We start from the raw sequence: 72089 nt of genomic DNA, 5'->3' as shown, positions 1-72089 counted from the left end.
ATGGAAAGAATTTATAACAATTACAAAGATATAGTAAAGATATAGTTTAGGTGCCTCGAATGGGTGATTTGGATTTAGAAATTTAATTTCCTCTAATTTCAATTTTAAGGCGTCCCAAAATCAGATGCTCTTGAAAAATTTGCTTTATTAAGATAGAAAAGCTTTGGTTTACAAGCTTTGATACTTGATTACCCACTCAGTAATATGTTTCATCAATTGAGGACAAAATTGAGCACAATTTTATACGCACTAAATATTTTCTTCACACCAAGTATAATGACTGTTAAATTTGATTTTTATATTTTTTTAGTAACTATTTTTTTTTTTTTTGTACGTAAGATGAGAGTCTGTCTTGGTATCACATGACCCAAAAAAACTAGTAAACTTAGCTATCCCTATATATTAGGATCCTCTCCGTTGTTATTGACTTTCGTTGGGGGCATTCAGCCAACAATATTTTATTACGTCGATAATAAATAATAAAAATTAGTTGTTATCCGTACTAGCATAACTGAGCGATAATTGAAGGAGATTTTGGCTCTACTTATATTTATGTAAAAATCATTGTTCATCATTACACGATAGTTAGTTCGTATTTTTTTTTTCAAGGGCTTGATACCATTGTATATTATGAACCGGCCGATTCGATCGATTTATATCGATATTCGTTCCTCCACGAGCAATACCGAGCGTGTGAACTAATAAAAATCCCATTAAAAAAGGTATTTTAAAGGACTTGCTCTTCCCTCTTTCCTTACTTAGCAAAAGGGTGGAAATTACACTAGTTTTAATCTCAAAAGGGCATTTTCACTTTCTTTAACATTGCTATTAAGTTTGTAGTCAAAAGGAAAAAGGGAAAAATCTACAAAAAAAAAAAAAAAAAAAAAAAAAATACAAATTTGTTTTCTCTAAAACAAAACATGGTTGATTGTTCTAATACCAAGAAAGTGTGTTTTGAATTGGATGCTAAGCTAGTTGTAGACTCCTTGCCGAATTAAGAAATACTATGTTGGCTGATTATTGGGTTGATATAGAAGATCTGGCCAATGATGATTGGAGAATACCATTCGTAATGTTTCTCCGAAATCCGAACATCAAGGCTGATAGAAGTATCAAAAGTAAAGCAATCAATTTTTTACTCCTTGATGGGGATCTATACAGAAAAAGCCTTGAGGATGGACTTCACTTCAATGCATTAGTAAGGAAGAATCATTTCAGGTTATGGCCGAGGTGCATGAAGGCAGCTATGAGCCCATCAAGCTGGGATAAAAATGAGATGGTTAATTCGAAGGTATGGATACTATTGGCAAAGGATGTTCTGTTGCTCTCATCTAAACCCTATTTCAAACTTCAAGTCCGTCCCTGAACTCTCTCTCTCCCTCCTCGGCTTTTGAAGAAGATTTTTTGTGAAGAGAAGTTGTAAGAATTTAAAAATCAGATGTTTTAGGATATAGCACGAGCACATCGTTTGAAATATTAACACATATTTCACATTGAGCATCGTGTTTGTGCATAGACGTTAGGTGACATGACCTACTTTAGTTGTTTTCGTATTTTAAATTTCAAGTTGATGGTCTTGAGAATCTATATCTTGTTGCCTTGTATAACATGTTTCTATATTATTTAAATTGCATAAACGATGTGATTTATGCTAGATATGATTTCAGGTAGTTTAGGATACTCTCTGAGTCTCACCTTTGACATAGACGTAATTAGGTGGCATAACTTTTTGAATTGTTTCGCATTAATGCGATAATCTTGTAAAACGTTAGGTCTTTGAATGCTCATCTCCAACGAGTAGGTTTGAATATATATATTTTTGAAGTGGTTTTGTTTTTGCTTGTTTTCTACTTTGGTGAAGCTTAATATATTGCATTCCACAAGTTTTGAGAATTCAAAATTTTCCTGCTGCTACATTGCTGGGCGATTTGGGGGTTTGGTCCCATGTGGTCCTTCATCAAAAATTTGCCGGGACAGATCCAAGTATGTTTTCTGGGACCCTTTTCATCCAGCTGATTCTCCTAATGCTATCATTGCGAAGCGACTCTGTCTGTTCTGTAGAGATCTTTTCTCTAATTTTTTATATTTTTCGGAGCTTAAATATTTTGTTCTCATGGTTTTCAACCTCTAATGATCGGCGCCAAGGTAATAATGTTGCTCATGCTCTTGCCTCCTTGCCAAGGGGTGGTGCAGATTCGGATTTGATTCTCTCCTCTCTTCCTGCTTTGATACTTCAATTGGCTGAGGGTCAGACTGCTGTGCTGATGGGGTGTTTGTTAGTTTGGTTGCAGGTTCTTTTGTTGTTGTTATTGCCAAAAAAAACAAAAATTATGGTAACATGGAGTTGAACTATAGGTGAAAAAATATTTGAGTAATAAAAAATAAAAATAAAAACACTAGAGAACACACATACTAACATAATATACATTGCATCCGTACAAGTCCCTGTTAGAATTTAGAAGGCAAAAGCATCCATATAGCTAGGTACAGGCAATTAAGCTTATCACTAGAGTGTGTTCTAAGATCCATCAAGATATATATAAGACAAATTCTTTTACAATTTGGTGGATACTACTATATTTATTTGATTTTGACTTAATGAATCGTATATCCAACCAGCCCTTCATAGCCTTCATAGCATATTTTCATATATGACCGTATAAAGAGGACCTCCCCCACCCTTACATTAATTTACCTATTTTAAGGAGCTACCCTTCTATCTTTCCAACCGGTGTTTTACGATGGATTATGAGTTTCACAGACACGTCATTCCTTTCGGGTCGGGTTGGTGCATCTTTATGAACGAGTGTATCTTCATCGATCATTATCATTGTTATAATGAGTTCAGCCATGCAAAATCTCCTTTCCATTACTCCACTAACATTTAAAGCATCTATCCTTTAATATGAGCGATAATATTTACTACCCTGTAAAAATATTAAAAATCTCCAACATCTAGGGGCGGAGCTAGTGTATATTCGGGGCACGTTCTCTCTGACCTGGCCCCGACTTACTGTAATGAGGGGTGCTAATTATAGTCGCCCCGTGTAAGTCGGGGTGCTAATTATAGTCGCCCCCGTGATTGTGGAATCTCAGTTCCTAATTTAGGGATTGACGCGTATATTTTCTTTTCTAATAATTAATTACTATTTTTCTACTAACTTCTTTTTGGATTTCTCATTATATATAATTACTATACTAACCACCTAACTGAGAAACTTCAAAAACCTTCACAGTTCCATATCACTTTAACGAAAAAAAGTAATCTGTTCTCTATCTAAAATTATCTGATTTTTTCAGATCCTTATTCTCTGTTTCGAAGTATTCGGTTGTTTTTCAAATAAAAAAAATAAAATCAGATGAAAAAAAAAGTATAATTTGAAAAATATTTATAGTACTTTTTTCTTTTTATTTTATGATATATTTTTTTATTTTTTTAATCTGAAAAATTAAAGCAATACTTAGAATACAAAGAATACGGATCTGAAAAAAATCCATATTTGAATTTCAAACATTAAGTTATGGACGTTTGTATAAAGAAAATTTTAGTGTTGGAACTTTAAATATTTATATGGAATTTTGTAAAAAATAAAATTTTAAAGTGAGATGGAACCGTGGAGGTTTTAGATTAAAAAAATAAAAAAATCAGTGAAAAAAGTACAAGTATTCGTTTGTTTTTCAAATAAAAAAAATAAAATCGGATAAAAAAAAAAAAGTATAATCTGAAAAAAATTTATAGTACTTTTTTCTTTTTCTGTTATAATAAATTTTTATATTTATTTTTTTAATCTGAAAAATCAGAGCAAAAAAATTCAGATTTAAACTTCAAACATTTAGATATGTACTTTTGTAAAAAAGAAAATACACGCGTCAATCCTTAAACTAGCAACTGAAATTCTACAGTCGCTGGGCGACTGTATTAGCACCCCTCTACTATAATATATATATATATATATATATATATATATATATATATATATATATTAAATTTATGTATTTTTATATGTGTACATGAAAAAATTCATATAATGCCGCCTTTAAAATTTTTATTTTCTAAAAATATCTCTTAAATTTTGTATTACTTCTCTTTGTTACTCCTTAAATTCGTTTAATTTTATTATAAAAAAAAAAAGTTAAATTTTCCTTTTTGAATCAAAGTTTTCAAAATTCTCTTGTTTATTTATTTATTTTTCCTTTTTAAATTTTTTGGCAGATTGGGCCCTTGTAAATATGAGTGAAAATCATATGAGTCGGTGTAACATAGGTTGTAACTTGTTGCATTTCATAGGATGTTCCAATATAGTTAATCATATATATACGTCATTCAATAAAATGCATCCCAAAAAGCATAAATTGATTTGTTACTGCATGGAATGCTGTTAGGGATGCATAGTCCTGTTTGCCGATACACTGCAAAAAGTTGCGTTTAATATTGTAATACCTAAAATTAAATTATATACATGTGAACAAATGACATCAATAATATTACACAATTTACACTATACGTTGCCCATTACATAACATGATTGAAATTTGAAATATATGTCTGTGTGTGGGAGGGGAATAATAATCATGTAAATAAGTTCATAACATATCAAAAATTTTAATTAATGATTCGTTTTTAAAATTATTATATATTTAATTATAATATTGTAATGAATTTATGTTAACAACAACAACAAAAAAAAACAAAAAAAAAAAGTGGAAACAAATTATATAGGTATTGTTTTCTTACCTTTTCCAAGAAAAAAAATGCAGTATTAAAATAATGGTATATATATAAATACTCTGTATTAGAGGTAACCCAACAATAAATAAATAAATAAAAAATTATAATGTTATATGTACAATAGTGTGTTGTTTTCATTCAAATAGTAATAAATCTACTAATATATATACTAATAATATCATACCGTTACTAAATAATTTATTTATTTTTCTTTTTCTTTTATATTTTACTTATGTTTTGTTATATATATATATATATATATATATATATTCCTTCTAATTATTGTTTTTTTATTCTCTTTGACATTAATTTATATATTAATTTACATTTTTATCCGGTCGGGTCGGATCAGATCGAATATCCGTTCATTAACAAATGAGATTTGATTCAAAATATCCGTCAGATTATACTGATCGGATCGAATCAAGTAAAATGTTTATCTGATAAAAGGAGGAGGGTTAAGTGTTAAGTATTAACATGATGAGATATAGAAGAATGAACATGTATTACCCTAGCACATGATGGTAAATGATTGTGTGATATGCTTTCCCGCTAAAATCTCATTGCACAAGATTTTTGTCACAACATTATATCAAGGCAAGATGCCATTGATGTTTAGGATATATTACTCACACACACGCGCATATATATATACACACACATATTCATATATTTGCAACAAGGGCACCATAAACCTATTTTTAATTTTTTTTTAAAGTTTACCCTAATCTTTTAGTTACTCTACCATCCAGTTTCCATAATCTTCATTGAATCTCACTTTTAACATTTCATAATCATAAATGGTTCACACTTCACACATTATTTTCTTTTCTTTTCTTTTTGTTTTAATTTTATTTCATTCAATCTCTCTATGAATATCATGTAGGCGACCACAATTAGAATTACCCTCAATTTTTATTGACAACTTTATTTTTTTGAAATTTATTGACAATTTTTTTCATTAAGAGTATGGGTGAAAAATAGGGTTTTTATAAAATTTCATGTTGTGGGTGATTCAATAAAATTTTGATTGACAGATGCTTCGCATCCTAGCTAGATAAGAGCCTCTCGTGAATTTTAGAATGTCCAGGCTTGAGTCTTTACACCTACTAACATAATCTATAACATTTTAATTGAGGTGGAGTATTGAACATCATTCCCACCATTGAATTAGACCTTATAAATGGGAATTCAATCAATTGAGTGACTGATAGATTGTTACTTTTGTTTTATCATTACATGTACAAAGTGATTGCCCTCGAGCTAGAAACCACATTGTCACGCTTTATAGCCCAAAATATTACCACTACACTAAACAATGGCCTCTACTAATAGAATTATTATTATTATTATTTTTCTTAAAGCATGTGTATTGACACTATAACACATGCGCCATAACATTGTTGTTGACGAATGTACACAAACTATAAATTTGTTTAATTGGTTTCTAATGGATTGAATTTTCAAAGTGATACGTTTGTTATGGGATTGTATAAAAGATGTGTACTGTTTTTTGGTTCCAAGTTTTAATGGATTCAATTATCATTTACACTCGTGTACTCGATCATATACTTTGTTGATCTTAAAGTGTGACCTAATGGTTGAGAGTCCAATTGGGATGACATGGCCAAAAAGCCATTGACCCATTAATTATCTAAATTACAGAAAAGCCCTTGAAGAAGATTCTTTTGACGACTTGACTATTCATGTAGTATTTGATTGTTTTGTCAATCCCAGACATTGCATTTAGATATAAAATTTTCGATTACTATTTTTTTTTTTTCCTCATTTTTTGGTTTTAAATTTTAGTTTCCTAAATAGTATTCTTGTATCAACTTCGGATTAATACTAAATAGGACAACTTATTATTGTAAATAAATAAAAAAAAAATGGATATATATATGATAAAATTAGAAATAAACTGATTTCAATGAATTTCATGAAATAAATTTAATGGATTCAAAGTATTATATACCTTTGTGCGCTCATGATGTTCGCTATTGTTAACAAGTAATAATCATGTTTATAAAATGTAAACATCAAGTAAAATGCATTTCATGTCTTATATATACCTTTTTGTATTCATTATAAGTTCATAACATCGGCTGGACTTCCAAATATTTAATGAAAGGAACAGAAAAGAATGATAATGGAATGAAATAAAAAAATGTATATGGTAGGAAATGTAGGATGGAAAGGAAAGGAAAATGAAGGATTTGGAGGAAAGAAATGGAAAGAAAGGGTAGGAGAAATTAATATTTTTAATGAAACTTTTTTAATACCAAATTTGTCTTTATTTTTATAAAAGAAAATATATATGAAAATGATGGTTGTAAATTTATTACAATAGTTTCATTTATGTTTCCAAACATAATTACTATCATTTCCTTTATTTTCTTTTCGTAATCAACCAAACATGACAATCAACACTAGTCTCTCCTCTCCTTTCTTTCCTTTTCACTCCTAAGTAATGCTATCATTTATTTTCTTTTCAACTGCACCAAGCATAGCCTAAAAGTCAAGGAATGATGGAAATAATTTAAAACAACTTAAATGAAAGTTTAGGAGCCTCAAATCGGTGATTTGGATTTAGAGTTGGAGGAATTTTAATTTTTTTTTTCTAATCCCAATTTTAAGGCACCGATTCGATGCTCCCAAACGTAATATAATAGTAATTTATGCTCCTACAAGCTTTATTAAGATGAAACAATTTGGTTTACAAGCTTTGATGTTTGATTACCCACCGACTAATATGCTTCACCAATTGGGCACAAAACCAATTCTTTGTTAAACGGTAAGAATTTTGATGGACCACTTATCCCAGTGAGGATCTAGGTGTTGAATGCAGACACAATAGAATTTCATTTACTAGGTGGTAAATAAACTACACATGTAATAACAAAAATGATCTTTTGTACATGGAGAAACTTTCTCCATAGCAAGTATTTTCTTCGTACAAATATAATGACCGATAATTTTTATTGCTAAGTTTTTTTTTTGTTTTTTTTTGTTTTTTTGTTTTTTTTTTTTAAGGAAAATGATATTTGCACTAAATACTCGGCCCAAAACTTGTGTCACTGTAATTGTACTGAAAGATAAAATTTTAAAAACATAATTATTCTTACAGAATCTCAATTAGCAAAGAAATTCATTTATTTCATCTATATCCTATGGTTAAACCATTCTTTATTTTCTTTTCTTACCCTTTTCTCCATTACCATCATTAATCACCCTTTTCTCCATTACCATCATTAATTTCCGGATACATAAACGTATCACTTTACAGTATTTGATTTTCTTCCATTCTTTTTGTTGGGATACGTGTGCTCTAGCATATCAAATTCTTATTTTGGATTGTAAAAGTTATGGCTCCTTATCTGAATATTATTATTAAAGCATTATACAATTGGTGAATGGAATGTACTATTTTTCGATTCATTATGGAATTGATTGTGTCCACTTGATTGCAAGATAAATTTATATATGTATGTAATGACAATTAATACTAAGTTATAAATTAGTAATCATAAATGGTTCAAAGTCGGTAATTATGGATGGACATTTAATTAGTTAAGACTTGAACCGAGTTCACGATAGATTAAGATATATTGCGAGAGCTGTCGTATGCAATTGCTCTCTATCACGGTCATGGCTTTTGACTCTCAAACATGAGAGAAGTATAGACTCTTTTATTAATTAATAATTACTTTAATTTGTTCGGCGGATACATCGGGATCCTTAGATCGACACTTTGTGTAGTTATGTAATTAATAGTTAGAGGTCTCTATTCTCAATATTTGCATCAGTGCTTTTTGTATTTATTTTGTTTTGATTATGGCTGATCACAAATTAAATTCGAAGGCCTTCTTATATTTTAGACAAATGTTTTATATATATATATATATTTATTTAGTAAATTATTATTTTTGTCAAATAAATATTTTATTGTGATCGAGCCGAAAATAATCAAAGGTAACAAAATAATTATATTAATTATATTGTCGGATTGATGGCTTTAATTATCCGATGAATAATTAAGCATAGAGGGGTCAAAGTGCAACATTGATTTAGAGGTTGTTTATTATTTAATTGGAGTGCAATTAATTTCTTTTAGTGGAGTAGAAATTAATTTATGAATTAATTGAATTGGGTCCATGGTTTAATGGACCAGATCACTTATTAATTTATAGGAGCCAAGAAAATAGTAAGCCTAAAAGGATTCTCACCAATAACCCAAGTTGATATTGGAGTCCTGTTAGAATTGAGAAAGTTGAATTAGATATGGAGAATGATTTATTATTTCCTTATTCTTATATTTATTTTGCCTATATATACATGGGTCCATGTATATTTTAGGGGTGACTTTTAGAACAAGAAAAAGGAATATACTTTCTCTCTCTGGATTTTAGGGTTTGTTTTCTCTTCTAAAGGAGGCTACCACAAGCCTTGATTCCTAGGTCATTCATTAAGGCATATTGGTGATTCCTAAAGGGAAAATCATAATCAAGAAGAAGGTGAAAGGATCTTGCTAAAGGGATTTACAATAAGTGAGAACATTCATTTTAGAGGAAAGATTAAAAGGTTTACTCAGACCTTTGATGTAAGTATTCAATCTGTTTATTGAATCATACATCATGTTTTATTTGTTTTTGTATAAAACTTGTCTCTATGTGATGAATCAAGATCCATGATTGCAAATCCCTCAACAGTTTTTAAAAACTTGCACGTTTTTCAACAGTGGTATCAGAGCCAAGATTTGATTCATTACTAGAGATCATGTGTTTTTCAAAATCATCTTCATGGATCCAAATTTTATATATATATATATATATATATATATATATATTGATGTATGGTAATGTATGATTTATTATGTTGATATATATTGATACATGTTGATGTATGTATAATTGTGAACGGATGATGATGTGTGTTTGGGTCATGTATTAAGCTTATAGGTATATTAAATGTAATTTTATCTTTGGATGAATGTAATTAAGGCTTTGATTTAGCCGTTTGAAAATTCAATGATGTAATTTAATTTTTTCCATTGTATTTCAAAGTGTAAGTATTTATTAAAGCCATATAATATTCATCAAAGGATGCTATGAAGTTTCAAGATGGTCCGAAAGGGTTAAATTATGCTTCAGTAATTTTCTGGAATTTTTCTGTGAATCACATGTGGTGCAGGGATGGTGAGCCTGGCGTGTGAGGAGCACGCGACGGGAGAATGAACTTGGAAAACATGCTGGCGCGTGAGATGCATGGGCTAGCCAATGCCACACTCCCTCCACGCGAGTGCAGGCGCGTGGAGGCGCGTCCCACGCGCCGCTGGCGCGTGTCAGTGTGTGGGGGTGCGTCCACGTGTCCCAGGCACGTGCCAGCTCGTGGGGGCTCGTGTGTTGTCCTTCTGCTTGCTCCAGGCGCGTGTGAGCGTGTATGGGGCCCTCCAGGCGTGTTCCAAGCGGCGTTTTGCTTCTCTTAATGCATACCAGCTTCCTATAGGCGTTTTCAGACTGATGAAGGACACCCATACAGCAAGAATAGTATTTAAATGTTAAAAGCTGAATCCATTGGCCATTTAAATTGCTTTTGTCTATGGTTTAATTATTTATGTGATGCATGGAATAATTTAATACGGATTATAATTGTTCATGCATTGGATCCATGATTTTTATCTAAATGGCTTGATTTATATTAATTAAATTATGAAGATAAATTGGATTAGATTGCTAATTAATTTGAGGGCATTTATTGGGAAACGAAAAATTATTTTTTGTAAATTATTTTTTCCTCAAATTAAATATTAGTGAATCATTTAAAATTCATATATTTTCTAAATTTAATTGAATTAAAATCAAGACGTTTTTCATGCATTAAATCATAAATAGAAAACCCTAGTTATATATAATTAAAAATTGAGTGGGAGCGGGGATTTTTATACATTACCCCATAGCCTTTGTAATTATAACCATTGTGATTAGATCTTTAAAAATAAGGCCTCACGCATGATTTAAAGAGTCTAGATTACAAGAATGGTTGTCTCACGAAAATATATTTATTAAATGACCATTATAGTTAGATCTTTAAAAATAAGGTCCTACTCATGATTTAAAGAGTCTAAGTTATTAATGGCAATATATTTAATATTTGTTTTTTTCGTTGGAGCATTAATTACGTTATACACTCAATCTAAAATCAATAGTATTAGCTCCCCAACGGAGTGATCTATACTAGGTGATTTTAGAAAGGCTAAATTTAATCGAGAATTATTTCATATATAGATAAGGCATTGTCTAAAAAGATATGGAAATAATGAGTTGTTCTCGTCAATAAGTAATAATGAATTCCGTCAACCGGATAAGTTATTGGCATATTGATTGTCCGATTTTTCATGCAATGTGGTTAAGGGACCCACAATTAATTAATTATTTTATTTTACATGATTATTTTTATTCACTTTATTTATTGTATGAATGCTTTTATTTTCAGATTTATCATGACTAGTCCATTCAGTCCACTTGCAAACATACTAAAAGAAAATTGATTAACTGAACCTAATTATATCAATTGGAAAAGGCAACTAGATATTGTACTCACATATGAGGGGTTGAATTATGTGCTTACTACTCCCAGACCTTCTCCACCTTTGCCTGAGGATCCTCCTGAGGAGCATGAAGTTTTTAAGAAATGGAATAAAGCAAATGAGATGACTAGGTGCTACATTCTTGCTTCATTCTCGAATGTACTCCAAAGTCAACATCTTCAATATCTCACTTCTGCAGACATCATGCTTAACCTCAAGGAAATGTTTGGGTAAGTCAGTAAGAGTGCACGCCAAAATGCTATGACAAACTTGATGACCATCAAGATGGTCCAAGGTACTTCAGTTCGGGAACATGCTTTAAAAAAGATTGGTTTTCTAAATGAACTTGAGATCCTTGGATTCAACTTGGATGGTGAACTTCAGGTTGATATGATTATCGCTTCATTGCCAGACTCATTTAACTCTTTTAGGGTTAATTATTCTATGAATAAGCTTGAGTACTCACTCGCTGAACTTCTGAATGAGTTGGTAACCTTTGAAGGGATAATCAAAAGTAAGGGTGCCTCTATCAACTACATTCAGTCTGCTGGACCATCCACTTCTAGGCCCAAGAGGAGGGGCAAGAAAAAGAAGAAGGATGGTGCCAAAACTATGGTTGTACTAAACAAAGTAATCTAAAAGGATAAGGGAAAGAAGAAAGTGCGGGTTAAAGGTTAAGGAAACTGCTTCCATTGTGATCAACCGGGTCACAAGAAACCTAACTGCCCAACACTTCGCACGCAAGGCAAAGGAAAAGGTATATTCATTGTTGAGGCATGTAATGTGGTTGAATCTATAGATTCCTAATGCATAGATTCTGGAGCCACTAATCATGTTTGCAATTCATTGCAGGGATTCCAGGAGTCCAGAAGCCTCAATGAAGGAGAGATATACTTGCATATGGGATCTAATGCCAAGGTGGAAGCTAAAGCAGTGTGAGTGGTTCATATGTAGTTTGATAGTGGGAGGAGTCTTATTTTAGAAGATTGTCTTTATGCGCCAAATGTTAGGCGCAATTTAATTTCAGTTTCTTCGTTGGTTTGCAAAAACTATATTTTTACTTTTGGAAAAAATGTTTTAATTAAATTAAATGGTTGTGTTATAACTTCTGGTGCATTGAAAGATAGTCTATATATTTTAACTCCTAACTCATATCAAATGCAAAATTGTGAATTAAATGCAACTTTATCTAGATTGAATGTTAAAAGAAAAACAGTTTCTCCAAACTCATTGTATCATTGGCATTTACGATTGGGTCACATCAATCAAAATAGGATTCAAAGGTTGGTTAAAGAAGGTTTATTACCTTGTGAGGCAGAGGAGCCTATGCCAACTTGTGAATCCTGCATTGAAGGAAAGATGACTCGAAGGGCTTACTCAGCCAAAGGTTATAGAGCCAAAGAATAATTAGAGTTGGTGCACACAGACGTGTGTGGTCCCATGAACACCCAAGCGAGAGGCGGGTTTGAGTACTTCATCACTTTCATTGATGATTATTTCACGTTTTGGATATATTTACCTAATGCGACACAAGTCAGAAGTTTATGGAAAATTTCATGAGTTTCAGGCAGAAGTGGAGCGTAGATTAGGTAAACTTATCAAAACACTTCGATCTGATCGAGGAGGTGAATACCTCTTGGGGGAGTTCAAGGATCAAATGGTCAATGAGGGTATTTGTGATACCCCTCGATTCTAGAGCCACGGGTGATCAAGTCCGAGCACAGATCCAAGGGATATCAGACAATTAAAATGTAACCAAGTAAGAATAAAACTGAATTAAGAATAAAATAATAATGCGCTGAAAGAAACTAAAATGAAAATTCTCGAACCTTAAATAATAAATTAATAACATTTAAATCCGTCAAATCTGTACAACTCGGGAATCCATCTAGTGGACCCCTAATAATTCCAACTGGTAAAACATTTGCAGAATTAAAATCCAAAACCAAAATAAGAAAGAATATCCTACGTAGTCAGAAGAGTGAGTGACTGTATCTGCATCACCACGATCAAACCCTAAGCCTGGTATTCACGAACACCTGAAAAATAGGAGTGGGTCAGGCTCACATGCAAGTTCCAATCTACTACAATCCGTACATAAACCCGATACGCAGATACATCCTATATAGCTCGGCAATATCTACAATAGTATATATATATATATACACACTATAGGATGTTCACTAGCCTATAACATAGTTCAACCTGAGTAGAAGGTGACCTATAAAACACGCTTTTCAGCGGCCAAGTACCTAGACCTACCAGGAAACATTAGTTATATCCAACTACTTAACCTTTGCGATATACGCGCCCTAACCGTGATCAGGAAACTCAAGCTCGTATCACGGTACCATAAATATATATATAAATTTCTTCCTAGTGCAGAAAGATAAAACAAAAATCCATTATGTCGTTCAACTGTTTTAGTTGACAGGACATGCATCCATGTAGGATTTAACTGTTTTAGTTAATCCATTCCTTATGTATGAAGGGGTAGGACTTAGCTTTTTGATCTAATCCATCCCTAATATGTCACCGTCCCATACCGGTACATATAATGCAAATGATCCTTGAATGATGCAACATTTTAAGGAATTCATCAAATCATATCCACGTAATCCAAATAGTTGATATACATAATTTAAACAGTTCATCAACTAGCAATCCAGAATCCATCCACGTAACTAATCAAGACAAGGTTTAATAGTTCACCAAGCTAAAATCCAGCATCTATTTATGTAATTGACAAAAAATATATATATAGTTATTTCTTCGATTAATTCCAGGCCAACGTCCAATTAAATTAACAGAACCCAAATATTAGTTCAGAAATTTAAGTCCAAACTATAATCCAAGTAATTGTAGAATAGTGCTTAATATCACAGCAATTACTATCCAAGCTTAAATCCATATATCGCAGAAAAAGAATTTGTATTTCATTAAATAATATCCAAGGTATGCATAGATCAACCATGATATATAAATGATCCTAGCATGCTACCATAATAAAATTTATAAAGATATATATACTCCGTTAAACTGCTGAAATTAAACTGGGCAATTAAACCCATTCCTTCCGTTAACAGCCTGCACCGTTGAACTTTCCTACGGTTAAATCCATGAATATAAAAACATTAATTTATCAAGTGTGGCTCCAATATAGCCCAATATCATGTTTAAAGTCCATGCTACCATCCGTTAAATTTTTTAAACAGGACTTAGCAACTTAGTCCTTCCGATCCGTTAGCAGCGTACAAAGTCGCTTATTTTTACACTGTTTATTCCATTTGCCCTATGAACCAAATCATACACTTAGATGGTTTAACATCCCTTGAAATTACTTTTAGAATTTTCACTCCAGTCCCTGAAACCATTTAAAATCCCAAACATGGCCCAAAAGTGCCCAGACAAATTCCAGAACGCACCCAAACAAGACCGAACCAAAGGAGCCTGCTCTAAAAATCAAGAGCAGGCTCTTTTTACCTTAGAGCTGGCTCCCTAACCCCTTGGAGCCGGCTCTATGAAGGGGGGGAGACGGCTCCCACCTTCTCGAGCCGCCTCTCTCCTCATTCGAGCCTTCTCCTCTGCTCCAACTTCTTTTCTGCTTCGTCCGGTTACCTTCTGTGTTTCCGGCGACGTCTAATATCCTATTCCAGACTTCTTAAGATTATTAGAGGTCAATTAAAGTTCTTAAACCCCTAGAGACTCCTCTTATTCCAGTGTGAACAGATTGATAAAGAACTTAAACTACACACAACAGTTTATGCAAGAAAAACCAAATTCAGTTTAACTAAGCATACGAACAGTTTAAAGTCTGAAACATACATCAACAATTCGTTTTAAAGTTTTCAGTGTTAAATTGTAGTCCAAACCATCCTATAAACTCCTTACGAATCAATTTACAGAAGTTTGAAACCATACTCAACACAATTTTATGCAAGAACCAAATTTTAGTGATCTAAACCATAAACAGATTATAGTCTGATACATTATGCGTCAATCATGAATTTTTAAAAGTTTAATTAGTCCCTGGAGACTATAAAGAATGCACAGAACACAAGTTTACAGGAAGGAGAGAATGAAACTTGCCTCTAGGTTTTAGTTTGAAACCTTCAACCTTCGTTTGCAAATTCCGGCAAACCTAATATATTCCCTTCCTCCTTTGGTCACTGCCCCTTTTTCCTCTATTTTGCCTTCTCAAAACTAATACGTGCATAGGGTTTTCTAACTCTAGCAGACTTATTTTGTTCAATATATATAGGCCTTCATTCTATATTTAACCTACTTTTAATTTCGACTAATTTACAAGTCGGCTAAATACTCCCCATAAAAGAAAACCCTAACCCTAATCTATATCCACGACCATTTAAAAAAATTAAATAAACAATTGACAAATCAATTATATAAACTAACCAAACAATACACGTCAATTAAATCATATAAATAAAATAATTAAATTAAATCACACACAAACAATTCAACTATTAAATTAAATACACATAAATAGTAATTAAGCAATTAAGTAAATACACATAAAATAAATTTCCCAAATAAAACAATCAATTCAAACAACTAAGTCATATAATCAAATAAAAATGAAATAAAAACCAAAATGCAAAATTAAATTCCCATTTTGTCCTTTTGAAAACTAGGGGTATTACAGTATTGTGCGCCAGTTATCCGCATCTAACTGCCCCCAACAGAATGGAGTGGCAGAAAGGAGAAACAGAACTTTGCTTAACATGGTTAGATCTATGATGAGTTTTGCTTCATTACCTTTATCATTTTGGGGATTAGCCTTAGAATCAGAGATGTACATTTTGAATTGTGTTCCATCCAAGTCTGTTTCGGGAACGCCATATGAGTTGTGGTTTGGACATAAACCTAGTTTAAATCACATGCATATATGGGAGTGTCCAACACACGTGCGTAAGAAACAGGCAGACAAGTTGGAAGCAAGATCAGATGCATGCTAATTTGTTGGTTATCCTAAGGGTACTAGAGGTGGATTATTTTATGATCCAAGGACAATAAGGTTATTGTCAGCACTCATGCTGTTTACCTAGAGGAGGATTATATTATGAACCACAGACCTAGTAGCCAAATAGTGTTAGAGGAGATGGTTAGCACATCAGATATACCTCTTATGGACACACCTAATATAAATATTGAGAGTGATAAGACACAAGAAGTCCCTGTTGAATTACCATCATCTAGTACATTGATTCCTGCACCTGTCCTACGGCGTAGTGGGAGGACTATCATTCGACCTGAAAAACTCACGCTTTTGGGTGAGGTCTATGAGGCCGTCCCTGATAAGCATGAGTCGGACCCAGTAAGCTATGCGGAAGCGTTGACCGATATAGATGAGAATCGTTGGAAAGATGCCATGAAATCAGAGTTGGAATCTATGTATTCAAACAAAGTCTGGGATATTGTAGAACTTCTTAGTGGGGTTCAGCCCATTGGTTGTAAGTGGATCTACAAACGAAAGAGAGGAATGGATGGGAATATTGAGACATTTAAAGGTAGACTGGTTGCCAATGGCTTCACTCAACGTGAAGGTATTGATTATGAGGGTACATTCTCACAGTTGCAGTGCTTAAATCTATTCGCATTCTTTTGGCAATTAGTGCTCGATGAATAATTAAGCATAGAGGGGTCAAAGTGCAACATTGACTTAGAGGTTGTTTATTATTTAATTGGAGTGCAGTTAATTTCTTTTAGTAGAGTAGAAATTAATTTATGAATTAATTGAATTGTGTCCATATTTTAATGGACCGGACCAATTATTAATTTATAGGAGCCAAGAAAGTAGTAAGCCCAAAAGGATTCTCACCAATAGCCCAAGTTGATATTGGAGTCCTGTTAGAATTGAGAAAATTGAATTAGAGATGGAGAATGATTTATTGTTTCCTTATTCTTATTTTTATTTTTCCTATATATACATGGGTCCATGCATATTTTAGGGGTGACTTTTAGAACAAGAAAAAGGAATATACTTTCTCTCTCTAGATTTTAGGGTTTGTTTTCTCTTCTAAAGAAGGCTACCACAAGCCTTAATTCCAAGGTCATTCATTAAGGCATATTGGTGATTCCTAAAGGGAAAATCATAATCAAGAAGAAGGTAAAAGGATCTTGCTAAAGAGATCTACAATAAGTGAGAACATTAACCTTAGAGGAAAGATTAAAAGGTCTACTCAGACATTTGATGTAAGTATTCAATCTGTTTATTGAATCATATATCATGTTTTATTTGTTTTTGCATAAAACTTGTCTCTATGTGATGAATCAAGATCCATGATTGCAAATCCCTCAAAAGTTTTTAAAAACTTGCACGTTTTCCAACACTTATATATATATATATATTCTGATGATTTCTTTTTAAAAATTTATATATTATTATACATCTATCTAAAAAGAGATAATGATTTGATAAAATTTATAAAAGAAATTTAAAGATTTTTAATTATAGTTATTTTTAAAACGATGATCTTAATTAAGTAACCCTAAAAAAGGGAGGATGAATACAAGAAGGCAATATAAGGGTAATTTTATCTTTGAAATTTCATGTTGTTTTAATGGACATGCTAGTAGGACCATTTAATTGCCATATTAATTTGTCTTTTTGTGCCATGTACATTATAACTAACAAATCGGTTTAATTTTTCTGTCTGAGTATCACGACTCTTTTTTTAATAATTACTTTTTTTATACTAAAGATGAGGGATCCCCTCCTCACCACAGGACCTATAATGTGACGTTTGGACGCATAGTTGGCCGTCACTTAAAACTAATTAAGATAGTATTTGCTTATTTCTTTAAATAGCCTATTTTGCTTTTGGAATATAATCAGCCTTCCAAATAAATCAACGTGAAACTAATTGAACATGAAACTAAAGAATTTTTAATAGAGAAGAACAATGTGTGATTTTATATATATGTACTTATATATATATATATATATATATATATGTTTTAATTCAAGAGTGTATTTATGTGGATATATTGGTTCTTGTTCAAATTAGATTTATACATATGGGTTTAGGTGCAGGTATATGCATCTATTAATATGGTGGTTGGTGGAGAAGGGGGTGATGACCATCATTAGAGGGTGTAAGTGTAAGAGGTCGGATGGCCATGGTTAGAAGGTGGGTTGTAAAGGTGAAATAAATAGATTGATAGAGATATGGAAAGAGAAAGAGAATAAATATAATAAAAATAGATTTTTTATTTTTAAAAAGTTACAATAAGGGTGAGTTAGTTATTGTGTCTAAAAACGTTTAACCTCCTTAATAAGAGAGGATCCAGTCCACAAGGGATCCCCTCCTATATCACATGACCCAAAAATGAGAGCCTGTCTTGGTATCACATGACCTAAAAATACCAGTGAACTTGGCTATCCATATAAAATAGAAATCTCTTCATTGTTACTGATTTTGTGAACGAGTGAAATTAGCTATCCATATATATTAGGATCCTCTCCATTATTATTGACTTTCGTTGTGGTAAATAATATTGTATCAAGTGAATAATAAATAATAAAAGATTATTTTGTTCTTTCTCTTTAAAACTTTCATTTTTTATTAAATTATTTTTATTATCTTTTCTCTTATCTATAGTCTAACTATTAATTATATTATTTACCTTGATTTTATTATGAGTATCAATTTATCATAAAAATGAATAAAAGATAAATAGATTTAACTACCATTTTCTAAAATAATTAATTTATTATTAAAATTTATTATTTATAATAAAACTTATTATAACCGGTTTAACCTTTTTAACCGTAGAAAAATATATTATTTTTCACATAATATATTGATGAAAATTAATAAATTACTTAAATAATAAATACCTTCATTTTCATGTAATATCTTCATGCAAAACTAAAAATTAATTAATTTTTTAAAAAATTTTCTACTAAAGATTTTTCTTTAAAAAATTTATCTTAAAAATTAAAGGTAAATTTATGCAAGTTTAATAGAGAATATGTTATCAAATTAGTATGAGATTTTTTTTTCATAATTTATTTCAATAAGAAAAATAAATTAAGTGTAATTTAATAAGAAAAGGGCATTATGGTTATTTAATGAAATATAGTATAGATATTGGGGTATTTTGCAATAAATGTAATAATTTATGGGGTATTATGCCCAAAATATAGTTGAAGAATGTTATTTGCAAATTCAAATTATCATAGTTCATGTTTTTTTTTTTTTTTTTTTTTTTTTTTTTTTTTTGCACTTTACCATAATTATATTGCAAAGCAAATAGGGATGGCAATTTTCTCCAACCCGCGGGTTTTCGCCTTGCCCCTGCCCCCGTCCCTGCCCCTAATGGGGTGGACTTAGTGTTCCTCTAAATGAGTTTGGGATGGATATGATAAAATAATTGAAAATCCGAAGTGGGTTTGGGACAGGGGCGGATTTACTGATGAACCCACCCGACTCCGCACCGATTTTATATTTACCTTTAAATTTTTTTTATATAAAATATATATTTAGTATTTTTAAGATTTGATATTTTATTGGAAGTGTCCGTTAATATATTAATATTTATTATTTAGTAATTTAAAAGTTGGGTCAACTTATTTATCAGCCCAATTTAAAAAATTAAGGTAGATTTTTTTTTTACTACATAATAAAAGTGGCATAACTCAACCTGCTCCCACTGCTTCCTGTACTTGAATGGAGTACATGGAGTGGAGTTAATACTTTGTTTATCGGAGTAAGGCAGGAATGATATAATAATTACAAATTCGTTCCGGAGTAGGAGCAGAATTAGCATGACTTATTTTCTAAAGGAGCAGAGTAAAATTTAGCCAACTCAACCCTGTTGTCAACCCTAAAGGCGAACTTGTAATAAATACATATAATATTATGATATAAATAAATTAATTAATCGACGTTCTAATTATATTGTTTATTAAAATTATAAATAACAATATAGATTTATATCATTGCTGACTGACGTGTCTTTTGGTGCTACATGGAAATGCAAACCATTTGTCTTTATAAGAAAGAAACTCTCTCTCTCTCTCTCTCTAATGCTTCGTTTGGTTGGAGGGATGGAAAAATGGATGGAAGAGATAGGAGGATTGATGGATGAGATATCCCTAGGGAAGGGAGGGTGTCTTTCCCATTTTATATTTGGTTGAATGGAATGGATAGTAGAAAGGATGAATGAAGTGATACTTTTTTCTTGTTTGGTTGGAAGGAAGAGAATGAGAGTTCTTATATTATTTTTACCAATATACCATTTTATATAAAATTATAAAAGGTAGATATTTATTTAAATTTTTTTGAAAAGGTTAAAATTGTAAATTATCAATTCATAGGTAGTTATGCCTTCTTTCTCTCATCCATTCCCCCCAAAAGTAGGCGGATAGAAAAACATAAAGAAAAGAGGGATAAAACATCCCTCCTTATTTCCTCCCTCTCTTCCCTACCAAAAACGAAAATATTTATCCATCCCTCCTCTCATCCATCCTCCCTCAATCATTCCCTCCAACCAAACATAGTATATTATGTTTGGATGGATGAGAGGAGGGATGGATAAATATTTTCGTTTTTGGTTAGAGGGAAGGGAAGAGAGGGAGGAAACAAGGAGGGATGTTTCATCCCTCTTTTTTTTATGTTTTTCTATCCGCCCACTTTTGGGGGGAATGGATGAGAGAAAGAAGGCATAACTACCTATGAATTGATAATTTACAATTTTAACCTTTTCAAAAAATTTTAAATAAATATCTACCTTTTATAATTTTATATAAAATGGTATATTGGTAAAAATAATATAAGAACTCTAATTCTCCTCCTTCCAACCAAACAAAAAAAAAGTACCAAATATAAAATGGGAAAGACACCCTCCCTTATCTCATCCATCCATCCTTCTATCTCTTCCATCCCTCCAACCAAACGAAGCATAAAGCAGCAACTTCTTCTCTCTCTCTAGGGTTTCTTATTCCTCCATTTACCGCATTAACCCTTCGGTAGCATATCTTTTTGGCGGCTGTAAGTGAAAAAGCTTTCAAAGGGAAAAGAGATCTGATAGGAGTCGAAGCTTGAACTCATGATTCGGTATTCGACTCACAGTGCAATCGGATCTCGATTTACACCTAACCCAGGTGAGAGAACAATCGATATAGCATGATTACCTCCCAAAAGGTACTTGTATTACCAGATCATCTTGTGACCCGCTGGATCTGGGTTTCGGATGGGTTAAGGGTTCGATCCGGTACTTGCTTGTCTTCAAGAGGTACTTGTATTGTTTCTAATCTCTGTCTAAACCCATTATCACCTGTTTCTACTACTAATATAGTAGTAGTTCCATTTACTGCTTCATTTGGGATTAATTTATTCCATCACATGCCAACTTTGCCCTCCATTGTTGTGTTTGATATATTTATAGAGTTTATTACCGGAATCAAAGATTACTCCTCAACTGTTGTTTCTCTGTACAATGACATCACAAGAGAGTTTTCGTTCTTCTAGGACTACTGCGATACGCCTCGGCCATCAATCCTTTTCAAAATCTGGACAAGGCTTGTTCAACCTCGACAAAAAGATAAGCGCCTCTTAATTTCTAGATAAGCGCGTGTTAATTTCTAATGCGAAAACGTTTGCAGCCTGATCATCAAAAACAAAAAACAAATTGTCGGTTTGAACTTGAAAAACCGCTCGGGTGTAGTTCAAAATGGCAGATCAAGAAAAACTCCAAGAAAAAGGCTGAATCTAGTCCGAACCCATCACCACCACCGGACATGAATGATCGGGTAATGTGGATCTTCAGAGTCAGTGACCACTGGCCAGCTAATACACACGACCATACGCGGTGGGGATAGGATCAAGTTCAACTGGTTAGTCCTTGGCATGATGCTGCCAAATCCAATTTTAGCCACGCACTCTACTACATATACTCACCTTTTATTTTCTCTACACCTTGCACAGCCACACTTTAGCTTAGGAGACACAAAAGATTAAATTTTGGTCTCTTAACCTAATTCATCATACATAGCATATGATGATAGACACTCTCTAACTTGTTTTTGAACGAAGTATCATGCAAATATTGATTTTCTCTACACTTTATTTTAAAAATTAATTTTTGGTCTTGTAACCTTATTCGTCTCCATAGTAGGTGTGATGGTAGACTTTACTCTCTTTTTGGACAAGAGAAAAGCATGGATTTTTGCTCCTCCAAGTGTTTTACTACTTTGTTTTTGGACAAGAGAAAGCATGGATTCTTGCTCCTCCAAGTGTTTTACTACTTTGTTTTTGGACAAGAGAAGGCTTGTGTTCCCTGATCTTGTTTGCATCCGGGCAATTTACTCTGCGTGGTGGTGGCATTTTTGACAAAAGATTATATGATCAACTGCATAAAAGGAAATAGTTTGTTTTTAATACGTATGAGTCATTGACAAGTCAGGTTGTCAATAACATTGTTGATATGGGATTGTATAAAAGATGTGTCTACTTTTATTTGTTCTAACTTTTAATTTCCTCAATAGTATTTTTTTTTTCCCTAAATAATTTCCTCAATAGTATTCATGCAGATAAAACTGGAAATAACCTGATTTCAATAAATTCCATGAATCGAATTTGGTGGATTCAATTATCATTTACAATAATGTACTCATGATATACTTTGTTGATCTTAAAAGTGTATTTTTTTTGTTTTTTGGTTTTTAAAGTAGCATGCATGTAGTAACCTTGGATTAATATAAACAGGACAACTTGTAAAGAAACAAAAGGCTGTGATGGAAAGAATTTATAACAATTACAAAGATATAGTAAAGATATAGTTTAGGAGCCTCGTATACCCAAAATCAGATGCTCTTGAAAAATATGCTTTATTAAGATGGAAAAACTTTGGCTTACAAGCTTTGATGCTTGATAACTCAGTAATATGTTTCATCAATTGAGCGCAATTTTATCCGCCCCAAGTATTTTCTTTACACCAAATATAATGACTGTTAAATTTGATTTTTATATTTTTTTAGTAACTACTATATGTTTTTTTTGTACATAAGATGAGAGTCTGTCTTGGTATCACATGACCCAAAAAACCAGTAAACTTAGCTATCTGTATATATTAGGATCCTCTCCATTGTTATTGACTTTCGTTTGGGCATTCAGTCAACAATATTTTATTACGTCGATAATAAATAATCAAAATTAGTTGTTATCCGTACTAGCATAAATGAGCTATCACATTGAAGGAGATTTTGGCTCTACTCATATTTATGTAAAAATTATTGTTCGTCAGACAGTCGATACGCGACGGTCAGTTCGTACTCTTTTTTCAAGGGTTCGATTCTATTGCATACTTCTATGAATCGGCCTATTCGGTCAGTTTATACCGATATTCGTTCTTCCATGAGCAATACCGCACCTGTGAACCAATAAAAATCCCATTAAAAAAGGTATTTTGAAGGGCTTGCTCTTCCCTCTTTCCTTACTTGGCAAAAGGGTGGAAATTACACTAGTTTTAATCTCAAAATGGCATTTTCACTTTCTTTAACATTGTTATTAAGTTTGTAGTCAAAAGGAAAAAGGCAAAAGGGAAAAATCTACAAAAAAAAAAAAAAAAAAAAAAGACAAATTTGTTTTCTCTAAAACAAAACATGGTTGATTGTGCTAATACCAAGAAAGTGTGTTTCGAATTGGATGCTAAGCTAGTTGTAGACTCCTTGACTCGTGACTGTTCTTTAGAGATTTCTTCCCTAATTTTTTATATTTTTCAGAGCTTAAATATATCGTTCTCATAGTTTTCAACCTCTAATTATCGGCGCCAAGGTAATAAGGTTGATCATGCTCTTGCTTCCTTACTAAGGGTGGTGCAAATTCGGATTTGAATCTCTCCTCTCTTCCTGCTTTGATACTTCAATTGGCTGAGGGTCAGACCGCTGTGTTGATGGGGTGTTTGTTAGTTTGGTTGCTGGTTCTTTTTTTTTTTTTAACAGTGATATAGTTGAAAAAATATTTTAGTAAATGTAAATAAAAACACTAGAGAACACACATACTAACATAATATACATTGCATCCGTACAAGTCCCTAGAATTTGCAAGGCAAAAGCATCCGTATAGCTAGGTATAGGCAATTAAGCTTATCAATAAAGATAGGGTAAAGCGTAATAAACCCCCCTAAACTATTTTCTCTCTCCCAAGAAATCCCCTTGAACTACTATTTTGACAGTTAACCCCCTAAATTATTTATTTTTTTTTGAAAAATACCCCAAGCTGCTACTGTTCCAGTCATGTGATCAACCAAATTTTTTAAAAAGACAATATTGCCCTTTATGACATTTAGGGCATACCCATATATAATGGGTTGACCCATACCCGTAGGGTTTACCCATTTTTAATTGGTATCGTACCACCAACCTTCGTTCCATCTGGTAAGTTGGTAACCCTAACAAGTCTCTCTCTCTGCAATTCTTTCTGCCACCACCATTCAAACAAAATCAAAACTCTAATTTCAATAGAAAAAATCAAGAATCTAATTCGATAGTTTCATGTAATATGCAAAAAGCCAAAACCCTAACTTCTTTATTTTAATACAAACTCCATGAAACAACCAATCAAATTTATCACCCCCCCAAAAAAAAAAAAAAAAAAAAAAAAAAAAAAAACCAATGGTTGAATTAACTATTAGAAGTGGAACAATTGAATGTGGAGAAGAGCCGAATAGCTACGGAAGGAGTAGAATTTTCACTTCCAGCATGACCTTTAAGCCAATCACAGTTGAAGATCAGAAAATAGGTTGGATTTGACTGTCGGCTTCATCTTCGTCCTTTTAATCGTTCTTTTTCATTTTGTGTTGAATAATTTGTGGCTCTGAACAGAAATTTCACCTCTTCACCTTGTTCACTGATCATTGTTGTCTTCTCTTCAATTTTTATCGTTGCCGGAGTTGGAGGTGGATCATGGTGAGAAATAAAAGACAGATGGGAGGTGGCGGCCGTGATTGGAGAGAGTCATTTAGAAGGATTTGCGTTGAGGAGTTGTTTGGCACAAGTACTTGGTTGGTGATATGGCAAAAATGAAACTTACTTTGTTGATAAGAATGTTGTGTTGTGCATTTTTTATTGGTTATGGGGATTACAAGGGCCACATCAGCATCTAAAATTTGTAAATAATAAAACGGCATCCTTTAATTAAGGGTAAAAACGTAAAAGTCATTTTCCGTCAACGGCAACTTGACATTTTGTCCTTGACTACACTTTTTTAATAGTTGAGGGGGGTGACTCTTAATTCAGGGGGGGTTTTGTGAAATTGGCTGATAAATCAGGGGAGTTTATTGCACTTTACCCATAAAGATATATATAAGACAAATTCTTTTACAATTTGGTGGATACCACTATATTTATTTGATTTTGACTTAATCAATCGTATATCCAACTGGCCCTTCATAGCATATTGTCAATTTCATACATGGTGTTATAAAGAGGACCTCCCACCCTTATATTAATTTACCTATTTTAAGGAGCTACCCTTCTATCTTTCCAACCGGAAAGAGTGTGTCACGTTTTGTTTTATATATATATATATATATATATATATATATATATATATATATATATATTTTACGATGGATTATGAGTTTCATAGACATGTCATTCCTTTCAGGTCGGGTTGGGTCGGGTCGGTTCATCTTTATGAAAGAGTGTAACTTCATCATTATCATTGTTATAATGAGCTCGCCATGCAAAATCTCCTTTTCATTACTCCACTAACATTTAAAGCATCTATCCTTTAACATTTAATAGGAGCGATATTATTTACTACCCTGCAAAAATATTAAAAATTCCAACATTTAGAGGCGGAGCCAGTGTATATTCGGGGCACGTGCGCTCTGGCCTGGCCCCGACTTACTATAATACATATATCAAATTTATGTATTTTTATACGTGTACAAGAAAAAATTCATATAATGTCGCCCCTAAATTTTTTTTTTTTCTAAAAATATCTCTTAAATTTTATATTTCTTCTCTTTGTTACTCCTTAAATTCGTTTAATTTCATAAATAAAAAAAAAGAGTCAAATTTTCCTTTTTTGAATCAAAGTCTTCAAAATTCTTTTATTTTTCTTTCCTTTTTAAATTTTTTGGCGAATTGGGCCCTTGTAAATGTTGGGTTTATTTCCTTCTATATGGAGGAAAGCCCATGTGGGTTTTATTAAAAGCCCAAAGCCCAGCCTTTAGGGAAAAGAAAATCATAAGGAAGTTAGTATAAAAAGAGAGAGAGGTTAGCCGTAAGTGGAAGAACAAAGAGAAGAAAAACGCAGGTTTTTTCCATTCTGCCCAGGTTTGATCAAACGTCCGATCCTGCTTCATCTGTGGTCCGATCAAGCTGAAATTTGGAGGAGAGGTTCGTGACTCAGTGATGCACAATCTGAATGGCGAAGATCAGATTTTGAGCTCAGGAACAGTGATTCGTGCCCGTGAACAGTAACTGGGTTTTGGTAGAAAAATGCAGGTTTTTTTATTCTGCCCAGATTTCATCAAACGTCCGATCCTGCTTCGTCCGTGGTCCGATCTAGCTGAAATTTGGAAGAGAGGTTCATGACTCAATGAGTTAAAATCTGAACGGTGAAGATCAGATTTTGAGCTCGGGAACAGTGATTCGTGCCCGTGAACAGTAACCGGGTTTTGGTATTTTTCTCTCCAATTCTCTTTGCTTTTTGCCAAGATTGTTGCTATCTTGATGAGATATTTTATAGCCTCTAATTGCGATTAGAGAAGACTCTGTGTACCCATTATTTGGTTGATAGTGGAGATTTTAACTGGACTAGGTCCCGTGGTTTTTCTTCCTCACACTGGGGAAGTTTTCCACGTAAAAATTGCTTGTGTTCTTGTGGCTTGGTGTGATTGAATTTTTTCTCTATTATTTTCAGCACATATAAAAGTAGAGATACACTATATTTGCTTACATATAGGGAGAAGAATTATTCCGCTATGTTTGTTTATTGTTATCTCTCCCAACAAAGTGGTATCAGAGCTCTAGGTTGACAGATTGCCAGGTTGGCAGTTTGAGTTATGGAAGTAAATACGAGTAGAATGATTAAAGTAAATATGAGTAGAATGATTAATTTAAATAGTTCAAATTATCACATATGGAAAGGAAAAATGGAGGATCTTCTTTATGTGAAAGATTATTACCTACTGGTGTTTAGTGCTGAAAAACCAGAAAATAAATCTGATGTGAAATGGACTTTGTTACATCGACAGGTGTGTGGGTATATCAGGTAGTGGGTAGATGATAATGTTTTGAACCATATTAGTGGAGAGACACATGCACGTTCTCTATGGAGTAAGCTTGAATAGCTATATGCTAGACAGACTGGAAATAATAAATTATTTCTGATTAAGCAGATGATGGCTTTGAAATACCAGGACGAGACTCCTTTATCTGATCACCTGAATACATTCCAAGGAATTATTAATCAGCTGGCTGGAGTGGGTATTAAGTTTGCTGATGAGATACAAGGGTTATAGTTGCTTGGTTCATTGCCGGACTCGTGGGAGATGCTCAGAACTTCATTGTCTAACTCCGCTCCAGAAGGTGTAATCACAATGGGTATGGCCAAAAGTTGTTTGCTAAATGAAGAGATGAGAAGAAAAACACAGGGATCCTCTTCACAGTCAGAGATCTTGGTTACAGAAAAGAGAGGGAGAAGTAAGAGCAGAGGTCCGAAGAACAAAGATAACAACAGAAGCAAGTCTAACAAGTTTGCAAATGTAAAGTGTTATCATTGCAGGAAAAGGGACACATCAAGAAATATTGCAGGCAATTGAAGAAAGAAAATAAGAATGAGAAAAGGAAAGGAACGAAGAATGGAGATGACAAAGATGGTGATGACAGAGTTGCTACCACCACTCATGCAGACTTCCTCATTGTTTATGATGATGAGATAATAAATGTTGCATACCATGAGACCAGTTGGGTGATTGACAGGCAACGATGGCTTGGTTAAAGCCATTGGAATTGGGGATGTGTATCTGAAGACGACTAATGGCACGAAGTTAGTTCTCAGAGATGTGAAGCATGTTCCTGACATTCGTTTGAATTTGATTTCTGCAGGTAAACTTGATGATGAAGGGTATTGCAGCACTTTCAGTGATGGTCAGTGTAAGCTTACTAGGGGTGCTATGGTTGTGGCTCGAGGTATGAAGCACTCTGCACTGTACGTTCTGCAAACAAAGATCTCCAATGACATTATTAATATAATGGAGAATAATGATACAACAGAATTGTGGCACAAGAGACTGGCTCACATGAGTGAGAAAGGATTAGCTCTACTAGGGAAGAAAAGTTTACTATGTGGACTGAAAAGTACACCTCTGAAAATGTGTACTCATTGTTTGTCAGGGAAGCAGAGTAGAGTCTCTTTCAAGAATTCCCCTCATTCGAGAAAGTCATAGATACTGGATTTGGTACATTCAGATGTGTGTGGCCCTATGAAGACGACAACACTTGGTGGCTCCAGATACTTTGTGACCTTCATAGATGATCATTCAAGGAAGTTGTGGGTATATACCTTGAATTCAAAAGACCAAGTGTTAGCAGTGTTCAAGTAATTTCAAGCCCTAGTTAAGAGACAGACTGGGAAGAAACTGAGATCCATTCGTACTGATAACGGCGGAGAGTATTCTGATTTTTTTGATGAGTATTGTAGATAGCAAGGTATCCGGCATCAAAAGACAACTCCTAAAACTCCTCAGTTGAATGGCGTAGCAGAAAGGATAAACATGACACTGGTTGAGAGAGTGAGATGTTTGCTTTCACAAGCCCAATTGCCAAAATCTTTTTCGGGGGAGGCATTGAGCACAGTTGTTCATGTGTTAAATCTTACACCCTGTGTTCCTCTACAGTTTGATGTGCCAGACCGAGTTTGGACAGGTAAGGATGTATCCTATAATCATCTGCGGGTTTTTGGGTGCAAAGCATTTGTGCATATTCCAAAAGATGAAAGGTCCAAACTTGATGTGAAAACGCGACAGTGTATATTCCTTGGCTATGGCCAAGATGAGTTTGGGTACAAGCTTTATGATCCAGTTGAGAAGAAAATTGTGAGAAGCAGAGATGTCGTGTTTGTAGAAGATCAGACGATTCAGGATATTGAGAAAGCAGGGAAATCTATGTCTCAACAAGGTGATATCTTGACTGATATGGATCCAGCTCCTCTGAAGAATCTGCCATCTCAGGTTGAGAATGATGGTCAGGATGACCACCAGTGTATAGGTGATGTGGATGTTTCCCTACAGGTTCAGGGAGATGTTGAAACTGATGAGCAGTTGACAGCGCCAGAGATTCCACCAGTGATTCCATCCAGGAAGTCTGCCAGAGACCGACGTCCTTCCACTTGGTATTCAGCAGAGCAGTATGTGTTATTAACTAATGGGGGAGAGCCCTAGTGTTTTGCAGAAGCCATAGAAGATGAACATAAGACAGAGTGGGTTAAGGCCATGTAAGATGAGATGCAGTCATTGCATGATAACCACACCTTTGAGTTAGTAAAGCTACCTAAAGGAAAAAGAGCTTTGGAAAATAAGTGGATTTACAGGAAAAAGCCAAATGGGTTCTCTTCACAGCCACGGTACAAAGCTAGATTGGTTGTCAAAGGGTTTGGTCAGAGAAAAGGTATTGACTTTGATGAGATATTCTCTCCAGTCGTAAAGATGTCATCGATCCGTATAGCACTCGGCCTAGCAGCTAGTCTTGACTTGGAAGTTGAGCAGATGGATGTGAAAACTGCCTTCCTTTATGGTGATTTGGAGGAAGAGATTTATATGAAGCAGCCAGAGGGTTTCAAAGTGAAAGGGAAAGAGGATTATGTGTGCAAGCTGAAGAAAAACCTATATGGTTTGAAACAAGCACCGAGACAGTAGTATAAGAGGTTTGAGTTTGTTACGGGGAAGCAAGGCTACAAGAAGACAACTTCTGATCACTGTGTATTTGTTAAAAAATTCTCTAATGATGATTTTATTATTCTACTGCTTTATGTGGATGACATGTTGATTGTTGGCAGGAATGCTTCAAGGATTGAACAGTTGAAAAAGCAATTGAGTAAGTCATTTGCTATGAAGGATTTGGGGCCAGCAAAGAAAATTCTTGGCATAAGTATCAGTCGTGACAGGAGTGCCAAGAAGTTATATTTGTCACAGGAGGAGTACATTGAAAAAGTGCTTCAAAGGTTCAATATGGACAACTCTAAAATGGTTAGCTCTCCTCTTGCTACCCACTTCAGACTGAGTACAAAGGAATGTCCTTCTAGAGATAAGGAAAAGGGAGACATGGAAAGAGTTCCTTACGCCTCAGCAGTAGGAAGTTTGATGTATGCAATGATTTGCACAAGACCATATATAGCCCATGCAGTTGGTGTAGTTAGCCGATTCTTGTCAAATCCGGGAAGAGAGCATTGGAATGCAGTGAAGTGGATCATGAGATATCTTCGAGGCATTTCCAGTTTGAGACTTGGTTTGGAAAACGGACAACCATTGTTAGTTGGCTACACAGATGCAAATATGGCAGGGGATGTGGATACTTGTAGGTCTACTTCGGGTTATTTGATCACTTTTGCAGGTGGGGCTGTAGGTTGGCAATCGAGACTTCAGAAGTGTATTGCTCTTTCTACGACAGAGGCAGAGTTTATTGCAGCAACGGAAGCGACTAAAGAGTTGCTATGGGTAAAGAAATTCTTGAGAGAACTTGGTTTCAAGCAGCAGAGGTATGTGTTGTTTTGTGATAGCCAGAGTGCTATCCATCTTGCTAAGAGTTCCTGTTTCCATGCAAGATCTAAGCACATTGATGTACGATACTATTGGATCAGAGATGCGTTGGACAATAAGTTACTTGAACTTGAGAAGGTTCACACTGATTATAATGGTTCTGATATGTTGACAATGACCCTACCAAGAGAGAAGCTTGAAGTTTGTTGTTCGATCGCCGAGATGACGATTCCCTCCACATAGTCGGAAAGGGGGAGATTTGTTGGGTTTATTTCCTTCTATATGGAGGAAAGCCCAAGTGGGTTTTATTAAAATCCCAAAGCCCAACCTTTAGGGAAAAAGAAAACCCTAAGAAAGTTAGTATAAAAAGAGAGAAAGGTTAGCCGCAAGTGTAAGAACAAAGAGAAGAAAAACGTAGGTTTTTTCATTCTGTCCAGGTTTGATCAAACGTCCGATCCTGCTTTGTCCGTGGTCCGATCGAGCTGAAATTTGGAGGAGAGGTTCACGACTCAATGAATTAAAATCTGAATGGTGAAGATGAGCTCGGGAACAGTGATTCGTGCCCGTGAACAGTAACCGAGTTTTGGTATTTTTCTCTCCAATTCTCTTTGTTTTTTGCCAAGATTGTTGCTATCTTGATGAGATATTTTGTAACCTCTAATTACGATTAGAGAAGACTTTATGTACCCATTATTTGGTTGATAGTGGAGATTTTAATTGGACTAGGTCTCGTGGTTTTTCTTCCTCACACTGGGGAAGTTTTCCACGGAAAAAATTGCTTGTGTTCTTGTGGCTTGGTGTGATTGAATTTTTTTTCTATTATTTTCAGCACATATAACAGTAGAGATACACTATACTTGCTTGCATATAGGGAGAAGAATTATTCCGCTGTGTTTGTTTATCGTTATCTCTCCCAACACTTCCAAACACTAGTTGGCAAGTAATACACTTCCCCTGACACAAAAAGAGTTTCTAGGTACTGAAATTCGGATATATTATCCGGCAGATGAAATTTCTTCCCTTTAATTGCTAAGTATCTCAGGAGAGCTAGCCGAGCGATTGAGTAGGGAAAATGGGAGGTACTAATGCTCGATAAATCCAAAACTGTAAGAAGATTGAAGCCTCGTTCAATGAATGACATATCCTTGGGAGGTATTGGATTCTTTTCAGAGCCAAAGTAGAAGAAAGTGCGGATGTGCTGAGCAGAAAACTCTGAAGAAATGCCACCAAAAATGCGAGAACGGACACACAAGCGGCGTTGCTTTGCTGCAATAGGTAGGAAAAGTTGCTTATCTGCGGTGAAACCAGAAGACGAAACTTCTTCATACCAGCAAATTTGTTGCAAAAAATTCTCTTCCTCTGCTTTTTTTAAGCATAAATCATGCAACAAATCATGGACACCACATGATTTGATTCCACCTGTAGACTTTCTTCTGACAACCAAAACCAAACTTCGATCAATTAAATCCATCAAGTAACCCTCTGCCACATCTTCTAAGAGTCTCTGTCCAATTTGGTGTATAAATCCTTCAGCAATCCATAACGAAACTAACTTCCGCACCAAGATTTCGTAGTCTTCTGGGAATGCACTGAAATAGAGGTAGCACGATTTTAGGTGATGAGGTAAATGGTTGTAACTCAGTGCTAGTGTGTCCACGTATTGGTCTCGGTCACTAACAATATATGAACTAACACGTTTAGCAACATGTCTCCACCACTCTAATGTCTTTGGTCTTGTTTTTTTGAGAAGTCCAGAAATTACAACAATTGCAAGAGGTAGTCCTTGACATTTTTTAGCAATTTGCTTTCCGATTTCCATCAACTCTGTAGGGCAATTTTCTTCCTGAAATACCCTCTTACTAAATAGATCCCAACTTTCATCTTCATTTAGAAAGCGCAAAGGGTGAGATCTAAAATGCCTAGACACATCCAAAACCCGACTGGTGAACAAAATTCTGCTTCCATTGTAGTCGTCTGGAAAATATCTTCTAAAATCATCCCAGGCTTCAATATCCCATATATCATCCATGACAATGAGATATTTCTTTCCCTTTAAGCGTCTGTACAACTTTTCACCTTACTCTTCATCGCTCAATTCAGAAATCTCATCCTTCAAATTGAAAGTAGAGCACAAAATGCTACTCAAAACATCTCTCTTTTGATAAGCTTGTGACACGTAGGTCCATGCACGTGTAGGGAGGGAAGTGATCTACTATGTAAGCACCATTGTAGATTAGTTTAGCCAGAGTTGTCTTACCAAGTCCAGGCATACCGATAATGGATATGACTTTTAGTTGCCTCTTGTGTTCTTCGATAAGCAGCTTCTCTACGATTGTTTTCTCATCATCAAAACCCACTACCATTTCTTCATCAACGATGGGTCTGGGATCTCTTGTTGAAGCTCTCTCGGAAGACTCCCCAATTTGGAGTACTCCAGTGCCATACATTTTATTTTCATAAATCTCCACCAAGTATGTCTTGATAGACTTAATCTCTTCTATCACGTAACTAACTTTGTCAAGTGCAAAAGATCCATAGATCCCTGAGATACTCAACCCGCTGTCATTAATTTTCATCACCTCTCTCTTGATACACCTGATATCTGCCAGGACACCGCCATAGAACCTACGAATTTTCTCAGCCTGGTCGACCATTCGCACAGACAAATCTAAAAGAGGCCCCAATTCAACAGCAATGTGAGAATAGAGCCATGTGGCACTCAATCCTTTCTTCGCCATTGTCGCGATAGACTTTATATCTTTTATGGCAACACAAACGTTACCAAGCTGTCTCCCTGCCTCGTAGACCATCTGTTTCAACATATTGGAGAGGAAAAGGCAGTCGTAAGGCTCGCAAAACGCAGGGCATGCGAGTCTTGATCCCATCATCAGGACCGGAGATGAAAGTATTGGTAAAATTCCCGTCTTAAAATATTCAGATAAAACAGAAATTTCTTTCATGAATTTGTGACGAAAAAATAGGCACTTGTTCACAGGAGGGCCACAATCAATCCTACTGAAAATCCTGATAATCTCTTCGTAGTTTCCCTCGAAAGAAAGAAGATCTTCTTCCAAAGTTTCAAGCAAATCAGAAATTTTGTTAGCCGGACGGACAATATTTTCAGTGACAGACTTAAAATATTCAGAAAAAACGCCATGCTCCAGCGATGAAGTAAGACAGCCTTGATGATTTTTGATGGACAAAAAGAACTTACCTCTATACCTAATTTCTTCACGGAGGCTTCTACGAGGTTCTCTTCTATGATGCTGGAGTGCTAAATCCATATGTTTCCGAAAGTGTGCGCTGAGTATGAATGAGTCCACCATGACATCTACCTCACCAGTCACATCTCTAATTCTAGCCACAATATCTTTCAGTTCCTTCTCATGTTCTTCCTTCCCTTTGTCCGCTGAATCCTTGAGAAACTTCCGCATGAATTGCATCTCCTGGTAGCAACATTCGATTTGCTCCTTCTCGATGCGGTTCTCCTCATAAGCCTTCACAATCACTTCATCATCGGTGTTTAGTAGCTTCATCAGGTTTTCCACCACTAGGTCCACACCAGTTTCCATCTCTCTCTTTCTGCAAGATCAATAATGTTTGGAAGAAACTGTTAACCTCCCTCCTCAGAAGCTCTCAATTAACTCTATACACTATGAAACAAGCAAACAGGGAGGTCAACATTGCACTGCCCACAAAATGGAGAGACCTGGCAAAACGGTCGCCAAGGAAAAATTGGTGGCAGAGGAAAAATTGGAATGGACCAACTGCATGAACAGTGACTAAGAACCTTTAATAATAATAATCAATTATGTTAGCTAATGCTGCTACGAGTCCTCAATTAACTCTATACAATATGAAACAAACAAACAGGGAGGTCAATATTGCACTGCCCACAAAATTATTAAGGGGCGCCTTTGCAAGTGGGTTTGGCTGCTATTGCCAATGCTGGAAAGACCTTGACTTCAATTCAAAGTGGAATGGTAAAGAATCCTTTTTTTTTTTTTTTTTTTTTTGGTTAATGGGAATAACAATTGACTTCAAGCTTTTACCCAAGTAACTCACAAAATAAAATACTAGTTCTTTTTTATTTTTTATTTTTTTTATTTTTTATTTTTTTAATTAAAACAAAAGTTACCATTCATGTCTAATTGTATCTCCAATATATATATATATATATATATATATATATTTTTTTTTTTTTTTCTTTGCACCATTTTATACTAAACACAATTTTTTATCCCCATTCCTTTATTTCCTTCCATTCATTCTACCAAACTGTCCCTAAGCAAAAAAAAAAAAAAAGGGGACCCTGAAGGCGATTCTAGGCTCAATCATGTGGGCCCATTATTGTTTTCTTTTTTTTTTTTTTAATTCAGACCCAAGACACTGTACCAGCCCAGAACATTGTTCCTAAGGGCATGTTTGGCTGAAATAAAAGCTAAAATTTATATTTTTGGTTTATTTTGGTCTCTCGTTTCTTTTTTTCCTTTTTTCTCTCAAAATAATTGAACCAAAGGGTGGTTAAGGCACTGTTTGGCTAACACAAACGGTGTCTTAAAGACTTTTTTGGGCAAAAAAAAGTTTTAAAAATTGAAAAAAAAAAAAAGTGATTTTATTTTCTTTTCAAATTTTTCAATGTTCATGTTGACATTATAACCGTTTTTGGTACTATTTGGCTGACCCAAACAGTGCCTTAATGGCTATATTGGCTAACCAAACAATTTTTTTTTTTTTTTTTTTGTTTTCCCTAACAAATTGAAATTTATTTTAAAATATGATTTTTTTATTAAAAAAAATGCGTCTTTGTTTTCACTATAAATCAATAAATCAATGATATTAGATATTGTATTGTTTACAAGATTTCATGCATATTGACTAAATAATTTAATCAACAAACAATTTAATTATTTATTTCAAAATAAAACATTACACAATAAATATTCCATTACATAAACTTCATAACAATTTAAAAATAAAATAATGCAACATAAATTAAACACATTCTTTACCAAAGCGGTTTCACAAATTTTCAATTAAATCTTTCCTCAACCGCGTATTCGTCTCTTTGTTGCGAATTTGGACTTGACGAGAGTAGATGTGTGCCGCTAAGACTAATGGATTTTGAATTAAAGTGGGAATCAATATTGTCTCCTCCGGTGGTGAAGTCCATCTTCCAACATTGGCATGGCGCTCATCTTCGATAATCATGTTGTGAAGGATGATACACATTTTCATTATAAACACAAGCCCCCTTTATCCCAAAAATGCACTGGTCCTTGCTGTAATGTTACCGATTTTCCCTATTTTCTATTTTCGGGAATTTATTTGATTTTTCTGGATTATTTTAATTCTTGCCTCGTTTTGTGTGCCACGCTGGCCCGAGGGGCATTTTGGTCATTTTTTTTAGTCCATGGTTTTAGAAGTGTATTTTTAATCATTTTAAGTGAATTAGAAGTGACGGTATTATTTTTTTAGAATTTTCAGAGATCGGGACAATTTCCGGACTCGAAAACTTCTCCCGGTTTTGTCATTTTAAGAAAGGAGCATGATGGACTTTTCTCACATATATGTATACATCTATATCTATATATTAGAGGTAGATATTTGTTGGGTAAGAATGACATTTCATTGAAAGAGGAAGGGCATTATAGTAACTTAGCTTGATTTAGAAATCACTCAAATTGTGACATTTGGCACAACCTTGGCATGGAAGATACAAGACAACCATTTCACTCGTTTCCCCTTCTCATTTCGGGCACCATTCTTCTCTCTCTATCAATTTCTCTAACTCTCTCTATATTCATACACAAGCACACAAGTATGTCTTCCAAGGAAAAGCTTTAATTTGGAGAGTTTAAGGCAAGATTTTGAGGGAGAGGAAGAAGGGAAGATGGAGAGCTTGGCATGAGCTTCAAGTTGAGACCAATATTGCTAGTGTTTTGAAGGATTTCAAAATTTTAGGAAGCTTAGGGCTTGTTTAGCTAATCATCTTGAGGTAGGGGAAGTCTAAATTATGAATTTCCTATGATTTTAGTGAGTTCTTTGAATTTTCTTACATAAATATCTTGATATTGTGAAGCATCCTTAGTTGTAAATTTTTGGTTATGGTGTTAAGCATGAGATAGCTTTGATCTAATTACTTGAGATGAGAACATGATGGTTTTCTTGTATTTGTGCCAAGCATGTTATTTTTTTTATGAGAAAATTTGAAAGTATGATTTATGTGATCAATTTTTGTGGTTGAATGTTTTAATATAACTATGATGTAAACCATGACTTGTATATTGATGAATGGTTGTATGACATGCATATTCTTGGCATGGGGGTGAGTTGAGAGGATGAAGGTTGATGTAGGAAAGAAGGTTAGAAAATGAGTCAGTGGTTTGTGCGGTAAGTCAAGGTGATGGTTAGAAAAGTTTTAGTGAGGTTGGGTTAGAAAGAAAGAATGGGACATTTGCATTTCATGTTTAATGGTATGATTTGTGAATTTATGAAATTTATGTATGATTGATATGCCTTATAATCCCATGATCCCTTCTTTTTTTATTCCCTTTCTTTGGTTGCGGCTCACGGGATTTTTTAGGAATGTACTTTTACGCTTTCTCTACTGAGCTGTTGAGCTCACCCTATCATTATTAACATTTTTCAGGGATTGAAGATGAGCCGGTGAATGATATGCATCCATGGATATCGATGCAATTAGGACTTCATTTTATGCATACTAAAGCTATGTAATTTTCGCCATGGAGGCCTCATTCTTGTATTTAATTCCTTTGAAAATTGTATAAAAAGAGATTTGTATAATGCAGTCTTTAAACGATGTATTGGACTTGTATTCGATTTAATTGAAGGCATTGGAGTTTAATTATGTTTCTTACACTATCAATTACATGTTTGGGAATGGGATTAGACTTTAATTAAGATCACCAATGGACCTAGGGAGTGTCCATATGTATGTGTTTCAGCATTTAGGCCTTTCTGGGTAAAATTTTTAGGTTGTGGACTTGGGGAACCGGTACCTCATCCGGGCGGTTCAAGGGTGTTTTTGGTTCATGTCTGGGCATTCTGCCCATGTGGAACCGGTACCAAGATTTGGGAACCAGTTCCAACTCTCTAGTGTATATTTTTGCCTTGACAGTGTATCAGCTTTGACCGCCTGACTTCGTTTGGTCATAACTTATTTGTTCTAAACCCAAATAGGGTTATTCTTGAGTCTATTTTCAAGGATTTTGAGTTCGCTTTCCAATAAGACCAACTTTATCCTCAAATTCCATTCATGTTGAGAGTTATGGTTGTTTTAGTGAAACAGTGTCAGGATTTCTCTTGAATAGGGTAAGGGCGCTTTCGGGAAATCACATCCAATGACCGTAGAACCTCTTCAAACGTCATGGAATGACTAGAATGATTGTTTTAAACTTTATTTGACTAGTTTGAAGGCAGATTACCCTCATATATTGTAAAATAACCATTTTACCCCTAGTGTGTCCTCGGGTTTGGGTAAGGACTCGGCTAGCGATTCGGACCCTCGAGTTCAGGTCGTTACACTTGTGTTATTGGTCACTTGCTCTGTAAAACCCTAAAAGCTCGTTCCATATCTTTCCTACAGGTCTCTTGTCTCTGAGCGAAAAGTTTTTCTTTTGCTATAGTTGGATACGGGATGGTCTGCATCAAAGTTACCCACTTAGGGTATATACCATCAAATAGGTAATACCCCATTCTATGGTAATGGCCATTCACAACGAAATTAACCGGAAGAATTTGGCTAGTAATGATACTGTTGAATTCTAGAGAATGATCCAACACATTAATATCATTGTGTGAACCCGATATTCCAAAGAATGCATGCCAGATCCACAAATCTTTTGAGGCAACCACCTCCAATATGAGTGTAGGCGTATGAGAGTGTCCTTTATGCATGCCATGCCACGCCACCGGATAATTGTTCCACTCCAAGTGCGTATAGTCAATAGAACAAAGCATACCCGAGAATCCTCTCTCCTCCGCTTCTTGAAGTAGTCGTACTATGTCGGCTTCGTTGGGTGGGCGCATGTACTCTTCCCCATACACACTAGTAACAGCCTTACAAAATGTCATCAGGGTTTTAATGGCAGTGCTCTCGCTAATTTTAATATACTCATCACAATGATCAGCTGCATAACCATATGCAAGTATACGTATTGCAATTGTCATCTTTTGTATAGAAGACAATCCCAAACAACCTGTTGCATCCCTTTTTTGGATGAAGTAGTCGTCATAAGCTTTAACATCATTCAAGGTATGAAGAAATAGTTCTCTTCGCATCCTGAATCATCTGTGAAAGTACTCCGGTGGATATGTGTAATTCTCGTTAAAGTAGTCTTTCATTAGCTGACGGTGGCTTCTCTCTCGATTACGATGAATGTACAGCCTCTTACACAGTTTAAAAACTTACTCTACTATCTCTGGGTTCACTGAATTCAAAATCTCACGAAATGCATCTTGATTATGTTGAATCAGTGCATCAATAGGGTTATCTGATGAAGAAGATGATGAAGAAGATAAAGAATTAGAGCCCGACAAAGGAAAAAATTGTGATGAGGAAGCCATTAGAATTTTGAGATGAAAGAGATGTGAATTGATATTTTGCTAGAATAAGTTGAGATGAATGTAATAATGATGAGATGAACAAATGGTTGTTTATATAACATGAAAAATATAGCTGTTATAAATATAGCCGTTAGGAAAAAGTTTAAAAAATAAATTATTTTAAATTTTAAAAATATTAAAATATTAATATTTTTGGAGAGCGAAAATGCACCATTGGAGTACATGCAATAGCTAAAATTTGGAGACTCTAAAACATTGACGTGGTTATAGGAAATGCTGATGTGGCATGTGAAAAATGCTGAGGAGGCAAATTCGGAGAGCCTAAATTCGAAGAGCCCATTAGAGATTCTCTTACATATATATACCTATACACATATATATGTATATTGTAACAATTGAGGACTGCTCAAATATGTGCACCAACACACCAATACAAGGACAATGTGATCCACTCACACACTTGTATATCAGAATTATCTCTTCTACTTTGATAGGAGGATTGTAGCTCATTCATATCCAATTAGGGCTGCATCAGCACCTGTAGAAAGGAGGTATATATTGTCCTTTTATCTGTAGAAGCATAGAAGAAGCCTTAAGATATTTTTGAGCCTCAAGAGCTGAAAAAATATATATTGCACAATATTCTCGAGAGACCAAAATGTATAGAGTTTTCTGAGATACTAATCAATCAATTATCTCAAAAACTTGCCAGGGAAGAGAGTTACAAGATGTACAACAGTGATGAGCGCTGAAAAGTGTGTATTTAAACCCCTTAAGCTTAGGCATTCTAGTACCTTTATCTATCTTACTTTACCATTTTAGATTAATTGCGTATTATTTCCATTTTCAGGCACTTATCCCGAAAATAAGCTAACTCAGCCAAATAAGAGCAGAAATGAAGCAATTTTGGGATGAATCAAAGAAAGGAGCCAAGTGGAAGCAAAAGGAAGAAAAAGGTGGAAATCAACATCTTCGATCGATCTCAGATCAAAGTTCGATCGATCCAACATGATCAATCTCAGCACTTCAAGATGGATCAGAGCCATGATGACATTTTCAGAAATCTCAAAAGTTTGATCGATCCAACATCATTCTTCGATCGATCGAACTGTCCTGTCCTTATCCAAATGATTGATCTTATCTAGTTGTACCACTCTACCAACCACTTTTGTCCTTTTCCTAAAAATATCTTCAAAATATCTCAGATTTGTCTTTATCCAAAAAGCGCCACCATTGAGGATCAATCCAACCTAAGCTCGATAGATCTCAGCCATGTTCGATCGATCTAAGTCCAAGGTTCGATCGATCGAACTTCCTCCAGTGCGAAAAAGTTAAATTTTCAGCTCATTAAAAGTTGTCCTTTATCCAATCATTGGGGAATATTTTGTGCATAATCCCAGCTCATTTTGGGTGTCATTTAACCTACCTATATGAGGATAAAGATTGCTTTCTACAATGAGGAGACCATACCTCATATCATATCATCTCATACCTTGTAACAACTCTTGGAGAACAGGCTTAGAGGAGGAGGAAGCTAGAGACACCATTGGAGACTCTTCATCAACCAAGGAGCAAATCTCTACCATGGAGTTAGCCCTTGAGGGTTGGAAAAGCACCACCATGAGTGATGCCTTTTGGTTTGTGCAATGCACCCGCCACATTCCAAAGGTGTATGATATCAATTTTCTCGGATATGGTAGAAGAGTATCTAGAGGTTTTCATGGATGATTTTTCTGTTTTTAGGTCTTCATTTAATGCATGCCTCAAAAATTTAGATCTAGTGCTTAAGAGATGTCGTGAAACCAACCTTGTACTTAGCTGGGAAAAGATCCATTTCATGGTTCAAGAGGGTATTGTTTTGGGTCACATTATCTCAAGGAGAGGAATAGAGGTAGATAAAGCAAAAGTTGAGCTTATTTCTGAATTGCCTCCATCTTCAACGGTGAGAGAGGTACGCTCCTTTCTAGTTCATGCTAACTTTTACCGCCATTTTATCAAAGACTTTAGCAAAATTGCTCGACCCTTGTGCAATCTTCTTGGCAAGCATACTTAGACGCTTTTCATAAATTACGTGAATTATTATCATCTGCTCCTATCATGCAACCTCCCAATTGGTCATTGCCATTTGAAATCATATGTGATGCTTCTGATTATGCCGTGGGAGCAGTTTTAGGACAAAGAGTTGGTAAGGTTCCTTGTGCCATCTACTATGCAAGTAAAACTTTCTCGGGAGCTCAATTGAATTACTCCACTACCGAGAAAGAATTACTTACCGTAGTGTATGCTCTTGATAAATTTCGTTCCTATCTCTTAGGGTCTAAAGTTGTTATTTATTTTGATCATGCCGCTTTGAGACATCTATTGACAAAAAGGGAAACAAAACCTAGGTTAATTAGATGCATTTTGCTTTTTCAGGAATTCGATTTTGAAATCAAGGACAAGAAAGATAGCAAAAATGTGGTTGCCGATCATCTTTCTAGGTTATCGATAGAGCCTTTCCCTAGTCTACCAATTTGTGACTCTTTTCCGGATGAACAACTCTTTCAAATTTCCAATGGAAAAATGCCTTGGTTTGCCAACATTGTGAATTATTTGGCAATAGGCAAGCTACCAACTTCTTGGACGAAGAACGAAAAGAATCATTTCTTTGCCAACATCCGGAATTACTATTGGGAAGACCCTGTCTTGTACCGATATTGTCCGGATCAAATTGTGAGGAGATGCATTCCGAAGAGTGAAATTCCAAGCGTCCTAGTGTTTTGTCACACTTTTGCATGTGGTGGGCATTTTAGTGCAAAGAAAACTACCTTGAAGGTTCTTCAAAGTGGGCACTTTTAGCCCACTATTCATAGAGATGCCTACAATTTTTGCAAATCATGTGAGAGATGTCAAAAGATGGGGACAATGCCTAGAAGAGATATGATGTCCTTAACCAATATACTTGTTGTTGAGATCTTTGATATATGGGGCATTGATTTTATGGGTCCATTTCCTATGTCCTACGATTTTCAATACATTCTTCTTGCCGTTGATTATGTTTCCAAGTGGGTGGAAGCATGTGCTTCCAAAACAAATGACCACTCCGTGGTCATTCAATTCATTAAATCAAATATCTTTACTCGTTTTGGTATGCCAAGGGCTATAATAAGTGATGGAGGAAAAGATTTTTGCAATCAATTCCTAAGGCATTTATTTCTTAAATACTCCGTCACTCATAAGGTAGCCATTCCCTACCATCCTCAAACAAGTGGGCAAGTTGAAGTATCTAACCGGGAAATTAAGCACATTCTTAAGAAAACAGTTAACACCACCCGGAAGGATTGGTTAAAGAAGCTAAATGATGCTTTGTGGGCTTATCGGACGGCACATAAGACTCCCATTGGCATGTCTCCTTATAGGCTTGTATATGGAAAGCCTTGCCATCTTCCGGTTGAGTTAGAACATAAAACCTTGTGGGCTGTTAAAAAGCTCAATTTTGACCTTGATGAAGCCGGAGAGAATAGACTACTTCAATTGAGTGAGTCAGAAGAATTGAGACATAATGCTTATGATAATGCCAAACTTTACAAAGAAAGAACCAAAGTCTTTCATGATAAGCATATTGTGAAAGAGTCTTTGGAACTCGATCAAAAAGCTTGGCTTTTTAACTCTAGACTAAAACTTTTCCCTGGGAAATTGAGAACCAAATGGGAGGGTCCTTATGAAATCATCTTTGTTGCACCTCATGGGGCGATTGAAATCAAAAATTTGAAGGAGGGAAATATTTTTAAGGTTAATGGACAGAGGTTGAAACCTTACATTCGAGGGTCAAGTCTTTTAAAGACATTTGGAAGTTGCGCATCTAGTTGACCCGATGTATGAAAACATAGAAAATTGCATTAACAAGGGAGCTAAAGCTTCTTTTGAACTTAATCTAATAAGTTCTTCAAGGAACCATTTGTTGGGTGGAGTTTAAAGTATCTATCACCCCAACAAGGAGGGGATGCATAACAAGATCTTTGATCCGGGTTAAAAGAGCCCAACGTCTTGCTAGAGACGTTAAAGACTAGCAAAACATTCCGTAGGGTGTCAAAACCCTATTCCTCCCTCATTTCTATCTTAAATTTCATTTCTTGCGAAGTCTAGATATTGGCTTTAGGTTCATATGCATTGCTAGGAACTGTGATTAGGAGTGCATGAAATTTTGTGTTGTGATTGAGTATTTTGCATAAGTTCAATCGATCTCAAATGATAGTTCGATCGATCGAACTTCCACCTACATCCAACACTTAGAAAAATTTTTGACATGCATCTACCTGCATCCAAATCACCTCTCTGTCCCATCGTTCGAACTTATTCTCAGATCGATTAGGAGACCTTAGATCGATCCAACTTCAAAGTTCGATCGATCTCGTGCTCCAACACTTAGAAAATTTGGAGCCTACAAAAACCTGCATATTTCAGCTCTCTGTCTCATCGATCGAAAACATTTCAAGATCGATCTGAAGTTCTTCGATCGATCCAACTTCAAAGTTCGATCGATCTGCAAGTTCCAATACTTAGCCAAATTTTTGAACCAAAAACCTACATATTTTTACTCTTTGTTTGATCGATCGAACATTTTGTTCACATCGATCTCAGTTCTTTAAATTCTTCATTTTGACCCTTGTTTGACTTTTTAATTTTCAAAAATCCAAAAATATTTTTGTTTTATTTTATTTTTCAAAAACTCCAAAAATATTTTCTATTTTTCAATTTTAATTTTTAATTTTTAATTTTTCATAAATTTCAAAAATTCCAAAAACACTTTGAAGAGAGATCATCAAAGTTTGATCGATCTGACATCTTAATTCGATCGATCGAACTAATCGGGATAAGTTTTTAAAAATAGACCTGGAAGGTCTTACGATCGATTCATTAGATCGATCCACCCCTTTTCCAAACCCTTGTCCCTCATCCTCCATCACCACTACACTTACCCATCATTATCATCTTCTCCTGCGAATCTCCAGCAAGATCCAAGCTTTGATTCTCTATCTCTCCTCTCGGATTTTCATTTCCATCTTCATCTCATTTTCTCTCACGACTAGAGGTAAGATCCGAGCCACGTCTCATGATTTCAAGCCTCCACTTGTTCAATACATGTTTTAAATGTTGAATCCAGGATATATTGATGATGATATCCTCCATTGATGGAGCTTGAAACATGTTGTTTATATATATATGTATATATGGTTATATATTTTTGAATTTTGAATTGATTTTTGGGAGTATGGGCCATGCTAAGTGAGTAGGATCGATTGAATTGTTGTGTTGATGGGCCCACGACCTTGTTCGTGTGGCCCCCGTGCTTCCAAAGTCACAGATCTGTGACCTTTCAGTTCTCACCTTTGTACAGTTTGATCGATCGATCTTGAGAGATCGATCGAACTCATATCTCAGATCGGTCGAAGTTTTGAGATCGATCTCAAACCTTTTTGTGATCGATCGAACTTCAAAAATCCCATACACACACTTCATTCATCATGTATTATGTTCATGCTATCTCATATATACACAATGCCTGTGATACTCCATATTGGATGCATTTCATACTTACATTGTTTAGCATGCTTCATATCCTGTCACTTGCATAAATTCATGTCATCTATATGATTTGTCTATCTTATTTGACATGTATGTCTCTATGTTGTGCTTTCAATTCTTTATTTTAGCACTAACTCCCATTGCAAGTTTCACTTTCCTTTTTGTAGGGCATGGCTAAACAAAAGTATGCTCGGACACAGGAGCCTGCAGAGTCCTCCCAAGCTCAGAATGCCCATTCTTCTGTTCCACCTACATTTGAGGCTCTTGATCAAGTAGCTAGCCTTGAAGCACAAATGTAAGCTTTAGAGGATACCCTGCTTGCCATTAGAGCTGACATTGCTTCCTTCCATGCAGAGATCATGGCTGCACTTGTTGACTTACCCAGGGAAATCCGCGGAGATCGCCCTGCTAGTCCTGCATCCTCTGCCTAAGACTCCCTGTCTCTCTATCTTTTTATGCTCTATATATATGTTGCTAGTCTGCTACATTATTATATTTGCAGCCGGTCTATCAGCTTTGATCTTGTTATGTACTCTATACTTTTTGTTATGGATGTCATCTGTTATATTCTTATCTCTGTATGCTTGACTCCATCAGGTGCATTACAATGACTACAGTGAGAGAGAACGCTACACAATTTTCAGGACCACCCTTATACCTCTCTCACTGCTTTATTTCATTTACACTTGCATGTCCACTATGCACTGATTATCCCTTTTTGTTATCTGATGAGTTTATTCGAGTGCCAAATTTCAGGACCACAGTTAATCCCAAGTTGGGGGGGGGGGGGGGCATGCCACCCACTTTGGATACTTCAGTCCTAGCTATTCTTTGCCTTAAATTGCACCGGTATACTCTTTCCTTTTATTCTCTTTGCACATTGAGGACATTGTGCTGTTAAGTTTTGAGGTAACGGTGTACTTTACAGTGTTTGCTTTTAAATTCAAAATTTTGAGCATGATTTGTGCATTTGAGAGATTTTCTATGATTGGTCCATATCTAGCTATGATTTTGATCTTTTGAGGACTATATTGCTTAAAATTTAAAAATTGTTTAACTTGAAAGTCCAATACTCCTTGTATGCCTTGTGGATGCCATTTAGGAGTAAATTTTTTGAAAAATTGATATCTCGCTTGCACTTGTGGTCCACATCATCTTGATTTTGTGATTGTTTTGAGATTCACTTTAGAATTCTACACTAGCACCGGCGCACACTAGCATTCATTTGTGGGGTACATACTTTGTTGATTATTGAATTGGTTATATCCTAATTGGGCTAGTAGTGCATTGAAAGCTTTCATCCTTGATAAAGGTGGATAACAACCCCTTTTCACTAAGTAGTCGGGATTCTAGTCTTATCAAGCATTGAACTTCTCGCGCCGAAAGGTGGAGGGCCCAAACTCTAGGTTAATAATTCAAAAAAAAAAAAAAAAAAAAAAAAAAAAAAAAAAAAAGAAAGAAAAAGTTGTAAAAGCAATAAAAAGTGAGGACTTCTCCCAAAAGGTGAGAAGTGGAAAATGATTAGATGGAAGTAGTCTTGATTTGTAGCCTAGTTGATTTGAGCTTGTAAGTCCGTAGGGGTGTTTGAACAAATAGTGCCCTAAAGCCGTCTAGTTTGGGAGTCATTGACCTAACGCTCGACCTCATGAATCGCTAGAAAGCTTAATAGATTAACACATTGCACTATGCTTCCATCTTTGATCCTAAAAAAATAAAAAAATAAAAAAAAATAAAATAAATATTAGTGAAAAGAATAAGCGCACCTAGAACAATAAAGCTTTAATAAAAGGTCCACTTTTTGTCTTGATGATCGATACTAGATTTGTGTGCTAGTTTGAGGGTAAGGATGTGATTAATTCTTTAGTTGGCTAAGATATCAACATATTCGATGCCGGTCCACTCAAAAAGGATTCTAGAGTTGTTTTGATTTGCATGATCATTTTCTTGATGTGTGGAGCACCATACTTGTTTGCTTGATGTTGAGATTTTGGGAGATTACTCGGAAATGTTTGAAACATTGCATACTTGAGGTAGTTTTCTCCCAATGCTTGTTTGCAATATTGGTACCTCTTTTTTGAGAATGAGCTTAATGTTTGTGGGTATCATTCCTGAAAACCCTCGTAAGACTTCACTCATCCACTAGGGGTAACCTAAGGGTTTAAAAGGCTTGTTGCATGTACTAAGTGCAATCGTGTTCCCTACGAAAGTGCCGTTATCCATTTATTATTTTCTAGTTCATAGTTATGTAGTTGTTCATTTCATTCCTTTACTTTCTAGTTCATTGCTAGGGACTAGTAATATTTAAGTTTAGGGGTGTGATGAGCGCTGAAAAGTGCGTATTTAAACCCCTTAAGCTTAGGCATTCTAGTACCTTTATATATCTTACTTTACCGTTTTAGATTAATTTCGTATTATTTCCATTTTCAGGCACTTATCCCGAAAATAAGCTAACGCAGCCAAATAAGAGCAGAAATGAAGAAATTCTGGGATGAATCAAAGAAAGGAGCCAAGTGGAAGCAAAAGGAAGAAAAAGGTGGAAATCAACATCTTCGATCGATCTCAGATCAAAGTTTGATCGATCCAACATGATCGATCTCAGCACTTCAAGATGGATCAGAGCCATGATGACATTTTCAGAAATCTCAAAAGTTTGATCGATCCAACATCATTCTTCGATCGATCGAACTGCCTTGTCCTTATCCAAATGATTGATCTTATCTAGTTGTACCACCCTACTAACACTTTTGTCCTTTTCCCAAAAATATCTTCAAAATATCTTAGATTTGTCTTTATCCAAAAAGTGCCACCATTGAGGATCGATCCAACCTAAGTTCGATAGAACTCAGCCATGTTCGATCGATCCAAGTCCAAGGTTCGATCAATCGAACTTCCTCCAGTGCGAAAAAGTTAAATTTCCAGCTCATTGAAAGTTGTCCTTTATCCAATCATTGGGGAATATTTTGTGCACGACCCCAGCTCATTTTGGGTGTCATTTGACGTACCTATATAAGGATAAGGATTGCTTTCTACAATGAGGAGACCATACTTCATATCATATCATTTCATACCTTGTAACAACTCTTGGAGAGTAGGCTTAAAGGAGGAGGAGGCTAGAGACACCATTGGAGACTCTTCATCAACCAAGGAGCAAATCTCTACCATGGAGTTAGCCCTTGAGGGTTGAAGAAGCACTACCATGAGTGGCTAGACATCCTCTTGGGGCTAGAGTTAGCCCCAAGCATGCTTTCTACATCTTGATTTTGTGTATTATTGAGGGATTAGTGTTGTAATACATGTTTTGGCACTATTATATATATAGATCTTGTTTATTCAATGATTTATGTGGTTTAATGCTTCCAATTGATCATTTCATTCTATCCATATGTCTATGTATGCTAGAATAGATGTTCATATGTTTGTCTCTATTTCTTATGTTATTGATGCATATCTATGTGTATTAATGCTATAGATCTAGAAATTGTCAAAATATTGTGCTTAATGGAATGCTCTTATAATTTTTTAGATGGTTCATGCTCATTTCTTGATGGATTGTGCCTCTCCCTTAGCTTAATTAGTTTAATTTCATGTCATTAGCTTAATTGTAGTGTAGTGGTAGCATAGTTGTTAGATGAGAGGACAATTCATGCTTGTTGTTTGATGTTCCATACTTTTGAATGCAAGTAGCATATGTCTCTAACCTTGTGGTGCATTTGGCTTGTGAGCTTAATGAAAGGATTAATGACTTGCTAGATATATTGTGCTTTTCACATGCTATTTAGATAATATATACTTAATTGCTAGATATATTGTGCTTTTCACATGTAGATTAGACAATGTATGTTTAATTGGTCACCCTTGCTAATTGAATCAACCAAACACACACACACATCAATATTGCAATACACCTTTCCCTCATTAGTCACTAGTTAAGGGTGTAGAAAAGCATTGTTTGGTGGTGACCTCTAAACCCCAAGATCTCTCTCTCTCTTACTTACTCCTTATTGCATTCAATTACTTAGTTTAATTTGCTCTCTAGTTTAATCAAACAACCAACCATTTGTTTGATCACTCAACCTACTAACCCTAATAGCGATTCCACAACCAAATTCGACTCCAATCCCTTGGGACGATCCCTACTCACCCTAACTATATTTTTAGTGAAGGTAATAGTGGCTTCTATAAATGTAAAACTTGGCCCTCGCTTTAATGCACATTCTCTAAGCTTGATGGTGTAGGACGGTAAAAACAACCATCAAACAGTGAGGCTTATTGTAACTCCTGTTGCAAAAGTGAGGTTAAGGAGGTTGAATTTTGCATTGGCTGTTTTTGGAGTTGGTGTAAGGTTTAAGCAAATGTTTATATCCATTTTACATCTACAGAAAATGCTTTGATGCTCAAATTTGAGCATAATTGTTATAATGAATTAAGGCTACTCAAGTTAAAAGTTAACCTCAAAAATGACCGTTATTGTTTTTGGATATCAACACCACTTGAATTAGGGTTTTGAGTTGGTTTAACCTTATTTTGATTACTGATAATGCTACATCACACTATTCATTTTGTGATTTACTATTGAGCATCTGTAATATAAGGAAAGAAAGTTATGTAACCAAGCTTCGAGATACATCAATAAGAAATACCAAATTTACCCCTTTGCATAATATTTTAGCAAATTAAAGGTTGAGATCAATTTTTGAGCTACACATTGCCTCATCTTGCTGGTGTAACTAAGTTTATCTCTTGAGCTAGTGTGCCTAGATGATTAAAGATTGTGTGGACCTTGTTTAGGTCAGATTTAGCCTACTCTATGTGTTGAAGTTGTTAATCCTAGCTGAGTTCACTGAGATAGCCATCTAAGCAAGTATATACTAATGTCCTAGAGTTATGGAAACTAAATTTGAGTCTGTTTTGGAGTCTCATTGAAGAATGCTTTCTTAAACCTTGAAAACTGTTATGTTTTAATCCTGTTGTGTATTGGGATTGTTATACCTTGCTTCATTCACTATTCAACCATTTGAGTAAGTATGTATTAAGTTTTCAAGGCTGTGGAAACAAAGGAAGGGTCTATGGTGAAGCAACATTGTGATTTGACAAATATACCCTCAAAATTGGGTTTGAAGCCTGTTGAGCTGCAATCTGTTGTGTGCTTGTTATACATTGACTTATATTGTTTAAAGCAAGTGTATCTTATTGAGATAAGGCTGAGGAAACCTAGTACGAGTTATCATTGAAGCCACTTTGAAGATTGACATTTATATCCCATTGATTGCAGAGCTGTGTGAGCTAAGGTTTCTAGTTCTTTGTACTTTGAGCTGTGTTGTGATTTTAATTTTATGTAACAACCATTATACTATGTTGATATATATATTCTTTTGTCTTTTCTTTTCTGAGTTCGGTTTTTCGTTTCTTAGTGTCATCTTGAGTGCATACCACCTCATGTCCTGTGACATCTAATCAACTTTGCTTAAATGAAAAGATCCCATAACTCACACACCATACCCCACTAATCCATCATCCCAAGAGTCCACTCACTACACTGAGAAAACACAACACAAACTCTCACCGGTGCAAGAAAATGAGAACTTCCGTCCAGGAAGACACCTAAGATCAAACCTTATCACCATTACCAGTCTCTAAGGAAAGGACTCCTAATGGAACCTTGCCATTTTAGTATGCTTTAAAATTTTAACCATAGAATTAATCTCATAAATATTGTCACTTATCATTAAATGCTTAAGCATGGTTTAATTCAACAAGTAATTAACACCTAAAAAGGTAAGCAAGTAAGCAATTAGGCTTGCTTTTCAAAAAAATTAAACACTTGGTACATAAGTAAATAAACATACAATTCAACTTCCCATGCAATCCTAAGTAGGCTTCTACCTGTCGTCCTAATGGCATTCGAACCATTGCTCTGATACCAAATTTGTAACAACCCGAACCCCGTAGGTCCGAACCGTTAGCCAGGTCTTTAACCGAACCCAAGGTTAACTAGGGATAATACTATTCTTTCTTACGTCAATACATATTATACATATCATTCCGGGTTTATAAAGAATAAGTAATAATAAATAAATAAATAATAATAATAAAATAAGATTATATCTACAAATTTTGTCAAAATGGTCTACTAACCCATCGAACCCTGTGGAGGAGCGTTGTCCGTCACCTGCCTTCCATGTCCTGAAAAATGTTAATATAATGGGCTGAGCAAATTGCTCAGTAGGTAGCGTCTAAGACCCACCTCTTGTAGCCCCGTGAATCCAAACAATGAATAGAAATAGAGAATAGGGATCATACTAGGCCGGGAAAGAATACAACATTAAATACAATTTTAAAATAACAATGCCGTGCCATGATATGTGATGCCATGAATGTCGCTCCCCATACTTTAAATCACTTCCATTATTCACTTTTCAAACCGTTAATGTAACCCCCTTCAGTAACCCCTCAACTCTGAGAGAATGATTGGCTACTTTCCCTGACCCTTGGTACCCCCGCAGCGTCACTTAGGGCCCAGATAACTCAACCACGCTAGGGCGATCTCCCTAGTTCCCTCTAGGTTATATTAACTCCACGGACCATTGGTATCCCCGCGGCGTCCGGGTTTTCATAAAATTCTTTTTTCAAATCTTTTTCCCAACACCCTTTTTTCATTTCAAAACATTTCTTTGTACCCTTTTTCATGCCCATGCTATGAATGCATATCACATGTCTCTTTAATACTATGGAAATGGAGAGAATTATTATCACGTAATTAACATACTTCCACATAAAATTTCCAATAAAGTATTAAACAACATAGGCATGGAAAAATTAACATATTAAGCATACTTTACAATAATTCTTAAAAATTTCCATAAGCTTCCTTGTATCATTTTTAGCAATTTTGTCAACACAATAACATAAAGAAATTACAATAATTCTAAGGAAATTTCCCTAAGCTTCCATATATCAATTTTAGCCAATTCAACAACATAATAAGCATGGAAAATTAACATTTAAACATGTTTTCTACACAAATCCAACAATACACCCAATAACATGCTTCACATACCCAAGTAAATCAATTAAAAAAAGACAATCAACTCAAATTAAACATACTTAACATGGATTATATTAGAAAATTCACAAAGGTGCAAGAAAAATGGGAATTAGAAATTAAGCCAAAAACCCCCAAATGGGTCTCAAAACCAGAATCCCTAGAGTGCACTAAAACTAAAATTGCTCCAATCAATTCGTAAATCTCGCCGTGATCTTCAATTTGCCGCAAACGGCACTTAAAAATTCCAAATATTAAAAGAGAAATCTAAGATCAAAGTTTTGATTACAAAAGAAAAAGAAAAAGCAAGTTTGAGAGGAAATGAGAGAAAGCAACGGGCCTGAAGAGAGATTAAAGACTAGAAATGGTCTCTTGACCATTAAAATTAATGGAAGAGTGGGCCCCACTATTTTCTTTTTATTTTTCTTTTTTCTTTTACTTTAATTTGCACCACACATAAAATATATGTACATACACATATAATAATAATTTACAACCACATAAAATATATTAAATAAAATGCCTAAAATGCTAAGGGACCCGATAAAAATCCCCGTATGCAAATATTCATGTAGCGGGTCCCACACGGGACCGTCCGACCCGAAAAACGAAAAAAATGCAAAAATGACAAATCCTAAATTTCAAAGAGTCCTGAACTCAATGAAATGTCCTAAACAGCTCACGGACACAACTGGCACACTCTACAGTGTCCGGCACGCAAAACAACAAAAGACGAAAATACCCTTGCAACAACAAAAATTCTGAAAAAATGAAAAATAGCGAAAATTGAAAACATCACAATATTTTTGTATGAATATAATGAATAGTAATATTATTTTGGCTTAAAATAGTCTTATGGGAGAAAAAAACTTTGCCCCCCCCCAATCACAAGATCCTCGCTTTGTCCCAGCATATGCCAAAGAGCATGATGAAATGGGCACTCCTAAAAAGGCCTAGTTAGCTAATAGTGATAAAGTTGCCCTTAATAAGACACATACCAAAGAGCATGATGAAATGAGTGCTCCTGAAAAGGCCCAATTAGCTAACAGTAATAAAGTTGGCCTTGATGAAGCACATGCACTAGATGTTGCAAAGGGACCTAATGAGGCCCAAGGACCTGACGAGGCCCAGTTAGCTAACTATGATAATATTGCAAAGGTTCCTGAAAATATTGAGATTTCAATAAATTGTAAAAAGAGATGGAACATAAATGAAATTGTCGTTGACAATATATTCTCCTAATATAAATAACGAGGATATGAAACTTCAGAATATCAACGAAAGTCAACGAAGACATGATTGACCATCATGGAAAAGAGCAATACAGGCAAAGCTAACTGCAGTAGCTAGACTAGAAGTCTTTGGATCTGTGGTCCAGACACTTGAAAGTTGCCAAGTTTATTTGTGGTCCAAACACCTGAGAGGTGTCAAGCCTATTGGGTACAAATGATCCTTGTATGAAAAAAAATATGAGAATAATGAAATTATAAGATATAAAACTTAACTGGTACAAATCATACTTTCTTGTGATGGATGCAATCACATTTTTTATTTATAATCAATTTAGCAGTCATAAAAAGACTGTATATACATCTAATAGACGTGGTTACGACATATTTATATGGATTACTAGATAGTGATATTTATATGAAAATCCTGGAAAGATTTAAAATTCATAAAAACAAAAATCACGTAGTATGTACTCGAAAAAATTGTAACGTTTCTCGTACAGAAAAAAACATTATGGATGCATATGGTACAATCGCCTTAGTGAGTACATGCTGAAAGAAGGGTATGTCAATAATCATATTTGTCTATGCAATTTTATTAGCAAATTAGAATCTGGTTTTGCTATTATTGCATTATATGTTGATGATCTTAACTTGTGGGAATATTGGACGAGATAAAAAATACAATCACTTATTTAAAGAAAGAATTCGAGATGAAATATCTTGGAAGAACAAAATTTTGTCATTTATCAAGTGGAATTCTCGTCCACCAGTCATCATATAATAATAATAATAAATAAATAAATAAGGTTCTGAAGAGATTTTAAATGGATGAAGCCCATCTATTGAGCTCTCCAATGGTTGTTCGATAACTTGATGTAAAGAAAGATTTTTTCATCCTTACAAGAATGATGAAGAAATTCTTGGTCCTGAAGTACCATATCTCAGTACAATTGGTGCTCTAATATATCTTGTAAATTGCACACGACCTGATATAGCTTTCTCAGTCAACTTATTAGTAAGATATAGTTCTGTACCAACCCACAGACATTGGAATGGAATTAAGCACATATTGTGATATATTCGTGGCACAATTGATATGGTATTGTTTTATTCAAAAGAATTAAACTCCTAATTAATTGGATATACAAATACTGACTATCTCTCTGACCCACATAAAGCTCATTCACAAACAGGATATGTGTTTACCTGTAGTGGCAATGTCATATCATGATAATCTATGAAACAGACAATGATTGCATCTTCTTCAAATCATTTAATGATACTCGCATTTTATGAGACAAGTAAAGAATGCATTTAGTTGAGATCCATGATCCAACATATTCGAACAATACGTGGTTTCTCATCAATAAAAAATAAACCAATAGTATTATATAAAGATAATGCGGCATGCATTGCACAGATAAAAGAGGGTTATATCAAAAGTGACACAATCAAGCATATCTCACCAAAATTCTTTTATGCACAAGAACGCCAGAAGAATAGTGATATTGATATTCAACATATGCGTTCATATAAAAATTTAGCAAACATGTTCACTAAAGCACTGCCAACTACGACGCTTAAGAAGTTGGTATACAACATTGGGATGCGATAACTCAAGAATCTTTCATGTTGATAAGGGGGAGCAATTGATGAAAAAGGTATTGACATATATTGTACACTTTTTCCTTCACTCAGGTTTTGTCACATTGGTTTTCCTACCAAGGTTTTAATGAGGCAGTTCTAACCCATGCAATACAATTTTCAGACACACAAGAATATAGTACTCTTTTTCCTTCAGTATGGTTTTTTTTGGAACGAAATGAGCTGCTCTCTAGTGGTGGAGGAATATTATTTTCTATGGTGATGTTTAAGTTATCTTTTAGGCATGGCAAGGTAGAAAGGAAGAGCTAATGATGATCCAATCTTTATTGGAGGACATTAGGAGTTTTATTTCCTCTTTGGATGTCTGTTCTTTCTCGTGTGAGTAGAGAAACTAATAAAGTGGCACATGCACTGGCTGCATGAGATTAAAGATTAGAATAGCAGGTTTAATTCTATATACTTTTTCCCCTTCTATAGTTTTAGCAGCTGAGAGAGATTTGTACTGTTCTTTTGATTCTTGCAAATGAAATTTTCTTAATCTTTGCTAGGTAATAAAAAAAAAAAAAAAAAAAAATCCAATTAAACTGGGAATTTGTTTTACTGGAGGATAGTTTATCAAGTGTGAACTTGCATCTCCTCATTTCCTTCATATCTAAGGTTAATTTACCAATTTTGAGGCAAACTGGGAATTAAGAAAAGGAGTAACTGTAATATTTTTGATTTTTGTCATTTTTCATTTTCTAGAATTTTTTATTTTTCGAGAGTATTTTCATCTTATCTCATTTTGCGTGCCGAACACCATAGGGTGTATCGGGTATGTTAGAGTGTTGATTGGGACATTTCCTTGAGTTCAGAACTCATGAAAATACATTGGTTGCCATTTCGGCATTTTTCTATTTTTCAAACCGAGAGGTCCTGTGGGACCCGTTACCGAGGTTGTTGTACACGGGACTGTGTCACGGATCCATTGCATTTCATTCAATGTTTTATTGTGTATATTTATTTGTGGTGGTAAAATGATTAGTGTGTGTGTGTATATACATATTAATGTTAAAAGTTAATAAGATATTTTTTAAAATCTTGGGACCCACAAGCTAAATCATTTTAATGGCCATAAGGCCATTTTGGCTATCATTCTTTTTCCCTTTCTCTTTCACGCAGCCTGCTTCTCTCATTCTCTCTTTTTTTTTTTTTTTCTCCATAAGTTTAAACTTTGATATAGAGATTTCCTTTGAGAATTTGGCATTGCCACTTGAGGCAAAGTTGATGAGCACGTCAAGGCCGATGTTTTGATCGGAGCGAAGTGTCATTTGGCCATCCTTTGGATTTCAAAATTTTGGGCTAAAATTGGGATTTTCTTCATTTCTTGAGGTAGGGGTGCTCTAATCCACAACTTCTTAGATTCATTGTGAATTTTCCCCTCTGATTTGATTTTGAGCATGCTTAATTGTAATTATCTTGATTATGTTTGTTGTGGTTATTTGTCTTTAAAATGATAAGTGTATGTTAAATGTTAATTGAGTTTAAAAGTATAATGACATTTTTTACGGTGTAGAAGCATGTTTAGTGTGGATGTATTAAAGGTCCTATAATTTTCAATTTCTATGAAAAATGATGTTGTGGTTATGATAATAAATGTGTAGAATTTATTTTAAATATAGAACTCTGATGTTGATGGGATTTTATTGTTGAATGGATATTCGATGGCATGAAGTATTCATGCATTCCATTGGGGAATAAAAAGGGAACAAGTTTTAAAAAACAAATGATATTGTTTCGGGAAAAATGTTTTCGAAAAGTGTTTGCGAAAACCGGACGCCTAGAAGTCGCCTAGTAGTCTGTGATGTTAGTGTGGTCTAGAGGGAACTAGGGAGAGACCCTAGCGTGGTTGAGCTACCTAGGCTGGATACGATGCCTTGGAATTACCTTGTGGTCATGGATAGTGGCGTGGTCGACACCGAGTTGCAATAAAAGTGTGTATTGTGGCTTAGTTTGAATTTATAGAATGCCACTACCACCTCTAACTACTAATATAGCTAGGGTAAGTATGGATCGTCCCAAGGGAAAGGAAGCAGTATTTATGGAAATAATGTTGGATTAGTAGGTCGAATGATCAAAGATGGTTTGATTGGTTGGATTATACTACAATTTAAAACTAAGTAAATGCAATGTAAAACAACTACACTAAGTAAGGTGTAGAGAATAAGAGACGGAAATCTTGGGTCTTAGAGTTCATCGCTAAGCATTACCTTCCTAGACATTCAATATTTGATGGATAAAGGGGAAATTGTGTTGTAAATGAAAGTATGTGCCATTGATTGAAACATTAGCATGGGTGGCCAAGTAAGCATACATTGTCTAGCCAATCTAGTGAATAGCACAACATATCAAATTAAGCCATTAATCCTTCCATAAGCCCACAATCAATGCATATCATCAAACTAGAGAAATATACTACTTATATTCATAAGAATGGAACATCAAACAACAAGTATGGATTGTCTTCTTATCTAAGAAAGTAAGACAACTACACTACAACTAAGCTAGTAACATAAAAATTAAACTAATTAAACTAACGAGGAGGCACAATCCATTAAGAAATAAGTATGAACTATCAAATAAACCACAAGAGTATTCTATTTAAGCACCATGCCTTGACCATCACTAGATTCATAATATTAACACACATAGACATGCATCAATGTAACAAAATCTAGAGATAAACACATAAACATTCATTCTAACATACATAGACATATGAATAGAATTAAATGATCAATAGGAAGTATTAAACCACACAAATCATTGTTAAAACAAGATTTATATGTATGTTAAAGGTTAAGACAAGAATTACAACACTAATCCCCATTAATCACAAATCATCAAGGTCTAGGAAGCATACTTAGGGTTAACTCTAGCCCCAAGAAGATGTTTAGCCACTCATTGATGTTGTCTTCCAACCCTCAAGGGCTATCTCCATGGTAGATATGATCTTCTTCCTCCTTAGTGGAAACCCTAGAAGAGAGAAAGAATTTTCCCAATTTTGTGTATTCTTTCTCTAATCTCTAGCCAAGTCTCTCTAATCTCACCAACCTTTTTACTTAAAAGAGCCAAAATCCTTATATAGGTAGCTCAAATGTCACACCCAATGGTTAGACCTCTTGCACTAGGACCTCCTAATGGTTGCACCACGAGCACACATTTAATTTGGCTTGATATCAACTTTTCACGCACTTGAGGAAGTTCGATCGATCACAAAAGTGATTCGATCGATCGAACTATGGCAGCGCCTTTTTGGAATAACGACAAGACTGAGATATTTTTGGGAAGAGGACAAAAGTGGTAGGTGAGGATAGGATCAAAGATGTTCGATCGATCGAAGAAGATATTTTGCTGAAGATAAGGACAAAAGGCTCAATCCATCTCGGCATGGTTAGAACGATCACTGTGTGATCGATCTGAGCTTGGTTCGACCGATTGAAGAAAAGGCTTCCTTTCACTAACTTGCTTCCACTTTGCTTTTTTTTTTTCCATCAAGCTCGGGATTGCTTCTTTTATGCTCTAATTTGGCTGAATTAACTTATTTTTGGGATAAGTGCCTGAAAAGGGAAATAACATAAAATTAGACTAAAAAGGAAAAATAAGATAGAAGAAGGTACTAGAACGTTCAAGCTTAAGGGGTTTAAATGCGCACTTTTCAGCGCTTATCAGATAGTTAGCTAATCCTCCTCTCATGAAGCCTTGGAGTCGCCTTGGGTTAGATTTCACTATCAGTTTGTGGTGGACCTCTGCGTGTGTGCACAAAATGATGCACAACACTTTAAGTTTAGAAATTAATGTCAAGTGGGTACCATACTTTAAACTTATAAACCGCTTAACACCTATACTATGTAGTATGAGTGAGAAGGGATCGTCCCAAGGATTGGGGGGCTATGTTAATATGGAAACAAGGTCGGATTAGTAGGTCGAGTGATCAAAAGATTATTTGTTTGGTTAATTAAACTACAATGTATATAAATTCAATACTACACAATTGAAGTAAATAAAAGAGTAGAGAACAAGAAAGAGAGGTCTTAGGATCTAGAGATTACCACTAAACATCACCATTCTAGATACTAAATGTGTAATGAATGAGGGGAAACATGTGTTACAATACAAAGAGGTGTGATTAATTGAATCAACAAGCATGGATTGACTAATTAAGTATACATTGTCTAGACAACCTAGTGAATAGCACAATATATCAAACTAAGCCATTAATCCTTCCTTTAAGCTCACAATCAACACACTAACAAGACAGAGAATTGTACTACTTGCATTCATAAGTATGGAATATCAAACAACAAGCATGGATTGTCCTTACATCTAAGAAAGTAAATCAATTACACTACTTCTAAGCTAAGGACATGAGAATTAAACTAATTAAACTAAGGTAAAGGCACAATCCATTAAGAAATGAGTATGAACCATCAAACAAACCACAAGAGTACTCCATTTATACACTATGCCTTGATAATCTCTAGATTCATAGCATCAATACACATAGACATGCATCAATATCACAAAACTAAGAGATAAATACATGAACATCTACTCTAGCATACATAGACATATGGATAGAATGAAATGATTAATTGGAAGTATTAATCAACACAAATCATTGTAAAAACAAAATTCATATATAAATTAAATGTCAAGACAAGATTACAACACAAATCCCCTCAAAATACAAAACATCAAGGTCTAGAAGGCATGCTTAAGGCTACCTCTAGCCTTAAGAAGATGTTTAGTCACTCATTGATGTAGTCATCCAACCCTCAAGGGCCATCTCCATGGTAGAAATGCTATTCTTCTTGATGGAAACCCTAGAAGAATGGAAGAACCCCTAAAAATAGTGTATGTCCCTCTAAGATCTAGCCTCCTCTCCAAGATATGTGATATGAGATATCTAAGTTATCTCTCCTCTCTCCTATGTAAAAATGGCTCAAAATCCTTATATAGGTAGCTCAAGTGTCACACCCAGTTAGGTCTCGTGCACTAAGGTCCCTCCCAATAATTGCACCACGAGCCCTCTTTTAATGAGCTGGACTCTATTTTATTTCAGACTTGAGGAGGTTCGATTGATCGAATTCAGGTGAGATCGATCGCACTGTGGCCAAATCCATCGAATTAAGGCCAGATCAATCAATCATTGGCAGTGCCTTTTTGGACTATGACAAATCTCTAAGATATTTTAGGATATTTTAGGGAAAAGACAAAAGTGGTAGGTGAGGATAAGATCAAAGAAGTTCGATTGATCTGAAGAAAGTTGGATCGATCGAAGATGGAAATTCTTTGAGGATAAGGTCAAGGGTTTTGATCCATCTTGATGAGGTTGGATCGATCAATGTGAGATCGATCAAAAGTATTCCTGATCGAACGAAGGTTGCTAATTTCCACCACTTTGCTTCCACTTTGCTTATTTCTTCCATTCAGCTTGAGATTGCTTCTTTTATGCTCCAATTTGGCTGAATTGACTTATTTTTGGGGATAAGCACCTGAAAAGGGCAATAACATGAAATTAGTCTAAAACGGGAAAGTAAGATAAATAAAGGTCCTAGAATACTCGAGCTTAAGGGGTTTAATTGCGCACTTTTCAACGCTCATCAGTTTGAAAAAGTGAAACGGTATTGTTTCGAAAATGGGAAGCGACATTGCATGGCATGGAATTTCATTGGCATATATTACACACTTAGTAGTTGGATGACTTGCATACATACTTGTTAACATTATTATTATTTTACTTACTTCCCGAGGCATGATCCCATTCACTTGTATTCTATTATTTATGTGGATTCACGGGGTCGTAAGAGGTGTGCCTTAGACACTTCCTACTGAGCGGTTGGCTCACCCCTTTCATTATTAATATTTTTAGGACACGGGAAAGAGGTGGCGGACGATGATCCACCACAAGTTTAGACGGGATTGGATATCTATATTTTGATATCTTTTGTATTAGAACTTAAATATTTTGTAAATGTAATCTTGACTATTTTGTATATCTTTAGTATAATTTATATAATGTTATAAATTATGGAATTTTAATTTCAGCTATTTTTCATAGACTATAACTTGATGTAATTAAAGTGTGTTCTTTGGGAAGGATTATGGGACTAGGTAGTAGACTGGTGTTTCTATGTTTTGAATGAACTAGAGGAACGGGACTCTTTTTTTATGTATTTGTTGATTTTGGGAATGTTTCTATATTTTAAATGAACTAGAGGAACGAGATTCTTTTTATATGTATGTGTTGATTTTAGGAATGTTGTATAGTGTTTGTATTGTGTGTTAGAATAGGATAGATTAGTTTTATGACCAAGTTAGGCCATTGCATTTTATATTCATTTCAGCAGGTTGTAGTAAGAATTTTTCTGTAGAGGTCATGTCAAATTTTTGGTACCGTCGACTAGTATCTTTTTAGGTCGTTACAAATTTGGTATCAGAGCAATGATTCGAATACCATTAGGACGACGGGTAGAGGCCTACCTAGGATTGCATGGGAAGTTAAATTATATGCTTATGTGTTGAAGTGTTTAAATGTTTGAAAAGCATGCCTATTTGCTTAATTACTTAACTGCTTATGTTATTACGTACTAAGTGTTTAAAGTTGATGTATATTATTATCATGATCATGTTCATCATTGGTTGAGTATTCCAGGAGTATGTAAAGTGTTTAAGTGTTGTTATTTTATATCAACTCATTCGTGTGAAGACTCCGTTCTCATGCATATTCTAGTGTCATTGTTTTTGACTCATTTTCTTTTTCTTATAGCGTCATGCCACCAAGAATGGATCAAGGGGAGAGTTCTAGCTCTAATCCCATGGAGAGGGATCAGGAGCAGGTTGAATAGGATGCTTTGTAACGTGATTTGGTCCCACCTACTCAAGTGGGCGAGATGGGGTTTTCGTGGGAAAGGTATGACCTTAGGAGGTTGTTGTTTGTGACTTAGGTCACGGTTTAGTGCGAAAGTTCTTTTCGAACCGGTTTGTGATAGGTATGATGAATGTTGCTAGAGTTATAAGTGTAGTCTATAGGTTATAGACATGTATTTTGGGTATTCTAGTATGGTTCATGGAAGTTTGGTGGTTCTAAATATTGAGGGATTTTGTCTCTATAAGTCTAGAATAGCATGGGCATTGACTGGAGTCATGCTAGTGCTGGTGACCGACAGTTAGAGGTGGTTCATTTTGTGATCTTGTTAGAGTCTGTTTTCAAGACTGGTTTGTCGAGGAGTGATTCCCATTTCGGATAGCTATAGGAGCATGTTGTGGGTAATCGACTCTCGGTGAGTTGATTGCATAGCTCGGTGGATGAGCGGGGTTATAGGTTATCAAGGTTATCGAGAGAGTCTCAATGTGGGTATAGTGTTTAGTTTTAGTTATATAGTGTAAGATTGCACGATAAGGCAGGTAGTATGGGGTCATTTAAGTGATTAGTCATTTGCGGATGAAGTGATAGATGATGGATACTGTATTACCGAATGGATTGTGTTTTGAAAATTGAAAGTTGTGGATTGGGGTTGTAATTCATATTGTATCTGGAGTGTCAGGAGGTGGTACTTATTGTTTGAGGATCCGAAGAGATAAACTGATAATTAGAATAGTTGGGATGAGAGTGACTTCGTAGGTTTAGCTGGTAGCCCATTTGACTTTTGTCGGGGCCGAGAGTGTTCTGAGGAACAGTGAAGAGGAAAGGTAATGATGTTGAACCTAGAGCGTGAAGTTTTCTTGACTAGTGCATAGATTGCCTTGGGATGAGTAGTTTGGGTAACCGGTTAAATGTTAGTGACTGATCGTGTTGTAGATGGTTTTGAGGTAACAGTTGGGTGATGAGCACTTTGGTTTCGATGATTATCCTTCATTTTTGGAATTTTTTTTTTTGGGCATGGCATTGTTGAATAAAGATTCTTTTCTATTGGCAAGTAGTGGTTGTTGTGGGGAGTATTAAGGATAAGGCTTACTCTTTTGTTATGATGGTGCTATCCTAAGGATGCTTAAGGGGGATCGCTTGGCGGTAGTCTGTTGAGTCGGTGGGACTTAAGTCCGAATTATCACTCAAGGATGATGGTAGAAGAGGCATTATGATGTGATGTTTAGTGCTGATGAGTGGGACGATTTAAGGTATGACCAAGGATTGATTGGGGATTGTGAGTTATTTATTTTGTATTGTCAGATGGGTGATGGGATTGTGCCCCAGTTGAGGCGATTGTGGACAGTTTAGTCCCTATAGCCAGTAAGGGCGATGTTGCCATATAGGCACCTTTTTCTTTTAACGAGTCAGTGGGTTGTTGTGACTGTGGTCACGGGTTTTGTGTGCACGGTGTTTAAGGGAGTGTTGCCTTGAAAGGTAAAGGTGGAATGGGTGATCCATGTCAACGTTTAGTATAGAGGTTGTTATTTGGGAGTGATTGGTTCTAGATAGAGCAAGACGTAGTATCCAAAGGGTTGTGAATTTTTTTTTTAGTGATAGTATGTTGTGAGCATTGGTACTCTTATCTAATGGTCATGTTGTAAGCATTAGTACTCTCGATGAATGTGTGGTGTAGATCTAATTTGTTTTGTCTGGTATGGGTATCACGGTATAGTGTATGCGAGATTTTGGTATTGATAGCGTATGGCATTCCGTTAGTGGCGAGATCGCCTAGAATTGAGTTCATAGTTTCGTATATGTATCTAATTTGTTCTTCTCCTTGTGTGTAAGGAGTTTAGTCTTCTCATGTGAGATTGGATGTCCACGGTTGGATGATTGGTGAGTAGCATATGACAGGGTGTCAGGTGCATTCAGATACGAGTCGTTAGTTTCTTATGAGAGCGAGGCTCGTTACCCTTCCATTTGTTCTGGTCCTAACAAGGACGTCATTTGTCGTATGTCTTATCCTTCATCTAGGAGTTGTGCGCATCTGCGGATGGGCTGACCCATGTGTGGTTTGTTATGCTATTAGGGTTCACCGGTAAATGTTTGGTTAAATGGGTCGACTCACTCCCAAGAAGAGAGTTGGAGTCTTTGGTTTTTGCAGTGCTTGTTCCGAGAGTGGTCTTAGCCGGTGGTATGTGAGGCATGAGTTGCTGAATAGGGATTGTGTGTTTCCAGTATCTAGTACTTACAGTGATGGCTAGAAGGTGTGTTATGAACTATAAATTTAATGCATGATTGGGATTTTTAGAGTAGGTATGTGACTGTATAATTATTAAGGTTACATAGAATGATACATTGATAGTGAGTGGATATCATAGTTATCTTGTGGACTATGTGAGATTGTATTTGAGGTTTGGACTTGAGGATAAGAACGACGTCTGTGCTGAGACCAGATTAATGATGAGAATGGCCTAGCCAATCATTTTTCCTGAATCAGTCCCTCTGTAGCACGATGTCAAGTCAAAGGTCAATGATTGTTTCGATTTGTCAAGGACAATGAGAGCATGGTATCGTGTGTTGTGTTGGCATGACAGTGTGGATTCGGGTGGTTAGTCTCGGGTGACGAGGTGTGTTAGGTAGGACCAAGTGTCGGATAAAGGTTTGTGGTGCGACCACTTGATTATCGAGGATCTTGTTTTAAGGATTCGTGTCTTGAATACAAGATAGTGCGCTTTACTAATTTAGTGACTCATGATTGTATAGTTGTTGGGAGATTCGTTGTTTAGTCATCTTGAGGTTCTTAAGTATAATGATTATCGTATAGTGCGGTTAGTAGTCGCTGGTGCAAATATATGATAGTCTAACAGAGATGTGTAGATTTGAGTTTGAGCTTGATTGTGACATGGACGGGGTTCCTTATCTAGGGTTTTGTATGTCCTTTTAGGGATGAGTTGTGATTGCATGTTGTCATGTTAGGTGGTCTAGTGATCGTTCTTCTTTCGAACTTCGGAGTCTTGCATAGTAGTGTAGAGTAGACTGATGCCCGTTTTGAGTCAGGTATAGCATAGGGCATACCAGCCAGTCTTGTGTTATGATGTTGTGAGAGATGAGTACCCTCATGGGATGATGAGCATTGGGTTTTAGTAGCGGCAGTGTGTGATTTCCTATTGGCGTCTGGTGTCAAAGGTAATAAGGTTGTTGAACTCTTAATCCTGCAGTTTGGTGAGGTATTTCTCGAGAAGGTGTATGGTTGCGGGCCTCCTTCTTTAAGGAGGGTAGATTTCGAGGACAAAATCTTTTCAGAAAGGCAGATTGTAATACTTTTGATTTTTGTCATTTTTCATCTTCTGAAATTTTCTGATTTTTCGAGGGTATTTTCATCTTATCTCGTTTTGTATGCCGGACACCATGGGGTGTACCGGGTGTGTCAGAGTGTTGATTGGGACATTTCCTTGAGTTCAGGACCCTTGAAAATGCATTGGTTGCCATTTCGGCATTTTTCTATTTTTCGGACCGGAAGGTCCAGGTGGGACCTGCTACCGGGGTTGTTCTGCACAGGGGCTGTGTCACCGATCCATTGCATTTCATGCATTATTTTATTGTGCATATTTATTTGAATATATAATTATTGTGTGGTGGTAAAATGATTAGTGTGTGTATATATATATATATATATAATTTAATAAGATATTTTTTTAAATCATGGGACCCACAAGCTAAATCATTTTAATGGCCATAAGGTTATGGCTATTTTGGTTGATCATTCTTTTTCCCTTTCTCTTTCACGCAGCTTGCTTCTCTTATTCTCTTTTCTTTTTTTTTTTCCACAAGTTTAAACTTTGATCTAGAGATTTCCTTTGAGAATTTGGCTTTGCCACTTAAGGAAAAGTTGATGAGCACGTCGAGGCCGACATTTTGATAGGAGCAAATTATCGTTTGGCCATCCTTTGGATTTCAAAATTTTGAGCTGAAATTGGGATTTTCTTTATTTCTTGAGGTAGGGGTGCTCTAATCTACAACTTCTTGGATTCCTTGTGAATTTTCCCTTCTGATTTGATTTTGAGTATGCTTAATTTTAATTATCTTGATTATGTTTGTTGTGGTTATTTCTGTTTAAAGTGAAAAGTGTATGTTATGTGTTAAGTGAGTTTAAAAGTATGATGACATTCTTTGTGGTGTAGAAGCATGCTTAGTGTAGATGTATTAAAGGCCCTATGATTTTCAATTTCTATGAAAAATGATGTTGTGGATATGATAATAAATGTGTAGAATTTCTTTTAAATATGGAACTCTAATGTTAATTGGATTTTATTGTTGAATGGATATTCGATAGCATGAAGCATTCATGCATTCCATTGGAGAAGGAAAATGGAACAAGTTTTTAAAAACAAATGATATTGTTTTGGGGAAAATGTTTTCGAAAAATGTTTGCGAAAACAAGACGCCTAGGAGTCACCTAGTGGTCTGTGGCGTTAGTGTGGTCTAGAGGGGACTAGTGAGAAACCCTAGCGTGGTTGAGTTACCTAGGCCGAATACGACGCCTTGGAGTTGCCTTGTGGTCGTGGATAGTTAGTCACTCCTCCTCTCATGACACCTTGGAGTCGCCTTGTTTTAGAAATGGAGAGCGACATTGCATGGTATGGCATTTTATTGGCATATATTACACACTTGGTAGTCGGATGACTTGTATATGTACTTGTTAACGTTATTATTGTTTTACTTGCTTCCCGAGACATGATCTCGTTCACTTATATTTTATTCTTTATGTGGATTCACGGGGTCGTAAGAGATGTATCTTAAACACTTCCTACTAGCGGTTGGCTCACCCTTTCATTATTAATATTTTCAGAATACGGGAAAGAGGTAGCGGACGATGATCAACCACAAGTTTAGATGGGATTGGAGTTCTATATTTTGATATCTTTTGTATTAGAATTTTAATATTTTTGTAAATATAATCTTAACTATTTTGTATATCTCTAGTATAATTTGTATAATGTTATAAATTATGGACTTTTAATTTCAGTTATTTTTCATGGATTGTAACTTGATGTAATTAAAGTGTATTCTTTGGGAAGGATTATGGGACTAGGTAGTTAGCGACGGACCCAGCATAGGACCAAGGGGGGGCGGATGCCCCCCTGAATTTTTAATATTTTCATTTTATACCTTAATTTTAAATATATATATATATGAAAATGCCCCTCCTAAAATTATAATTCGCCCCCACTAGATTCTTTTTTTTTTTTAGCATTTTATACTTCAAATTTTGATAATTTATGAAGATGCCCCACTAGAATTATAATTTGCCCCACTGATTTTTTTTTTTTTTTTCATTTTATACTTTAAATTTTTTAAAATTTATGAAAAAAAAACCCTATTAAAATTACAAAAATGAACCCATCATATAATTTTGTACCCACAAATTAAAAAAGCCGCCCCCCCCCCCCCCCCCCCCCCCCACAAAATTTTCTGGGTCCGTCACTGTTGGTAGTGGACTAGTATTTCCATGTTTTGAATGAACTGGGGAGCGGGACTCTTTTTATTTGTATGTGTTGATTGAGGAAATATTGTATATTATTTGTATTGTGCGTTGGAATATGATAGATTAATTTTAAGGTCAAGTGAGGCCATTGCAATTTATATGCATTTCAGCAAGTTGTAGTATGACTTTTTCTATAAAGGTCATGTTAAATTTTTGGTACCGTTAACTGGTATCTTTTTTGGTCGTTGCACTAACATTTTGTGATGTTTATGCATTCAAAACACGTTTTGAGCATTCTAAAAGCTTTGGACGTGATACGATTGTTTTGGTGGCTTTCTTTGAGATCCAGGGATGGATGTAACCCAATCATAGGGCAACTTTGGAATTTTCAGGATAAAATGACTTAAAGCTCACCATTGGATAAAATGACTTGAATTTTACCATGGAATTGTCAATTTGAAAGTTTGAAGACGATAAAATGGCGATAGAAGAAATCGAGAAGAAAGTGTCAATTTGAAAGTTTGAAGATGAAACGATGGTGATCGAAGAAATCATGAACCAGTTCAAGCTCAAAATCTTAATTTTGCAATTAGTAAAAATTGGAAGTCGAGGAGAACCCTGGATAGGGAGAAAAAGAAGAGATGCAAGTTCACACTTAATAATAACTATCCTCGGCTAAAAACCAAATTTGGAGCATTCCAGGAACTCCTCACTAATAAGGTAGCACATGTTAGAGATCTTTATAAGGATGATTTCGAGACACAACAACAGTAACAAGTGAAGTAAAAAATATATACTCAAATGATAGGTCCATTGCAATAGCAGAAAAATGGACGGAGAGATTGTTTGATTTAGCAGCAAAAAATGACTGTAATGATAGTACAATAGGAGATTTTCAAGTTACTATTAAACATATAAAACCAGAGGAAGGCCTAGCCATTAGTACAGCATTGTAAAATCAGAATAAGGGAATTCATTCTCATAAAAGACTATAGACCTTACCAGTAGAGAAACAGAGCAGAAATTGATTAGAAAATGTAAGGTGTACCTTCCAAGAAACCGAGTAGTCATTCCCCTCTCAATTCATTCAGATTGCATGGAGGATTTGTTGGGCATATATGTTCGGCTCGCAAAAAAGCGCTAGTTCCACTTTCCAAGTGAGTGGAAAGTAAGAGTAGATATCGGGCGTGCCAGGAACTACTGACGTTCCAAAGTAGATATCCGAACAATTATCTAGTAGGAAATTGTAGGGATCAGGCGATTGAATGAAGGACTGGAATTACCCCCTTCAAGGGTTCTTTTTGCCTTGAAAAAAGACTTTCGGACTGAACTATGGCTAGTAGAAACGAAAGCGGTATTGAAAGTGCAGGACTTCAAAATAAAGGAATTGAAGTAAGGACTTGGAAAGTAAGAAAGATAAGCGCAGGACTTGAATTAAACATACTGAAATTACATTACATGAATGTAAAGATACATGAATGTAAGGAATTGAAAGTGCTATTTTGCTGTGTGATTTAAACAGGGCTTGCAAACTAGCTCTAAGTGTTCTATTTATAGAGTTTCATGCATGCATTAACTAGGCATGGCAACTTCAGCAGCTTCCACGTGGAATGGTTTCGGACTGCCACATGTCCCATGATTCCTCAGCGGCTGTAACTTCTTCCATCTTATCCATCTTCTGTTTTAGACTTCAACCATGTCTTCTCTAGTCTTCAATGAATTTGCGTCATGGGTAGTTTCGGAATGAATTCCCATATGTTCTCTTTGTGACTTGGCAAGTGTCCCATGATTTTGTTCTTCTTCCTCACGCCGTCAACTCCTTTCCTTAACTTCAGACACGATTTCACCAACCACTGCCTTGTCACCCATGACCCTTGATAACTTCCCTTGGTTAGTGGTAGTTTCCTTATAGGTTTTAACCACTTTCAACCGATATATTCCTGTTTAGCCAAGTGTCCCATGACTTCTAGTAGTCTTTCACTTCTGTTAGAACCCTTCTTATGAATATATATCATGCACATATAAGGAAGTTTTTTGTAGACCACATTCTCCTAGCTTTGGGTAACTTCATTCTAGTTGAGCTTTCCATTCTGGTCTTTGTATCATGATGTCGTGGCCCCAAAACTTCAGCGATATTTCTCATCATAGACAAGATATATATATATATATATCTATATCCAGGAATATACATCATTGCCCACGATCTTCTGCCAACCACATTCCCTTGGATTTTAGTAATTTCCATCTTGAGACTTTTCTTCTAGGCTTTGGAGTTCATGTCACCATGATCTCCTTAACCTTAGCAACTTCTTCATCATGGGTAGTTTATCCAACCTATTCTCTTTCCTTCAACAGACCACGTTTTCCTTGACTTCAGGCTAAACCTCTATATTTGCTTTATGGCGTCATGGTTGTAATGCACTTCCCAAATTCTAGCAATCTCTCTTCAATCTCGCCTCATTAGAATTCAGGGCATCATGGGCTCACGAAAATTACTTGTAACGACCCGGTCATTTGCCTTCCTTTCCTTTTTCCTAAAATTTTAGGAATGAATTTTTTTCGTTTAATTTTCTTTTCTGAGCTTTGTTTCGTGTCGCTTAGTGTCATCTCGAGTGCTCGGAATTGGTTTCTGAGACTCTTTCATGTGAATTGACAACTTCCTTTAAGGACCGAGTCATTTTCGCATTTTCACTTTTCGGACACTATGCGTCTTTCGTCCTTTTCTCTGTTTCGTCTTTTTCGCTATTCTGTCTTTTCCCCGTTTGTCACATTATTGGCACAACCTCACTTCTCATGCTCAAAGTTGGTTTTTGACTTCACGTGCCTTCATCTTTAGTGGTTTCCTCGAAATAGTATCTTTACTTTTGCAAGAAAGTACTCTGATTGCCCCCGGTGTCCATAGGGGCATGGATGCACAATTCTTTGGAATTATTTTCCTTTCTTGGGGTGTTTTTCGTAAATATCTTTTGAAGATATTTTATTTTAGGGGTATCTAAGAAAATATCTTTGGAAGATATTTTCATTCTGGGGTAGTTTCGTAGTTAACCCTTTTTGTAGGGGCCATTGTGCAATTAACGAAAGTTATTGCAAAATACCTCGTCTGGAGCTGGATCCTCGTATGCCTCGTCTGGAGTTGGATCCTCGTATGGATTCATTTTCACTTTTCGTTGACTCGTAAATACAGAGAATTTCCTTCTGGTCGTTTTTCTCCAGTTTTAGAGTTTCTGGACCCGATTACCGCCGAACTTGTTTAGGGCATAACTTTCTGTTCGGGACTCGGTTTTTGATGCTGTTTCTTTTGTTATTCATATTTTCTCATTTTGCAACTTTTTTGTTCACGGAGTTTTACCGTTTGAGCGCATTTGCTCAAATTTCACTTTTCCAGACCTGGCAGGGCCCTTTTGGGGCACTTTTTGAGACTTACTATAAATAGGATGACTTAGAGTGAAAAATCAGATTTTCACTCATCTTCTCCACCTCTTGGCCGGCAGCCATGGGAGCTCCTTGGCTGCCACTCTTTCTTCGTCTCTTCCACTTGTTTTCCTAAGTATAAATCCTTCGGCCTTGGCATTTGTTGTTCCCCTCGTCGTGCTCTACCATACCCCTTATTAGAACCCATTTTTGACCAAATTTTGAGTTTGGGTTTGAGGCCAAGTTTGGATTTTCATGGGGCATCTTGGGGATTCATGTAGATCGGGTTGTCCCCGACAAAACCTAGGAGTTTCGGCGGATTTAGAACATTTTTTTTCAATAGGCCTTTGAAGTTTTCATCTCAAATTGAGGTAGGGGTTGTTATAATTTACTTTCTTGCTCTATTACATGCTTGTGATGCTTATTCAACTCAATTGCATGCTTGGATATTAAATCTATAATTTTTGATTATTTATTTTCTAGTATGAAATTTAATTTTCCTGGTGAGTTATAGCATGTTTTAAACTTATCACTTGACATTATATTACACCTTGATATGTTGATTAACATATATTAAAATTGGAGCATTTGGATAAGAAATGAAGATTTTATTTAATATTTATCTTGAATAAAATATTAATTCATGTGGCCTTAACTAGCTTGAAACCAATGTGTGATAGCATATTATATTTAGCCTTAACATGTTCTTCAACATAGTTGAATTTGAAAGTAATTGGAGGTGTTTTAAAAATTATTAATTATTAATTAACTTGATTAATTAATTTGTCCCGAGTGCACTATTCACTCCATTTGAATTCCGACTTGATATTCTTGATCTACATGCCGTATAGCTTCACATATATTTGATTTAGAATATTCGGTGAGGTTTTGAAACCTTTCATTTAATTAATTTCCTTGTTTAAGATTTAATCCTCATAGTGATATACAACTTGGAATTGAATTGTGGCATGCTAGAAAATTAGGCTTTGGTATGGTTGTTCACATATATTAAATTGGGATTAATTGCATTAGAATTGCAACTTTTATTTTATATTTAACTTTAGTGAAAGTTTAATTCACATGGTAGTAAATTGAATGAAATAAACTTGTAATGTGATATTACATTAGTCCTTAGCATGTTCTCTAAGATATGTTAAATTGAGAGCATTTGGTTAAGTTTGAAAATCTAGAGATTTTAATTAAAAGAATTAATTAA

The 72089-nt window shown here is 35.3% G+C and overlaps 2 protein-coding genes across 2 annotated transcripts; both read right to left on the bottom strand.

The window, feature by feature from the left end:
* Positions 1-31953: 31953 nt before the first annotated feature.
* LOC132313926 (putative late blight resistance protein homolog R1B-12) lies at positions 31954-33078 on the bottom strand. The gene has a single exon (XM_059812861.1). It carries the CDS (start codon positions 33076-33078, stop codon positions 31954-31956), a length of 1125 nt encoding a protein of 374 aa, XP_059668844.1.
* A 5531-nt stretch (positions 33079-38609) lies between these two features.
* On the bottom strand, positions 38610-39353 carry LOC132313925 (uncharacterized). Its single transcript, XM_059812860.1, has one exon. It carries the CDS (start codon positions 39351-39353, stop codon positions 38610-38612), a length of 744 nt encoding a protein of 247 aa, XP_059668843.1.
* Positions 39354-72089: the final 32736 nt, after the last annotated feature.

Source organism: Cornus florida, unplaced genomic scaffold, assembly GCF_030987335.1.
Source record: "Cornus florida cultivar Cherokee Brave unplaced genomic scaffold, ASM3098733v1 CherokeeBrave_3.0.0_Hap2_Chr06, whole genome shotgun sequence".
Lineage (NCBI taxonomy): Eukaryota > Viridiplantae > Streptophyta > Magnoliopsida > Cornales > Cornaceae > Cornus > Cornus florida.
Note: the sequence above shows the minus strand (reverse complement) of the source record. Positions and strands in the feature narration are given on the sequence as shown.

What these genes read in the sequence shown, in the direction of transcription:
- LOC132313926 (XM_059812861.1), bottom strand. Translation starts at nt 33,078, where the DNA reads ATGGATGATATATGGGATATTGAAGCCTGGGATGATTTTAGAAGATAT.
- LOC132313925 (XM_059812860.1), bottom strand. Translation starts at nt 39,353, where the DNA reads ATGCGAAGAGAACTATTTCTTCATACCTTGAATGATGTTAAAGCTTAT.